Source organism: Pyrus communis, chromosome 17 (assembly GCF_963583255.1).
Source record: "Pyrus communis chromosome 17, drPyrComm1.1, whole genome shotgun sequence".
In the NCBI taxonomy this organism is placed as follows: Eukaryota; Viridiplantae; Streptophyta; class Magnoliopsida; order Rosales; family Rosaceae; genus Pyrus; species Pyrus communis.
In genome coordinates this window covers 14,342,228-14,413,828 of record NC_084819.1, presented here as the reverse complement: position 1 = coordinate 14,413,828, position 71,601 = coordinate 14,342,228, and the positions used below count along the sequence as shown (strand labels likewise).

At 35.9% G+C, this 71,601-nt stretch overlaps 4 protein-coding genes, 3 long non-coding RNA genes and 1 other non-coding gene across 13 annotated transcripts; 4 read left to right on the top strand and 4 right to left on the bottom strand.

The window, feature by feature from the left end:
• Positions 1–13,267: 13,267 nt before the first annotated feature.
• LOC137722712 (uncharacterized) lies at positions 13,268–16,115 on the top strand. Of its 2 annotated transcripts, none has more exons than XR_011066785.1 (4): positions 13,268–13,452; positions 13,850–13,939; positions 14,214–14,244; positions 15,763–16,115. It is a non-coding gene; the product is annotated as an uncharacterized lncRNA (long non-coding RNA). The 2 variants fall into 2 exon arrangements; XR_011066784.1 differs by lacking the exon at positions 15,763–16,115 and adding an exon at positions 15,089–15,116.
• Positions 16,116–17,089: 974 nt separating this feature from the next.
• LOC137722711 (uncharacterized) lies at positions 17,090–18,188 on the bottom strand. Its single transcript, XR_011066783.1, has 2 exons — positions 17,622–18,188; positions 17,090–17,410 (listed from the first exon to the last, which is right to left on the bottom strand). It is a non-coding gene; the product is annotated as an uncharacterized lncRNA (long non-coding RNA).
• A 461-nt stretch (positions 18,189–18,649) lies between these two features.
• On the bottom strand, positions 18,650–21,905 carry LOC137723046 (probable proteasome inhibitor). Its single transcript, XM_068462197.1, has 8 exons — positions 21,627–21,905; positions 21,356–21,527; positions 21,107–21,259; positions 20,804–20,896; positions 19,708–19,785; positions 19,567–19,595; positions 19,326–19,473; positions 18,650–19,016 (listed from the first exon to the last, which is right to left on the bottom strand). Exons 1-8 carry the CDS (start codon positions 21,799–21,801, stop codon positions 18,941–18,943), a joined length of 924 nt encoding a protein of 307 aa, XP_068318298.1. The 5' UTR covers positions 21,802–21,905; the 3' UTR covers positions 18,650–18,940.
• A 9,916-nt stretch (positions 21,906–31,821) lies between these two features.
• Positions 31,822–31,892, bottom strand: TRNAG-GCC (transfer RNA glycine (anticodon GCC)). The gene has a single exon. It is a non-coding gene; the product is annotated as a tRNA-Gly (tRNA).
• Positions 31,893–34,845: 2,953 nt separating this feature from the next.
• LOC137723140 (uncharacterized) lies at positions 34,846–39,592 on the top strand. 5 transcript variants are annotated; one of them, XR_011066856.1, is made up of 11 exons: positions 34,846–35,098; positions 35,212–35,306; positions 35,666–35,960; positions 36,133–36,196; positions 36,437–36,548; positions 36,639–36,732; positions 37,176–37,235; positions 37,925–37,974; positions 38,445–38,531; positions 38,928–39,067; positions 39,208–39,592. It is a non-coding gene; the product is annotated as an uncharacterized lncRNA (long non-coding RNA). The 5 variants fall into 5 exon arrangements; XR_011066858.1 differs by having other exon boundaries at positions 35,212–35,960; positions 36,644–36,732; XR_011066855.1 differs by having other exon boundaries at positions 35,212–35,960.
• A 320-nt stretch (positions 39,593–39,912) lies between these two features.
• On the top strand, positions 39,913–41,377 carry LOC137723740 (uncharacterized). Its single transcript, XM_068462931.1, has one exon. The coding sequence runs from the start codon at positions 40,366–40,368 to the stop codon at positions 40,936–40,938; it is 573 nt and encodes a 190-aa protein (XP_068319032.1). The 5' UTR covers positions 39,913–40,365; the 3' UTR covers positions 40,939–41,377.
• Positions 41,378–60,210: 18,833 nt separating this feature from the next.
• On the top strand, positions 60,211–64,682 carry LOC137723631 (protein NRT1/ PTR FAMILY 5.6-like). Its single transcript, XM_068462827.1, has 4 exons — positions 60,211–60,457; positions 62,425–62,642; positions 62,873–63,417; positions 63,637–64,682. Exons 1-4 carry the CDS (start codon positions 60,316–60,318, stop codon positions 64,499–64,501), a joined length of 1,770 nt encoding a protein of 589 aa, XP_068318928.1. The 5' UTR covers positions 60,211–60,315; the 3' UTR covers positions 64,502–64,682.
• A 2,049-nt stretch (positions 64,683–66,731) lies between these two features.
• Positions 66,732–68,490, bottom strand: LOC137722516 (aldehyde oxidase GLOX). The gene has a single exon (XM_068461531.1). The coding sequence runs from the start codon at positions 68,426–68,428 to the stop codon at positions 66,821–66,823; it is 1,608 nt and encodes a 535-aa protein (XP_068317632.1). The 5' UTR covers positions 68,429–68,490; the 3' UTR covers positions 66,732–66,820.
• Positions 68,491–71,601: the final 3,111 nt, after the last annotated feature.

The following is a 71,601-nucleotide window of genomic DNA, read 5'->3' as shown; positions in this document are numbered from 1 at the left end:
ATATGATGCAATTTGTTCTGTGATTGAGCATTTTAGAGATCTCGAAATTCTTGAGGTAAAAAGTTGTTGCTTCTCTCAAGGAATTCGAGCAAAGGCTTGATTTACATGATGAGTCCTCTACTGAGAGAGCATTTGCAACTATTGCAACTAAGAATTCCAAAAGTGGTGGATTCTCTGGGAATCAAAGATCTCAAGAGAATTGGAAGCAAAGGGGGAAAGGTTGGGATAACAAGCCTAACTTTGTTCATAGGCAGAATAACATTAAAAGAAATTGGGATCACATGCTAAATTATGCTTAGAGGCAGAATAACAGTCGAAGAAATTGGGATCATAGACCAAATTATGCTCAGAAGCAAAATAACACTCAGGGAGATTGCAAATGGTGTGACAGGTTCCACTATGGGTAAGTGTCGGTATGAAGGAAAACCAAAGTGTATAGGGTGTGGGAAACCAGGTCATGTTGTGAAGGATTGTAATGAGAACAAAGGAGTGTTGAAGGTCAATTATGCAAAGCAAATGGGAGAAGTCCCCAGTTTCTTGAAGAACAGGAAATGGTGCATGGATTGCCTCATTTGGAAATGTCCACAAATGTATGTGAGGGTCATATGATAGGAAAACAACACAGGGATTCATTTCCCTCTAAATCAACTTGGAGAGCCAAGGATCCACTAGAATTGATTCACACAGACATCTGTGGTCCAATGCAAGTTAAAACTCATTCTGGAAATAAGTATTTTTTGTTATTCATAGATGATTGCACCAGAATGACATGAATGTACTTTCTGCGATATAAGTCTGATGCATTGGTGTGTTTTAAGAAATTTAAGGCAATGACTGAATTGCAATGTGGATATAAGGTTAAATGTCTCAGAAGTGATAGAGGGGGAGAATTTCTCTCTGAAAAATTTGACAAGCGCTGCAGTGAGCTAGGAGTTCAAAGACAATTGACTATGGCCTACACTCCCCAACAAAATAGAGTGTCAAAGAGAAAGAATAGGACTGTGGTGGAAATGGCAAAGTCAATGTTACATGAAAAGAATCTTCCATATGTATTTTGGGCAGTCTGCAATTTATTTGCTTAATAGGTGTCCTACCAAAGCATTGAAGAAAACAACTCCATTTGAAGCTTACAATGGCAGAAAACCAGGGATAGCTCATTTGAAGGTCTTTGGTTCACTTTGCTATGTGCATCTCCTTTCAAATCTCAGACACAAGTTAGAAGAAAATAGTCATAAGTGCATTTTTGTAGGCTATGGTGTAAGTGAGAAAGGGTACAAATTGTATGATCCGATTTCAAGGAAGATCATTCTATTAAGAGATGTTACATTTGATAAGAAAGCTTCCTGGGATTAGAATTGCACTACCAACAATGAAGTGAGATTTCCAGTTGTTCCTGAGTATCAAAGTGCTGATAAGATTTGTGAAACTAGTGAAAGTTCTCATTCTGAGCAACGTGTTACTTCTTAAAGTGAAAGTGTAATTGACAGGTCTCAAGTATATGTCTCTACACCTAAAAAATGGAGAAGTGTAAGTGAAATCATGGCTCAGTGCTACATGTGTATTATTGAACCTAAAAGCTATGATGATGTAGCTAAGATGAATCATGGAGAAAGGCAATGGAAGCTGAGTTGGAAATGATAGAGAAGAATAATACATGGCAACTTGTTGAGAGACCATTTGATAAACTTATCATTGGTGTCAAGTGCGTTTATATGACCAAACTTAATCTATATGGTACTGTGCAGAAAAATAAAGCTAGATTGGTGGCTAAAAGCTATTCACAAAAGCCTGGAATTGACTACAATGAAACCTTTGCCTCAGTGGCAAGGTTAGATACCATTAGAACTTTGATTGCCCTTGCTGCACAGAAGAAATGGAACTTGAATCAACTGGATGTGAAGTCTGCATTTCTCAATGGAGTATTAAAGGAAGAAGTGTATGTTGAGCAACCACAAGGCTTTGTAAAGGAGAATGAAGAAACTAAGGTGTACAGATTGCACAAGGCACTGTATAGATTGAAACAGGCACCAAGGGCTTGGTATGATGAAATTGATGAAGGAAAAATTTTGTCCTAGCTAAGAACATGCATGAACATTTGAATACATAGGCATACTAATAACACTTTAAAGTAGGCATGCATTCAAAAACAATTCATAAAACCCATGACTTTCAAAGCCTAGTATATGGTGAACCATAAGACTCTTTAACAATATTAAAGAGAATAAGAATTTAGAGATTCTTTACCCTTGAAGCTCATCCTTGATTGCACAAGGGATTCACCCAAGTGGAGGGCCTTCAAGTCACCTCCTTGCTCCTTGGATCTTCCTTGTGTTTTCCTCCCTTTTAGTGCTCCTTTTTCTTCTTTGAGGATTTGAGGATTTGTTCTCCAAAACACCAAAAGTTTGGTGTCTCTAAGTCTCCACACCAAAGATGTTGTGTGAAGATGAAATGGATGACTTAGGGAAGAAAGATTGCTAGATGTTCTTCCCCTAAGGTGGCCGGCCTCTATGTAGAAAAATGAGAGAATAGGTTTCACCCAAATTCTATTAGAAAACCCCTAATGTGAAAACCAAGCTATAATGTTGATTTTACACTTCATTTCATGTGAGTGGCAAACTTGTAATTAATACAAGTTTGCTACCCCTCACCCTTATGGCCATATGTTGTTATTGGGCTTAATTGCCCATTTTGTTTTAGTTGTCATACAACTTAAACATAATGGGCCTTGTGGACCAAAACGTTTTTGTGCCCCGAAGCCCAAAACTAACTTAAACGCCCAATACGAACGTTTCGTATAATTAATTAACTATTTAATTAATCTTGACCATTCTTCAATTAAACCATTTAATTGCTTATCCATTTCATATAATTTCTTCACTTATATCCTTACTCGGTGTACGATCCATTAGGTTCCAATTAGCGAGGTAGTGGGCGACGTTACTCTTAACGATCGATTGTGAATTGAAACCACATTTCAATTCTCCCTTAAAATTAGTATTTGCTAATCTTTAGGGCTTCCACAAACCATGGGTGACGCCTAGCAGCATGTCATGGTTACCCAAGCTAAGTAGAAGTGGTTGGAGAACCTATCCAGTTACAACTACAATGCAATACGGTCCTTCTCTAATACAATACTCTTAATCACATTGTTTAAGTGATAGTTTGTTTCATGTCTAGTATCCAATGTGATATTTCTCTATATGATTCAATTGAATAAGATTTGGAACAACCTTCCTTAGTCATATTCATATGCTTTGGCCAAAGACTCTCGAATCATATCTTAGAGTATTCTCCTTCCACCATGGAAGGTTAGAGATCCCTTGTTGTGCATTCATATGCCTACATGACTAGATAGCTTGACCCCAACAATGCCGTGGACACTCCAATGGAATGCCGTTGACATAATCAAAGATCAAGGACCTAACCATTAGACATCAATGATGCCTCAGGTCAAAGGACTACTTTGCATATTGCAACTATTGAGTTCTCACATGACATGTATGTTCGAACTCTCGTTTGATCGTTGTTCAGTGTACTCGATTACTCTTTTGAGCACCTATGTGTTTGCCTTAGTGTCCAACACCAAATGACTTGAGACTAGTTCATACTCACGCTTGAGTCGACATAACACATACTAACCTTAGCGGATTGTCAATGCCCAATTGGCAATCCTATGGCTAGGAACGTTTTAGGAATGAACATAAGAGAAAGGTCTCGTTAATTTAACTAACTTAAATCACTTGTCTCTTAGATCAAATACATTCCTTGGATTCCCTTATTGCTTAAACACAAGATACTATAAATAGTGATTAACAATAAGCTTTTGCCCTCTATTAAACATATAAAAGTTTAACACAATAAGTATTCCAAAAAGCTATTACATCAAATGAGTGGCTTTGTGGGCATACTTCCAACAATCTCTCACTTGCACTCAAAGCCATCTTCCCATGTATCTAATACCCATCTTTTCCATATGACGGTCAAGTTGGATTTGAGACATTGGCTTCGTTAGTGGATCTGCTACGTTATCGGCTGAAGCAACTTTGAGGATGTTAACTTTCCCCTCGGCAGCATATCTTCTAATGATATTAAAGCGCCTATCAAAATGCTTGTTCTTTTGATGTGCCCTGGGTTCCTTGGCTTGAGCTATCGCCCCACTATTATCACAGTACAAAGTTACTGGTGATGTAATGGTTGGAACCACTCCAAGTTCATTGATGAACTTCTTCATCCAGAACGCTTCTTTGCCGGCTTCAGCTGCAGCGACATATTCAGCCTCTGTCGTGGAATCTGCAATTACACTTTGTTTCTTGCTTTTCCAGCTGACAGCCCCACCATTCAGAGTGAATACATATCCGGAGTTGGAACTTCTATCATCGACGTCAGATTGGAAATCTGCGTCTGTATAGCCTTCCACTCGCAACTCTGTCGCTCCTCCATAAACGAGGAACACGTCCTTAGTTCTTCTTAAGTACTTAAGGACCGTCTTGACAACTGCCCAGTGTTCTGATCCTGGGTTAGATTGATATCGACTAGTAATGCTCACAGCATATGCGATATCAGGCCTTGTGCATATCATGGCATACATAAGACTTCCTATGGCGGAAGCATAAGGAATCATATTCATATGCCGTATCTCTTCAGGAGTCTTAGGTCCCATGGACTTAGAAAGATGAATTCCATGTCCTACAGGAAGAATACCTTTCTTAGATTGCTCCATCTGGAACCTACTTAGCACCTTATCAATGTACATAGATTGGGATAATCCAATTAATTTTCTGGATCTATCACGATAGAGCTTTATCCCAAGTACATAAGATGCATCTCCTAAATCTTTCATGTGGAAGGTTTTGGACAACCACACTTTTACAGAAGAAAGTACTGCAGTGTCATTCCCGAATAGTAATATGTCGTCTACATATAACACTAGGAATACAACTGCTTGCCCAACGACTTTTTGATAAACACAATTGTCGTCTTCGTTTTGAGTAAAACCAAACGATTTGATTTCAGTATCAAAACGAATGTTCCAGCTCCTGGAGGCTTGCTTAAGTCCATAAATGGACCTTTGAAGCTTGCATACCTTAGTCTTTTCAGACTTGGACACGAAACCTTCGGGTTGAGCCATATAAAGCTCTTCCTCTAGGTAGCCGTTCAGAAAGGCTGTCTTCACATCCATTTGCCAGATTTCATAATCATGGTACGCAGCTATAGCAAGCAAAATCCGAATGGACTTAATCATGGCTACAGGAGAGAAAGTTTCTTCATAGTCAATCCCTTCTCGTTGCCTGTAACCTTTGGCTACTAGTCTAGCCTTATAAGTCTCCACGTTCCCATCAACGCCTATTTTCCTCTTGAAGATCCATTTGTTTCCAACAGGTACTATACCTTCTGGAGGGTCTACAAGAGTCCAGACTTGATTTTGATACATGGAATCCATCTCGGATTTCATGGCCTCTTGCCATCTCTTTGAGTCAATGTCGGACATTGCCTCAATGTAGTCTATAGGGTCTTCCTTTGTGTCATTGTCACCTAGAAGGTACAATTCCCCAAAGTCTTTGTCTAAGCCATACCTCCTAGGTGGCTTATTAACCCGTTCAGATCTACGTGGAGCTAGGGGTTCAGGAACAGGGTTGTCAACTTGTCGAGTGCTTGTTTGTGGTTCATCATTAATCTCATTAATTTCCTTCAATTCTATCTTGCTAGTTCCTTTAAGAACTAATTCATCCTCCATGAATATAGCAGTTCTGGCGACAAAGACTTTCTAGTCGTCAGGGTGATAGAATTCGTATCCATAGGTTTGTTTAGGATACCCCACAAAATAGCATTTAACGGATCTCGCTTCAAGCTTTCCAGCATCTTGTTTCTTAACGTATGCTGGACAACCCCAAATCTTAAGATGTTTAAGACTTGGCTTCTTTCCATACCATATCTCATATGGTGTTTGTGGAACAGATTTAGAAGGCACTGCATTCAGCAAATAAGCTGCTGTGTGTAGTGCATATCCCCAAAATGATATTGGTAGATCAGCGGAACTCATCATAGAACGAACCATGTTCATCAAGGTTCGGTTTCTCCTCTCAGAAACTCCGTTATGTTGAGGAGTTCCTGGTGGAGTCCACTGTGATACAATTCCACACTCTTTGAGATAATCTAGGAACTCATTACTCAGATATTCACCCCCTCGATCCGATCTTAGGGTCTTTATCTGTTTCCTAGTTTGCTTCTCAACTTCATTCTTGAATTCTTTGAACCTTTCAAAGGATTCTGACTTGTACTTCATAAGATACAAATAGCCAAACCGAGAGTGATCGTCGGTGAATGTGATATAGTAGGAGAAGTCTCCTCTCGACGTAGTAGACATAGGTCCACATACGTCAGTGTGGATTAACCCTAGAATTTCAGTGGCACGCTCTCCTTTCCCAGTGAATGGAGATTTGGTCATCTTCCCCAGTAGACAAGGTTCACAAGTTCCCATGAGGTCATTACCTAATGGGCCAAGATATCCATCTTTCGACATCTTGCGAATCTTATCCTGGTTTACATGTCCAAGTTTAAGATGCCAAAGTCTAACTTGGTTAACTTCTTCTCTAGCCCTTTTGGGTTTTGAGGTATTCCCGCTTTCAATACAGTGCATCCCACTATTCGTCTCTAGGTGAAAAAGTCCCTCTATCATATTACCATGAGAGATAATACGACCGTTCAAGTATAAAGTGCAACTCATTTTGTCAAACAATACTTAGTGCCCATCTCGTAAAAGCTTAGAGATAGAAATCAAATTCTTTATACATGAAGGAAAATATAAACAATTTTTAAGTTCCAGGACTTCCCCAGAGGGTAGGTTAAGCATATAGGTGCCTATTGCTTTTGCAGAGATTTTAGCGCCGTTCCCAACTCGCACAACCATCTCCCCATTGCGTAGTGTCTTGCTCCCTACTAGTCCCTGCATCGTATTACAGATATGTTGACTAGCGCCTGAATCAAATATCCAGGAATTGGAGCTCACTGTAAAAGCACTTTCTATGACCGAAATAGTCTCTTCAAAAGTTCGTGTCATAAGGCTCGCAATGCGCACCCTGTATTTCTTCTTCCAACGTTCATCCTTTCCACAATGAAAGCATGTTCCTTTGGATTTCTTTGCCTTCTTCTTATGTAACCTTTTCCTTGTTTTTGCATTCTCACTCCCACTGTCCTTTTTGAAACATTTTTCAAATTTACAGCACATGTCAATCATCTCGTTAAAAGTATGATCGAATCTATTCACTTTATAGTTTACAATAAACTTAGTGAAATCATCCGAGAGATATGCAAGGAAAAAGTCTTGGGCCATTTTGTCAAGTATAATGGTGGGTAGTATTTTAGGCATGTCGTTAACTACATAACATAACAGAAATCGTATTAGATTGTTGATTAACTACTTGATTGGGTCTTGAATCAAATAGTACCACCCACTATTTTTGGCAAATTCCATATCCCTCAATAGAATCCGAGAGTTATGTTGAACTCTTAGCGGGGTATGGGAGACTCACCATTACCAAGCCCACCTCAGAATTATATCATGTTGGTTAGCAAAAATAATGATGAGAGAATAACACTTTAGTCATTTACAACTCTTGTAATTACCCATCTAGTTTGGCCTCTAGAGAATGAATGCCTCAGAATTATATCATGTTGGCACCATTGCACTTAGTTAAGTTATTCCCACCATGCTTAGTTTATGTAGAGGTTCAAGCACAACCTCAGAATTATATCATGTTGGTCATACTCGTTGTCTACACTCACCTCATCATATGTTTATGGACTCCTCCTGGATGTAAGCCCATACTTTGTACTTCCCCATTATAGGGTGAAGCCGGTGCATGAGTCACAAACGATTGGAGCCCACCACGGTGGAAGGCCTACGAAGAAATGTTCAAAACATCTCTCGTTTATCAACTTAATATTCGTTTGTTGAGGGAGTAGTTTTGGGCTACATCAAAAACATTTTAATCATATTAAAAGAACATGGCCCTATCATAACTATTGGTCCAAGTTAATATGATTTAGTAGCATATAATACTCCCACTGTTTCGTTGAAACAAGCGAGACTATATGGAACTACTAACGAACGCATTGCATCCTCATATGGACTATATAGTCATATTAGGTTTTAGGATGATTATGAACCGTTTGATTTGATCCAACACGAGCCTTGTGTTGGACCTTGGGTTTAAGGTAGATAGTTGTTGATTTTAGTTACGCGTTTAATCCAATTAAACCGTTATTTCCTATTGGGCGTTGGACCCAACTATTCCAATTTGCATACATATAAACAAAGAGGAATACATGAAATAATAAGAAGGGCTTATGCCCTTTTACAAAACAAATAATGGGCTTATGCCCTTTACAACAACTTGAATTAATCAAATTACATTCAAATCTACATTACTTAAAACCCAATCATTCATAATGTAAATCGGCCAATCACATAGCTCAATTATCGAGGCCTTTGGTTCATAATCACCCTTTTCTTAATTAACTAAATTAACTAAGAAAGCAACTTTAAACAATTGGTTTTTGGATCCATAGAATTGATTTAAATGGAACTAAATATAATGAAAATCCAATTCTCATTAAAGAGACAAAACAATTTTTGTTCTCATTTTATTTGGGCCATTTTGCAAAAACACAAACTTTTGGGCCAAAATACAAATACACAAAAGTATCAAAACTTTATTTAATTGCACAAAAGCACCCCACTAGAGGGGTGGCCGGCCAAGGATAGTTGTTATAGAGATTTTTGATAAAAAGAATTTTGTAAGTGGATTTTGGTGGGTGAGATTAAAGATGGTGGGGATGGTTTGAAAAGAAAATATATCTTTGATATAATTAAAACCATTTAATCATTTCTTACCAACAATCATCATCCATCAACTAATATTCAAAAATATATCTTTGACATAATTAAAGCCATTTAATCATTTCTCACCAATAATCATCACCCATCAACTAATAATCAAAACTTTATGTAAAACATAAAACTTTTGAATCAAAACTTCAAAACTTTTTGTTCTTGATAAGAACTTCAAGAAATATGAAGAACATACATGAAAACTCATAATAGCTCCATGGATGTTTTCTTTCACCAAAAACTCAAATTTTCACAACTCAAAAGAGGGTTAATATCCTAGGGTACTTAGGGGTTCCAAAAAGCACTTTAAAACCATTTTAACAAGCCTAACATGAACCCAAAAAATCACCCTTTGGATTTGGCCGAAAATCCCAAAACACTTGGCACCAACTTTTAGTTCCATTATTCATGCTTTAATGAAATACATCTACAACATTTGAGATGCTAAATTTTCAAGTAAAATTTATATTCAAAGCAAGAACAAAGCTTGTAACATTTACAACACTTAAATCACAAAATATGAAAAATCACAAAACCCAAAAGGATCCACCATAAACTAGGCCTAGGCTCTTGATACCACTTGAAGGAAAAATTTTGTCCTAGCTAAGAACATGCATGAACATTTGAATACATAGGCATACTAATAACACTTTAAAGTAGGCATGCATTCAAAAACAATTCATAAAACCCATGACTTTCAAAGCCTAGTATATGGTGAACCATAAGACTCTTTAACAATATTAAAGAGAATAAGAATTTAGAGATTCTTTACCCTTGAAGCTCATCCTTGATTGCACAAGGGATTCACCCAAGTGGAGGGCCTTCAAGTCACCTCCTTGCTCCTTGGATCTTCCTTGTGTTTTCCTCCCTTTTAGTGCTCCTTTTTCTTCTTTGAGGATTTGAGGATTTGTTCTCCAAAACACCAAAAGTTTGGTGTCTCTAAGTCTCCACACCAAAGATGTTGTGTGAAGATGAAATGGATGACTTAGGGAAGAAAGATTGCTAGATGTTCTTCCCCTAAGGTGGCCGGCCTCTATGTAGAAAAATGAGAGAATAGGTTTCACCCAAATTCTATTAGAAAACCCCTAATGTGAAAACCAAGCTATAATGTTGATTTTACACTTCATTTCATGTGAGTGGCAAACTTGTAATTAATACAAGTTTGCTACCCCTCACCCTTATGGCCATATGTTGTTATTGGGCTTAATTGCCCATTTTGTTTTAGTTGTCATACAACTTAAACATAATGGGCCTTGTGGACCAAAACGTTTTTGTGCCCCGAAGCCCAAAACTAACTTAAACGCCCAATACGAACGTTTCGTATAATTAATTAACTATTTAATTAATCTTGACCATTCTTCAATTAAACCATTTAATTGCTTATCCATTTCATATAATTTCTTCACTTATATCCTTACTCGGTGTACGATCCATTAGGTTCCAATTAGCGAGGTAGTGGGCGACGTTACTCTTAACGATCGATTGTGAATTGAAACCACATTTCAATTCTCCCTTAAAATTAGTATTTGCTAATCTTTAGGGCTTCCACAAACCATGGGTGACGCCTAGCAGCATGTCATGGTTACCCAAGCTAAGTAGAAGTGGTTGGAGAACCTATCCAGTTACAACTACAATGCAATACGGTCCTTCTCTAATACAATACTCTTAATCACATTGTTTAAGTGATAGTTTGTTTCATGTCTAGTATCCAATGTGATATTTCTCTATATGATTCAATTGAATAAGATTTGGAACAACCTTCCTTAGTCATATTCATATGCTTTGGCCAAAGACTCTCGAATCATATCTTAGAGTATTCTCCTTCCACCATGGAAGGTTAGAGATCCCTTGTTGTGCATTCATATGCCTACATGACTAGATAGCTTGACCCCAACAATGCCGTGGACACTCCAATGGAATGCCGTTGACATAATCAAAGATCAAGGACCTAACCATTAGACATCAATGATGCCTCAGGTCAAAGGACTACTTTGCATATTGCAACTATTGAGTTCTCACATGACATGTATGTTCGAACTCTCGTTTGATCGTTGTTCAGTGTACTCGATTACTCTTTTGAGCACCTATGTGTTTGCCTTAGTGTCCAACACCAAATGACTTGAGACTAGTTCATACTCACGCTTGAGTCGACATAACACATACTAACCTTAGCGGATTGTCAATGCCCAATTGGCAATCCTATGGCTAGGAACGTTTTAGGAATGAACATAAGAGAAAGGTCTCGTTAATTTAACTAACTTAAATCACTTGTCTCTTAGATCAAATACATTCCTTGGATTCCCTTATTGCTTAAACACAAGATACTATAAATAGTGATTAACAATAAGCTTTTGCCCTCTATTAAACATATAAAAGTTTAACACAATAAGTATTCCAAAAAGCTATTACATCAAATGAGTGGCTTTGTGGGCATACTTCCAACAATTGATGCCTATTTCAACAGTGCTGGTTTCAAGAAGAGCTCAAGTGAAACAACTTTATATGTGAAAACAAGGGAGGATTCATGTATCATTATTGTATACACTGGTAGCAATCCACAAATGCTTGAAGAGTTTAGAGATGACATCATGAAGTACTATGAGATGATAGATTTGGGATTATTACACCTTTTGCTTGTAATGGGAGTATTACAAATTGAGAAGAGTATTTTCATACACCAAAAGAAGTATGCACAGAAGTTGATTGAGAAGTTGGGATTAAAAGACTGCAAAGTAGTAGCTACTCCACTGCAATGAATGAGAGATTGAGCAAGATTGATGGAAGTGAAGTTGCAAATGAAGAAGAACATAGGCAGATTGTGGGAAGCTTGCTCTATTTGATTGCAACTAGACCTAATGTGATGTTTGCAGCAAATCTATTGGCAAGGTTCATGCATAATCCTACTAAGAAACACATGAGGACAACAAAGAGGATGCTAAGATACATTCAGGGAACAATTGATTTTGGAATTGTTTCTGAAAAAAGGAAGACAACTACTCTAATTGGTTACTGTGATACTGACTAGGCAGGAAGTGAGGATGATATGAGGAGCACTTCAGGGTTTGCATTTACACTAGGATCCGGTGTATTCTCATGGGCATCGATCAAACAAAGCACAGTGGCATTGTCCACAGCCATAGCATAATATGTTAGTGCTGCAAAAGCTACTTCTCAAGCAAAATGGCTAAGGTTTGTACTTGAGGATTTTGGAGAAGAACAAGTGGAAGGAACTCAAATCATGTGTGACAACACATCAGCCATTGCTATGGCAAAGAACCATGTCCTTCATCAAAAGACAAGACAAATCAGCAAAAAAATTCATTTCATCCGAGAAGCAATTCAAGCTAAAGGGATTGAACTGGTGTACTACAAGACTAAAGGGCAAATTGCAAACATACTCACTAAAGCTTTGCCTAAAGATCGATTTGCATATCTGAGGGAGCTACTCAGAGTTAAATCAGCTAAAGGGTTAGAAGGGAGTGTTGGTATGTAACCCTTCAGCTGAAGGTTGGCGGCAAAGAATCAGCTTAAATGTTTTTGTTTCCAGTTTGAATCTGAGCTATTGGATCATAGTCCATATGGCAGCTCAATCTTGTATCTAACTTAAGTGATAGATTAAGACAAGTGGCATCATCTCATAGGGTGATAGTAATTAAGGGTTGAGATTGTATCTTGGTTTGCTGAGTGAAGGATCTCCCTTCTTTTCCATGTATAATGGTAACAAACACACACATGCTTGGTGTGTGAAAAAATCAAAAAATTAATTACATCATCTTCTCTCTGAAATTCTCTACATTCTCTACCATTTTCGAAAGTTGCAGAAAACCTCCATTGAAATATACAGAAAACACACACACACACTAATACTATCAAAGTAAGACCAATGGACAATATAGTAAATATTTATGTAACTATTGTGTACATGTACATTGAGTATTATATTTTATATGTAAATAAGATTATTTACTAAATCTTTTATATGTAAATAATATGGATACACATTAAGTATTATCTTTTATGTGCAAATAATACTACGTACAAGATTTTTGTACAACTTTCAATCCTGCAGCATCGCACGGGCTTCTCTTGCGAGTATATACTAGCTCAAACTTTCAAGTTAATTCCCTTTGAATCCTTGCAGATTCAGATCACTGTTCATTCTACAGTGTCATTTCGTTTTTACCCGTGTTTTGGTTCTTTTATTTCATTTCTGCCTGAAATTGAAGGAGGCTGAAAATTTGGGTTGTTCGAGAGAATTATTTCTACAGTTTGATTCTGTCACCTGGCGGCTTAGCGTAGTGACGCGTGTTGAGTGGGACGTGTGTCCCTTTACCTATCTCCTCTTTCTCTGCTTTTGCTTCGCTTTAGTTTTCTGTCTCAGCAAACTCGAATCATTGTTGTCTCCTTTTCCAGACTCCTCCATCCTTATTCCTCAACCCTTGGACAGCATCTCCTCCGCTCCATCTGCTAGCAATGTTTCTCTCTATCTTTTCTTTTTCAGTGGAGGTTTAGTTGAACGTGGGGAAATCAAGAGTTGCTGCCCACAGAAAAACTGATGTGAAGTGAGATTATGTTTTTTTTTTTTTTTTTTTTTTTTTTTTTTTTTTTTTTCCGTTTTGTTATGAATTTTCTTCACTTTTAGCGATTTGATCAGAGATCTCGATATGAACCGTCGATTTTGAATTTGTGTTTAATTTTCTGTAGACCTGTTGGTTGCATTTCCAAGAATAGGTTTCTGTATCTTTGAGAATCCGTTATTTATCATTTCTCCATCAATGATTTTGACAGCCTGGTTCATGAGTTTCTTTGTCTTGATTATACTTGTCATCAGTGTAGGTTAAAACAAATATAAAGTTGTACTCCGAACTTGACTTTTGAAAAATCACCACCAAGCTCTGTTTGATATTATGCACATATCTCATCTTTATTTGTGTGTCTGTTGGTTTCTGATTTTCATAGGTTAAAGAGTAAACGCAGAGATGCGAGCAAGGGGGTTGCGAAGGATCCGAACAAGCTTAGGAGCCCTGCAATTGCCCTATTCGTTATCATGTATGTTTCGTTTTTCCAATGATTTAATTTTTGTAATTTTATATTTATGAATTTTTCGTTCAGTTTTATCTAGGGAGGATGTTTTTGGCTAAAAAAATTTAAGATTTATATTCCACTTTGTTTCGATTTTTTGACCTCTTGGTGTTTCAAAGACACAAACCAACACACAACCCACATATTAATAACATTATCACTCCTACCTGTTAATGTTATTATTTTTTTCAATTATTCTATATAGATAAAATTTGAGGCCAAAGTTGTTTGCTTTTTTCAGTTTCTGCTGCTGCTCGGCTGCCTTCGACTATGTAATGAACTCTTCTTCTCCAAATATCTCTTCTTCTGATTGTATAATCTTCATGGTCTGTTTGGGCTGTTCAGTTTTCAATTGGATTCTCTCTGTTGGTTCTGTGTTTGAAGTTGGAAAAATATGTATGTTGCTTTTACAGTTTGATTAACAATTCTTAATTAGTATTGGCTAATCCTTTTACTAAGCATTCGTTTGTACTCACATTTCTAACGTTGGAGGTTTTTTCCAATTTAAGATGGAAATTGATGCTATGAAGAGTTTAAAATGTCAGGTCGAAACGTTGTCGTTCTGTATGCAACTGAGCTTCTTAATTTCTTAATTTCTGAACATTTGAGGTACTCCTCTTCTTAACAACCCGTTCTCTCCACTTCCTTATCATCTGTTTGGTCACCGAGAGAGTGGAGAATGATTTCCTGAGTTCTCTTGCGTTGATTATTTAAGACTGAAACTAATGATGATTTTGTTGAGAAATAAGCTTTTAAATGAAACTAAGCTGCACAAAGTCCAGGGTAAGTTGAGGGTTTTGAGAGAGTAGAAGTGGGATTATGAAGGGTTAGAGAGGAAAGTAAGGGTGGGATTAGATGAAGGGTTTGATGGAAGCTAACTCTTAAATATGATGCCGTTGAAAAACAAAGTCAAAGATAAGTTGAAGGGTTTGAGAAAAAAATAAAGGTGGGATTTATTGGAACTAAACCATTCACTAGAATGGATATATTCTTATGTGTATTTGGAATACAAAGTAGTATAATACGTGATATATGTGGTTTATACTTTCTATACTTTTTCTTATGTCTTTTTATGCCTTGGTCCATTTACCTTTTGAATTCAATCTGTTTTTTTAGAAACGTGGTTGCAAGAAAAAGTTGGAAATTTGGGTTACCACAATCACCCTCTAAACAGTAGAGGAGTCTGCATTTGACGTTATTTTCGACTAGGATGAGAAGATTGGAGTCCCGATAGCATTCATAATTAGAAATGAGCATCAGAGTGGGTTTTATTTGAGTTCATAACTTACCTTTATGTGCATTTTTGGTTTGGCGCTTATTTGAAATATTTTTCTAATTATGATAATTGTGCCTCATGTTTTGTTTAGGGTTTTGATATTCTAATTTCTTCTCGATAAGATATCGACTTTTGTATGAGATTGGTGTATGTGTTGGGAATTTCGGGTTTAGTCATTTTTTGTATACCATCACAAGATTTGTGCTTGCACTTGCTATTCTCTTTTGCTACGTTTGTATATATATGATACTGATGTGGTTATAAGAAATAAGAAATTGACTTCAAATGCCCAGTTCATTTGAGTCTTATCTTTTCCGTGTGAATATTAATAATCAGATCAAATTCTTTGAACTAAAAAAAAAACCCTGTGAATTATGTGAAGTGGAATGAAACCATAGGTTTTTGTAATACATTTGGAAATGAACATTATTATGCTTTTGTAATATGATGCTCTCTTAATTTTATTATGTAATTTGCTTCTGTAATACGATGATCTCTTAACTTGCTTTTGCAGATCTTCTTTGGTTCCTATGCTAGCACTGTGTGTCTCCATCTCCGAATAATTTAGTTGAAAATCATCAATACACATGGAAATTTGAAACGGTTTTGGTCTTTGGATGGGTTTAAAATGTTTGTTGGCGGTTGGTTGTATTGTTGTCAAATAGTTGTTGGATAGTTTGGAATGGAGACGTTGGTTATTTAGAGAAACTGAATCCACATGGAACTTTGAAAGAGTTTTGGTCTTTGGATTGGTTTAAACTACTTTCTTGACAATCAAGAGTACTGGAGGGAACTTTTGGTGTTCCATTGAACAATTTTTATCATATTTTATCAATGTAAATAACACAATATTTAACATTTTTTGCATGTAAATAGCCCGAAGTTTCATAATCTTTTGTATACAAGTATATAAGTACTGTTGTCGATCGAAAATCACAAAAACTACCTAAGTGGAGTGTGTTAAATCTAATATTTTATGTATAGAGATAGCCAAAACTTCTACTATTTTTATGTGGAGTCTCAATTAAATATAGCAATGAATTGTATTAATCTTCTATGACACAATCTTTTATATCTTTCAAATATAATATTTTTTACAATTTTTAATCCCGCAACAACGTGTGGGCAATAATTTCTAGCACAACTCTAAAGCATTTTCTTTTCTCATTCTTTCTTTTGGGTAGGTATGTTTATATCCAATTCATTACTCTCTTTTCTCCTAGTCCAAAAATCATATAACATAACCTATCTAAAATTTTCCCTCTCTCGTCCTTCTTCCTCTTTGGTAGGTACCTTATATAGTTTAGTAATGCAGTTTATTACTTTTTTTTCCTTCCCTAATAAAGGATCTAAACTGGAATAACAATCACGTCCTGAAGTACAGAACCTTTATTTGATTTTTACTTTTAAATTAAGAAATAAATAAAAATGGAGTACCTTAGGACCCAGCTCCATCTGAATCGGCGGCTATTTATAATATCATATTGCCTACTTTCGAAAGCTCTAAACGTGGAAAAGTTCTTTTCTGATGCGAGTGAAGAAATTTCAGCCACGTTTCTGATCTCAATTCCACCGGAAATCTCCCCACACCCACACCCACACTCTTTAGCAATGACAACCACTAGGATTGGTTCTCTAAGTAGATGCTAGCAGGTTTTTTATTTTTTGTTTTTGTTCAATGAGGGGAGAAATCCGACTCAGAGCATCAAGTGTAAGAGTAAATGTTGTTAACCACCTATGATACGTACAAGTTGCACGAACAAAACTAGTTGGCTTGTAACTTAATCGAGCCAATACATAAATTTTTATGAACCAGCATCAAATATCTTCTAGTTAGGCAATTATTAGTTCAGAATCATTAGTATTAGACAAGCAATCAAACAGTGAACTCATAGATCGCCCTTAGCTGTAAAATAACGATTTACATAACCCAGCTTAAAAGGGGAAAAATAACCCTCTAATTCCACTAGTATATTAATTTTACAAAGTATATAGAAGAAGAAGAGAAAGCCAAAGAAGAAAAAAAAAATTGTAGGGCTGTTAATGCTGTTTCCAAGGAAGACATGTCAGCTTACTGCAAGACCCAGTCCAGGTACTTGTGCATTCACCTCCATCACAACACTCGCAAACTATTCCAAGTGTACCAAAAACCTGCGCATATCCTGCAATTTATTCACACAAGACATATAACTAAGTCAATTCAATTATATCCAAATTCAAAAACTGTAATCTGTGATTCCCCCGGTAGCGATATTTCAAACCAAACTCTTCATGCATGACAATACGTGATTGGCTTAAAATACCGCAACAACGATGAGTTTCTCTCAGAGTTTGGGAATACATGTTAGACGTAACGTTGCTTGAAATTCTTACCTTGTTGTGGCAAGAGGGAGAGTGGTCTTCCTTCAGCAGCTGAAGATTTCCCAGACGCAAAAACAACCACCAGAAGCAACAAGAAGGGAAGAAGAGAATACTTTGGAAGGCTCATATCTGTGCTTTTTTCCCAGCAAGATCTGTGCTTTTTGCAGCTGCAGAAGGTCCAGGAATTAGTAATGGTAGTGGGTTCAGAAGTAGATATTTTAATTCCAACTAGAAAAAACATATATAAGGAACAAAGGTATAGAAACACATGAGATAACAATGAAGGGTTTATTATATTTGAAATGTCTCTGTCAATCTAGAAGGTAGGTGGTTTTTTGTGTTTAGTTCTCTTGATCTGGAGGACTAAAAAGAAAAGATGGGCTTCTAGAGAAAACGCAGGTAAATGTTTCACACGTTTCCCGGATTCTTACGTCTCTGCAGGTTTTGGAATTTTACATGGAATTGCATGGAAGCTTCCTTCTTCCTTCTCACTCCTAGTTTTTAAAGTGGCCGACTTTAATCATCAGAGAAACTCTCTTGTAATTAAAAAAAAAAATTACGTGTCAAAAAGTTTTTTAAATTGGTGGTATTCTTTTTAAATGTCAAACATCTATCGAACGAATAATACCACAAAGTTATGTATTTCTTTTTTCTTTATACAAACGATATTTCATAGTAATCTGAACTACAGAGAAGAATATCCGAACTAATCTCTGCATCACCTCTACAGCCTCGAAGAGACTTGCACTATTTTAAATGCTGCCATGATAACGTAATTTCGTGTAAAATCGCACTTGATCCAAGATGCCAAGCGACATCTAGAAGGGCCCGTAGATGAGGCCATCAACGTTTTTGGATTTTTGTGCTCCGATGATGGTTGTTGAGACAGGTGTGAAACCGGCCTTACATTTTCTCCAAAGGATGTACACTCGTTTTCAAGGAGCCCAAAACAGATTACATATGCAGCTTGTCAGCCTCCGCCTAAGAGGCGGATCATATGATAATTGTAGTCTATTTTTCTTAGGAACTAGAAGGAAGGGTGGTGACAAAAATGCAACACATCATACACGACATTGATATCGTTTGGAAAGGGCTTAAACCGCTTTCAGATAACCAAAAGTTCCTCACAAACGCAAAACCGAGGATAAGGAGTGGAAAATTTTAAATATACAGACAACATATATGATACTCCTATGAAAACCCTCTCGTTTACATTTACACAGCAACTTGCATGCCAAACAAGAAAGGAAGAAGAGAGATCCTCTGTCAGCTCCTATAAGTACTCGAGTTTCTTATTTGATGACAAACTACTTCTGGCTTGAACAGCATATCTAAATGAAATCTGAGCCGCTCCCGAAATGCTCCAGGTCTGGATGAGTGCCACCTCCCGGCGGCCTCCGTGGATTCCTGGAAGACATAGAAATCACACCATATTATACTCCAGTGAAGGTATTCTTGGAAACTTTGCATCTATCATTCATTATTTGTTCACTTCCCAAACGCCGTAAACAATCGTACATCCATTTGGAAAGTAAAAGTGAAAACACAGGTAACAATCTCAATTCACCATGACGGATAAGTAAGATCAAAGGCCTCGAGTGAAGAAAAAAAACAAAAAAAAGGCTTATTAAACTGACAAATAATGAAAGCTCTATCAGGTGGGAACCAGGGAAGAACCTAATTTCAATTTTAGTGAAACTTTGCTATTCCACTTACCTTGCAAATCGATTAGGCTCAAAACCTGGAACACCTGGGGGCCCGTAGGGATCAAAACGAGCACCTGGTGGAACACCTGCAGGTCTAGAGGGATCAAAACTAAACCCAGGGTCTCCAACGCCACCAAACCAACGAGGGTCATGGGCTCCTATTTTGACACAACAAATGAAATGTGAGTCCCAATAAAAAAAGTAACGTGATTATTATCAGCACAATAAGAGTAAATGAGTATTGTACAAACCGACAAGCATGCTTCCACTACCATCACCCCTGAAAGATTGGCATAAGAAACATGTTGTCAAAAGTCAAACAGTAAAACAGTAAAACCAGGTTTGAAACTGCAATGAAAACCCCAATATGATGTCTTGTTGAAATACAATACCTTGAAGGGTAGACTCCAGCACCAGGCCCAGGAAGAACATCACTACCACCATAAGGCATGACAGGAGGATATACAATTCTGCAAAGCAAGCCAGAAAACAGAGAGTAAACTGCATGTTTTGGAAACTTTCAAGGATACAAATGAAAATTTTAAGCATGACGCTGCTAACTCACTCCAATCACAACAAAAAAGACATTGCCATGACTGTCTACTTTCTTCCTAACAAAGTCAATGCAATTCCCAAACTCTCTTAACAACTAACTTCTAATTAATCTGAATGAAAAACTTCCGAAAAAATTAAAACATTTAGGGCCCTCTTACAAGGTAGAATCGGATGCCATTTTACTAATAATCTTTCAAGAAAGAAAGTTTTGATTTATTTATAATTTAAATCTATAAAATGATAATTTGAACCTCCTAGGCTCCTAGTTATTTCCTTACAAATTGATGGGGAGACTTAAGAAGTAAAAATAATCTTCCAAATTAGATAATGAAAAGAGTATATGATGCTATAAACAGGAAAGCATGATACATAACTAGTTTTAGACTCTTGAAAATCCTAAGCCAAGTCTCACATACAAATGCCTTACAATCTAAGCTACTACTCCCAAATCGACTTAGTTAAACATACTGAAATGAATCTAATAGATGGACCCTCTAAAATTGAAAATTGATAAGATGTCGGTCCCATGGCCAGTCCCAAATGGTAAAGGCAGTAACACTGCTCTACAAGGCGATGAATATGACACAACTCGTCAACAGACGAATTCCCAAGAGGGAGGACCATCAGCGTCAATGATTATCAATGTGACATTAACTTTTGAATGTATAGACATCAACTGTCTGCTCCATTTTGTTAGGGACTGAATCAATGTCCCCCTCTTAATACCACAGCAAACATATATTATAACAATCTAGGGCGGGTGTAACAGGCAGGTAGCAACCAAAAAAGGGAACGTAAGATTTATCAAAGAAACAGACTTTCTACAAAACCCAAAGCATAAGCTAGCAAAACTTAACAAACATATAGACTGCTTAGAATCACACGTACACAGACATAAAATACACATATGCAGAGAGAGCGGGAGAGAGATACCCTGAAGGATCAGTGTAAGGGGCTGAAGGTCTAGTGTGAAAGCCTGAAGGTCCAGAAACAGGCTCAGTTGTTGATCTCTCACTCTTTTCTGAGCTGCAGAGTTCCATAACAAAAAGAAAGTAGTCCGTAAAAAGAACATTCACTGATACTTAACCTAAATACCGATAAATTAGCATAACAATTAACGATGACTACTTTAGCAGAGTATTAATACACTTCTACATCAAATAATGCATGCAAAACTCAGATTAAAAACAAAAAAGTCAGCATAACCGAAGCGATTCCAAGACAAAACCCAGTTACCTTACAGGGTTACTTGAAGAACCGGATGTGGAAGATCCAGACCCATATAATTTTGACAGAACTTCAGTATCCAATTTCTTCACCAGATTCTCTAAATTCTTGAACTGTGTGGAGTAATTGCTGCCCCCATCCTCTCCAACATAATCACCAACACTGTAATTTGTTTCGTTAACCGCAGAAAACCCATTAACAAGCAAGAATAAAACTACCCAATTTGTAAAAGCCCAAAGAATCGCAGCAGAAGCTTACTCGATTTCGAGATGGACGGGCTGAGAGCTCCCATTAGCCAGTGCATCCACAAGCAATTTGCCGTTCATCGTAAGGCACTTAACCAGCACCTTCTTCGAGCCCTTTTCTGGGTTCATATAGACGAATGCGTACTCGCCGTCGAGCTCGTTCCACTGCTCCATGCCCACTTCATCTGCAACCCCAAATTAACAAAACCCACAAAAATTTTAGGAACACTATCAATTATTTCTAAGAAAATTTAAACATTTATCGAAATTAAACAAGTGGGTACCCATAGAAGATGAGGAGAGAACGGAATCGGAGAAGGCGGGGGGACCAGCGGCGGTGAGGACGTAGCCAGCGGCGAGGAAGGAGGCGTGAACGGCGAAAACGACCTTGTCGTCGTTGTTGCGGAAGTTCGGCCTCGCGGCTCTGATTACTGCCATCACCGACTTGTCGTTCGCCATGGCTGTGTGAATCAGTGCGATTGATCGGTGGGTTTTTCTCGTTGCTTTTTATTTTTGCTTGCGCGAAAGGAAATGCTTTGGGAAACTGGAAGGACGAAAGAGGGAAGAGACGAGTGTATTCGCGGTATACTGACTATAGATTTGGGCCCAATGGAGTCGGTAGCGGCCCAGTATATTTCGAACAGTCGGTTAAATGGGAAAACAGTAATTTTCATTCTTTTAGGAAAAAGACTTTAAAATTGGATAATTTCTTTATCTTGTGATAGAAATATGATATTTCAAATATGCACACGACATGCACAATAATCAGACAAAAATAAGATTTTTTATATACCTTAAAATGACCAAATTGTCTTCCCATATAAATAGGTTATCCAGAAATTTCAACTCTTATTTCTTATTTTGTAAAGAGAGAAATCTATGTCCCCCGATTCTAGTTCAAAGAACCCTAAGCCATCCATCTTCTTCATCCAAGAGTTCTTTCTAACCCATCCATCTTATTCATCCAAGCTCTCTCTCTCTTTCGCTCTCTTCTCTCTCTCTCTCTACGTTTCGAATTTCGAATATGCTCAAGAACTCTCTCTCTCTCTAACCCACTCATCTTCAATTTTTACCTTTTCAATCGTAGGTTTTGTGAATTGGGTTTGCTTAATTTTGCTTTTTGATTGATGGATTTATGGAGTTAAAGTGATTGGTTTGATGTTTCTTGGAGGAGACTCAAATCCTTCAATTTTTATTTTTTATGTTTTATCATTTCTCTGATTTATATGTGGGTTTTCATTTCTTCTGTCTCCTCCCTCCCTTTGCTCCCTCTTTCGTTGCAAGCACTAAAATAGGGTTTGGCTTTTGCTGCAATTAAATGAAAAAATGTATTAAAAGTTAGTTGCCTTTTGGAGAGGAGATAAATTTGAGGGAAAAGAGAGAAATCAGAGTGGAAAGAAGGAAGAGAGAAGGATATGGACGACATTGTTTCACGTACTCGTTCGCTCTCTTTGTATTAAGCTCGCTCATATACTGTATGTACACGACATGCACGAGACATACACATTTTATGCTCACAGATCTAGGCTCAACCCAAAAACCCATAACTCACAGCTCTCTCTTCGAAATCAGAAAAATGACCCCAAACTTTATATGAAGAATCGAAGCTTCATTAATTTGAATTTGGTATCAAATTTGATTGGTTCCAATATTTCAAGGATTTAAAAAAATTGCAGTTTGAATGGGCACGAAAGAACTCAACTTAATCAAGGAAATTGGTTTACGAACTCGTTCGCTTTTTTCATATTTCCAGAGCCTACCTCTGAATCAAAAGGAAAAAGTAGTAAACTACGTTAATGCGAAGAGTATCAAAGATGTAAATACGCACCATCTACACATAATACACTATATGCACATAATATGTACAGTACATACACATGATATGCACAAAACGATAGAAACTTTAACGGTGACAGCTTGAAAAGTCGTTACGTATATCAACCACTGCTTACCCGTGCACGTGGAAAACATGATACTCGTTGTCATTATTTCACGGACACATGTGACCCTTAACATCCTCTAAGTTTTTTCTTAATTTTGTTTTTCGCCGAAGCCAACTAGATTGTGGTCATACTCGCTAAATTCTGAGGTACAACATACGTGCATCATAATTAATAAACATTCCCGCTTCTCATATTAAGATGTATCCATGCACACCATATGTGCACCACATGCACATTACTAAAAAAATTTCACAAATTTCTGCAATTGAACACTTGAACCAGAAATTGTTCCATCCCAGTCTTATAGCACGTCAAAACTTGAAATTTATTCCACAACTCATATGCCTCAACATGAAACACAAACCTAATTTAACTTCTAAGTATTAAGGGTTATTATACTTCATGGTCTCTGAGATTTGCATGATCAATAGAAATGGTTCCTGAGATTGAAAATCAATAGAAATGGTCCATGAGATTGTCCACCATCCATGATTTTGGTCATTCCGTTAAAAACTCTTTGGGTAATTTTCAAAGCTTCATAACTCAATCGATTCTTAACCAAATTCAACCCATAATATATCAAAATGAAGATAAGAAAGTGTAGAACAAGATTATACCTATTTGGAAGCCCAATTATTACTGGAGATGGCTGGAAAGTAGCCTTAAAGGTGACTGGTCTGTGGGAAAACTGGAAAACTCGCCGGAAACTGGGTAAACTTTAAACGTTCATAACTTCTTCAATACTCAACGAAATCGAGTGATTCAAAAATGAAAATCATACTTCTCAATGTGACGAAGAAAATGATATCTTTCTTTACTGCTAACTCACCGTGATTTGGCCGAAAAACTGCTCGAAAGTGGTTAACTCGAAAATGGTTAGCCACTTTCGAGCCGTTGTCCGACCAAACCACGACAATTTAGCCTTCCAAAAAGGTACCATTCTCTTCGTCTCATCAAGAAGTATTATTTTTATTTTGAATCAATCGATTTGGTTGAGTATTGAAGAAGTTATGAACGTTTAAAGTTTACCCAGTTTCCGGCGAGTTTTCGAGTTTTCCCACGGACCAGTCACCTTTCAGGCTATTTTCCGGCCATCTCCGGCAACCATTGGACTTCCAAATAGGTATAATCTTATTCTACACTTTCCTATCTTCATTTTGATATATTATGGGTCGAATTTGGTTAAGAAACGATTGAGTTACAAAGCTTTGAAAATTGCTCAAAATCATTTTTAACGGAATCACCAAAATCATGGATGGTGGATAATCTCAAGGACCATTTCTATTGATTTTCAATCTCAGTGACATTTCTATTGATCATGCAAATCTCATAAACCATTTTATATAATAATCCAAGTATTAATTCATCTTACAAACAACCCATTTATTCCATAAATCGTTGATGAAGGAACTTGGAACTAAACACCCTACCTTACTATGCATGTCGAAGCCTCAGTCGCCGAAAAAAATGGAACTTTCAAGCCAAAATAGAAAATATGGTACAAACCCCAACTCACTATTCTCACCTCTCTCTCTCCCATCCCTTTGTTCGAAATCAGAGGTATGAGGTGATGAACCCAAAGCCCAGCTCACTCTTCTCACCTCTCTTTGAACTTCCATCGCTTCGAAAGCAGAGCTCAGATATTTGAGGAAGGGATAAAGCGCAGGGAGAGACGAGAGAGAGGAAAGGAGAGGGTAGAGAGAGAGAAATCAAAAAATGGGAGGAATAACTCATTTATATGTGGGTATTTTAGTTATTTTGGTTTTGTGCATTGTGTGATTGGCTTGTGCATGGCCGGTTTGTCCTATTTCTGTCACAAGATTAAGAAATTGTCATATTTTGGGGTATTTTCCTTCTTTTTAACTTCTTAGACGGTCATATTTAAATTTGGGAGTAGTTAGAATCTCCTACATTTTTTTCAACTTGTTTAGACTAAACATCTGCTCTTCATAAAATTTGATTAAGATGTTTTGATCAATTGCCAACTCAATAGTTAACTAGCAACTAATTTCCTACAATATAAGAATTTTAAATTTATGACTTTATTTGAAATATTAATTTAACTAATTCCTCATTACCACTTATGGTGCATTTGAAAATAAACATATCGATTTTTGGTACATTTAGATTTCTTAATGCACCAAAATCGAAGTGGAGCATAAATTCAAATGTATCCATATTATAAGTAATCAAACGTACCTCTAATAAAATTATAGAAAAAAGTGTAATCAAATTCTTATAAGGAACAGATGTTTAATCAATGAAATCGAATAACGAAGCGCCTATATCAAAACGTCCCTTAATCTTTACCATTGATTTTATTTGATTTATTTAATTTGATGGTTATAAATAAAGAGCGGCAAATGAGAAGCTAAAAAGGTGAATGTGGATTACTGGTGGCCTAATGTAATTATCATGGATAGCAATTCCCGCAGCTTATTGCAGCTTTGCATACCTAGTCTATATATGTGTCACATTTTGGTCATCGTGGAACACTCGAAAGCCCTGATGCTTATTTAAAAGTGTTGCGCAACGTCTCATCCGTTTTGGTATTTTGTCTGCTATTGTTTGTTGTTGGTTTGAGAAAGCACTAGATGTAATGAGCGACGTTGTTTTGCGGAAAACCTTTCACCGTTCCAACTCTTTGTCTCTTTATGGTTTTGAATTGAATCTGAGATTTTTACCTTAAACAAGACAAGAATGATCTCATAATTGACACACTGTTTAAGGGCGGTGCCACGCTATTGTACTTGACTCATGTCTCTGTTCGAATGTATGTCAGCTACGAGGTTAAATTTATATGTTTAAATAGCATTACTCTTGCCTAATTGATTTGAAATATCAAATGAATTCGTGATCAAATTATGTGGTCGTCCAATTTCTATCAACAATAGTTGAAATGTTCAAGGCCCCGACGTGGCTTCAATATCATATTTTACTTCGTATTAATTTCTTTACAGCCACATAACATCAAATTAACACACCCATTAACATACATACGACAAAACTACGGACTAGCAATTTGAGAACCAGTAATACTAGTCTCTGAAGCTTTATGTCTTGCAGTGGCTCTAATGTAACTGAAAACTGCCACCAAAAAGGTGGTGGCAAGTCCTCCGAGGATCAAACCGCCTCCGGCAACCGACTTATCCATCGAATGGTGGTGCTTTTTGAGGTGGATCTCTTGCTCTGGGATGCTCAGACTCTCTTCAGTCACCGGCGCTTCACTTGTAGAAGCTGCAGGTGCACTGCTCGGGCTTAAAGCTGGTGCGTCAGAAGACTTGGAATTGGCCTTACTAGGGTTGTGCATTCCCAGTTTCCTAATTACAGGTGGAGATGGACTTGGAGCTGGAGTGCTTGCGATTGAAGCTGAAGGAGACTGCCCTAGGGTTTGATGAGCATTTTCATCAGCCATGGTTACACTCACATAAGCAGCTGCTGAGATCAAGCAAAGGAGAAGCCATTGAGATTGAGCCATCTTTTTACGAAATGGAGTGTTTTTTTTTTTTTTTTTTTTCTCCTGAGAAAACTTAGGAAAATGGGTGTTGGATGTTTGGAGTGGATGAGGAGGATGAATAGATGGATTCTTATATATATATATATTATTGGTTTGCATGTGAGCAGAAGAGTGCATGCAGACCCTATAATTGTGTGGTTAATTGCCAATTAGATGGAAAGTTCGAATTGTCGGATTCTAGGAATAATCTATTCGTTCCTGTACTTTGAATTAATGGGGTTGTCTGTGAGGGGGGAAATGCAAGAAGATTACACATGTAATCATTAGAATATCAGAAATACAACTAATATTTGAATCAAGGGAACAAGATCAGTTACATGTTTATTTGTCAAGTTGTATATGCAAATAAACAGAAGAAAAATAAATTAAATGGAAAGCTCTGGTTCCCATAGATCTATAACTAAAGAATGGAAGATGGTCAGAAGTAGCTATATAAATATTGGTCGGTGTTTTTTCATATCGATCATATCAATATATTGCTTGGGATGGCAACAGCTCATATGGTGATCAGTGACCATGCCCTTAGCAATAGGTCTAGGTAGCAACTTACTAGATGACACCATTCTTTAATTTCTTCAATCACTACTATAAAAAAAATACTTTGCACGACGAAATAAGTTTGTTGTGCAAAGTACAATTTCCTCATGCAAAACCTTGTGCGACAAAATTTTGGTCGTGCATTGTTCGTCTCGCAAAGCTCGTGACGATAGGGTTTGTGCGACGAAAATTAATCTTCGTCGTGCAAAGCTACTTTGCGCGACAAATTAGTTTGTCACGCAAAGTATCTTTGTGCGACGAAGTAGTTTGTCGCGCAAAGTAGCTTTGCGCAACGAAATATTTTAAATTCTAAATTTTTGTTTTTAATTTTTTTTAATTATAATAAATTAATTTAATATTTTGCACGACAAAATATTTTGTCACGCAAGGTTTTTGACTTTTTGTTTTATTATTTCTCTTATATTAATTTAATTATATTAATTGTTTACGCAACGAAATATTTGGCAGTGCAAGATTTTTCGAATTTTTACTTTTTTAATTTAATTTAATTGTATCATTTTTTTTTAATACTTTAATTTAAATTGACATATTCAAAATAAAATTACATATGAAAAATAGTGATCAAATTATCCAATATTTATAATATATTCAAAACGTACACATAAATTAACAAAGTACAATAATAAAATCCTAATACAAGTCTATTTTTGTGGTAGTGGTGGGGGGATATGTTTCGATAGCGTCCTAATCCTCAACTTTAGCCAACAAAGTCTCGACAATTCCCTACAAAAAAGAAAGAAAAAAAAAATATATATATATATATGGGGTCAAATAACAAAAAGATAACAAAAAATTGGCATAATCTCCTCTAAAATTGGTATACCCCAAATCCGACCCCAAACTCCACTCCTCATCCTATACTTGACCGCAAACCCCGCACCAAACTCAAAACTAACTCTAAAAACACATATTAATGAAAAAAATTAAAATTTGGGGAGAATATACCTTTTGGCAAGATTGAGACTGAGTGAGAATGAGAGGGAGGAGTAAGTGTGAGAGAATTAGAGGAGATAGTGAGAGAGAGAGAGATGAGAGAGTGAGTGAGAGTGAGAGATAGTGAAGAGAGAAGAGAGATTAAGTGAGAGGAGTGAGTGTGAGAGAGAGGGTCGGATTTGGGGAGAGGGAAAAAGAGGGGAGAGGTAAGAGTAGAGAAAGACATTGAGAAAATTATGGAGGACTTATTTTGGTTTTAAAAACCATATCACTTTGCGCAACGAATAATACGAGTTTGTGCGACGAAATATTGGTTGTGCAAAGTCTTAAAAAAAATTCCCGCGTCCCATTTTTTTGCTCGCCCAAATTTTTAGAGTTTTGCACGACGAAGTATTGGTCACGCAAAGTTTTGAGCGACGAAAAATTAGTCGCGCAAATTGTTGTGCAACCACTAAAAAAATAAAATTTTAAATTCCCACGGCATTTTTGGTGCCCACCCAAATTTTTAGAGTTTTGCTCGACGAAGTGTTGGTCGTGCAAAGTTTTGCGCGACCACTTGAAAAAAATTTTAAAAAAATATTCCTGCGTCCCAGTTTTGATGGCCACCCAAATATTTAGAGTTTGGTTGCGCAAAGTCTTAAAAAAAAAAATTTTAATTCCCGCGTCCCATTTTTGGCTCCCGTCCAAATTAAAGGATTTTGCGCGACGAATTATTGGCTCGTCACGCAAAATTTATAAAAAATTTTTTTATAAATAATAAAAAATAAAATAATAAAATATACTGAAAATGTGACTTTAATCTCCTCAAATTCAATTTTTTTTTTACATAAAACCCACAATAATATATATTTCTAACAAAAACCCGATCCGTACTACAATAATAAATTTAAGGCTACATAATATATATATATATGTGACATCCCACATCACCCAGGGGAGTGATCCTTATATGTATATTCTCATCTCTACCTAGCACGAGGTCTTTTGGGAGCTCACTGGCTTCGGGTTTCGTAGGAACTCTGAAGTTAAGCGAGAAGGGGCTAGAGCAATCCCATGATGGGTGACCCACTGGGAAGTTGCTCGTGAGTTCCCAAAAACAAAACCGTGAGGGAATGGTAAGCCCAAAGCAGACAATATCGTGCTACCATGGTGGAGCGGGCCCGGGAAGTGATCCGTCCCGGGCCGAGATGTGACAATTTGGTATCAGAGCCTAACCCTGGTCATGGTGTGCCGACGAGGGCTACTTAATATATATATATATACACACACACACACACACCATTCAACAATCCAACTGACAAACTTGTTTGTATATACTTCGAAATCGTATACGTCAAAAATCGCAAAAAACAAATAGTCAAAGATCAAGTAATGAAACAAAACTTTTCGACGGTTATAAATGAAAATTCATGATTTAACAGTTATTTTCACTCCGACTTTGATGATTTTTTATAGCTACACTTCTTGATTCTATATGAATACAATTACTGAATTCGATCTTCAATTTAAAATATTTACACTAGTGGATACCACAAAATCTTATGTTATACTTGATGAAAATATAAATAAACTCTTTAAGTGTTAGTGAATCTATTGTTTTGATGGGATACGCACTCTACGAAACTCGTTTCAACAATCCAACCGTCAAACTTGTTTGTAAATACTTCGAGATTATATACGCCAAAAATCACAAAAAAAAAAAAAAAAAAAAAAAACATTCAGAAATCAAGTAATGGGACAAAACTTTTCAATGGTTATAAACAAAAAATCACGATTTAATGATTATTTTAACTCCAATTTTGATGATTTTTTACAACTACACTCGTTGACTGTATATGAATACAATGAACTAATTCGATCGTCAATTTAAAATATATTTTTCTAACAAAAATTCGATTTGAACTACAATAATATATTTTTCTAACAAAAACCCGATCCAAACTACAATAATAAATTTAAAGCTACTTAATAAATATATATATCGTTCAATTTCTTAAGTATTATGGGTACAAAATAAAAAACGAAAATAAATTAGTTTAGGTGATGAAATATTTGAATTACGTCGCGCAAAGATTTTAAAAAATAATTTTTTTATTTTAGTAAAGACTTTGAGTGACAAAGTTTAAATTGTCGTCGCACAAGGTCACTTTGCAAGACGAAATATTTTTCGTCGCACAAAATTTCGTCCCCCAAAGTCACATTGCACAACAATGTGTTTTTCATCTCACAAAGTTTTGTCGCACAAGACTTTGCATGATGAAGTTTAGAATTTCATCGCGCAAAGTCATTTTGCGCGACGATGTGTGCTTCGTCACGCAAGGGTTTTTTTTTACTATTGAATATATCTTATTTCATACACGTTGAATTGCATTGAGATTGTTTAATGACTCATTAGGATTGCACTATATCAAATAAGTTTGGACATGACCAATTTAGTAAATTTATAATAAATACTAAGATTGTGCATACTTATTAAATTAGACAACAGTTCAACATATTGTGTCTTACATATCGACAAATTGGAATTCAAATTTGATCTAGTCCCAGCCACCAAGCGTGGACAGATTGGTAAAATTACTTTTAAATAACAACCCCAAAATGGATTAAATAAGTAATTAATTTGTACATCAACACGGTGTCCAAGAAATTAGTACAAGGTTGCATCTTCTGTGAACATCTTAAGAACGTCGGAATTCTCACTAGACATTGGTGAGAGTTGTTGAATAGAACATGGTTACATGCTATTAACACTATGACTGCCATGTTCAAGCATTCATGCATTGAGTTTTGCTTTCTGGAATTATGAACATATAAAATAATTGTCGCTTCGAATGGTTCGATCAAACAGCCGGGGTTGCATTTTCATGATCTAGCTGGGAATATATGCATGTGTAGTAAATATGTACATCGATCGTATATACTCCTTCGATAGAGTTGGTGATAAATAATAGCAGCAGCATGGAATCTACAAACCTGGATTGTGGTAGTGTTTGGGAAATCAGAGACACAGCGCTAGGGTTTCATGATATTTTAAGCACCTACTCTCCGTTGCTGTGTAACTTCTCGTGCAGTATTTTAATTTATTTTTTATGAAATCAAGTACTTGTTTAGTGATAAAAAAAAACTTAGATTAGGAAGGTGTGTGCGATGCAGCAGGAAACAACTGTTTTGGACAACTTGAGACCGCAGCACGGTGTGTCTCATATGAATTACAATGTTTCTGTCAAATTGTAAGTCACTGTCTGTGCACGGAGGGTGTGTGATTGGATTAGGGTTGCTTGCCTTCATTTTTATAAGCCAGCTCATCGATCGACTGGTGAATGGTGATAGTCAAACCCTAGTAGGGAGTTTCACGTGCGCAGAGGCTCCTCACTATCAAGAACACACGTGCCTCCAGGCTTCAACTCTCGAGCCAGGCAGATTGAGTTGGTTGCTAAATCTGGATGCAACTTTGTTCGATCAGAAATCTTACTTGGAAAGTGCCAAAAAAAAAAAAAGATGGATCTAGAAAAAGGTTAAAAAGGGAAGTGCACCAGCCGGGAATCGAACCCGGGTCTGTACCGTGGCAGGGTACTATTCTACCACTAGACCACTGGTGCTGCGTGTTTTGAAGGTTAGAATTTGTCAGTATTAGCGATTAACTACTACGTAGTAATTCCATATATAACTACCTTCAGAATTATGGTGATACAAGTGTGGCTTCTATCCACAGTTGCAATTTTCTCAATTTAACGAAAGACCATACGATTAAATAGACAAAACATAACTTGATATGATTTCAAACCATCTTTGTGTATAATGTGAGAAAATTAAAACTTAGCGACTTATATAAGGAGAGTTTTAACGAAAAGCCTACGGTACTGTTCACCTTAACGAAAAACAACATTTTTACATTAAAAAGTCAATTCTAGTACTATTCACTTTACCCTTTATTTTGTCCTTATCATTAAAACTCAAAGTTTTCAAGCACTTTTCATTAATTTTCCTTATTTTAAATTCACTCTAAACTTGAAAAGTGTAAAATATTGTTAATCCAACTGCCAAATAATAGCTTCTTTTATTTTATTTTTATTTTTTTGTAAAAGATCCCTCTACGTATCTAACTCTCCCTTAAGTTTTTTCATAAACAAAAAAAAAACAAAAACACTATTTGGCTGCTACAAATTCAGCAGCAACTCCTATTTTAACTTAATCACATAAGGACATTATCCAAATGTTTATAATTTTAATTATTTGGATAAATGTCCGTATGTGATTGGATAGAAGCAGCCAAGTAGTGTTGATCCATACCGTCAAAATAAACGTTATTAGATAACTCATTATTAATTATCCTCTCGGAGTCATGAAAATTGAAATGACTCAAATGAGCATGGAAGTTTTCCTTCTTCATCTTCCATGATTACCAAATTACCAATCACAAAAAATTGATGACGAGAGTTTTCTTGTGGAACTATCAAATTCATGTTTAACTTTTTTGAAAGAACGATGGTTATTAATGATTGTTAGAAGTAGTCATTCAGTTTTAAACTGATCTAGTCTCCTTATGTAATTCTCTTTTTCTTTCTTATACACAGTATATTACTTTTGATAACTAATCCTGGTAGCATTTCCTCCACTCCACCTTCTTCTCATGTCTTGCTGAACCGAACTGCACATCATGAGATGGTGGATGATACCGAAATTGTTCAATTTGGCTTTACTTTAATTATCTCCTAGTTCCTTTGGCTACATTACCTCTTCTTTCTAAGCAATGGTAGTTAATCAAGGGGTGTTAGCTATAGTGTGTATGCATGACCATCTAGACCACCTTCAACTCGCAAAGGTAAATTTCCATATTTGTTTTTTAGCACTATTTCTTCTCCCAACATTTTTGCACCATGCTAGCACTTGGTCACCAACCACACGACAAGATCAATTTGAACAAATAGTTAATAGGAGTGAGCCATGATCTTTTAATTGTTGCAACATTCAATAGGAGTGAGCCATGATCTTTTAGTTGTTGCAATATTCTTTTCTTTTGTTGTAAAACAAGAGAATGACTCGAATTGATTCTATTAGACGAGTATTTCTTTTTAGGGTGTTAATTTGCAATTACACTAAAAATTGAGGATGCAAAATGTTATTTATTCTTTTTTTTATTTGACGTTTAATTGAAAAAAGAAATTCGATTCAGTTGGATTATCGTTGAAGATGATTGAGATTAATATATACAATATATATATATATATATATATATATATTTCCGATAAGAAAATTGAAAAAAATTGAGGCTAAAACAATTGTTCGACAATTGATATAGTTGAGATGCTAAATTTTAGTTGGGAAAAAAAATATGCTAAAATTTGATTTTGGAACTATAAATTTAGAGGTACTTGTCGATTTGCACTCCAAACTTGTATAGAGCTACCAATTTCAGTTCCATACAAGTTCGGAAGGCAAATTGATAAATATACCTAAATTTTAGGGTAAATTACATTTTACACCTCAGGTTTGGGTGCAATAACTTCATACAACATCTTTAAAAAATTTCAATATCATACATTAGTTATCATTTTATTTTAATTTCATACAACTGTTAAAAAAATCTATTAAGTTAACCGTTAAGTGATGACGTGGTAATAGTGAACTCTACAATTTTGGTTTTTGTTAGCATTTTATGGATTTCGAATCTTTGGGAGGAATTGGAAAAGAAAAGTAGATAGAAAAAAAAAAATCAAGGAGAGGAAAAACGGCGTGGGACTGGCGAATTGGAAAAGAAAACTGGTTGAAGAAACCAAAGGGACTGGGGAGGGTTTGGCTTCTTTTTTATTTTTTTTTAAAAAAAAAATTATATTATACAAAAATTTAACAAAAAAATGATATTTTATTAATTATATATATATATATATATTATTTTTGCCACGTGGCACAAGCTGTCAGCCACATCTATAAAATTGTAGAACCCATCACTACCACGTCATCACTTAATAACTAATTTAACAGATTTTTTTAACGGTTGTATAGTATTGAAATAAAATAATAAATAATGTATAAGATTGAAATGTTTTAAAGATATTGTATGAGATTGCAATTATACCTAAATATGAGGGATAAAATGTAATTTATCTTAAATTTTAATAGTTAACAATTTGGATTGGAGATGATCATATGGGATCAACCTTCGACACCTCTTGCACAAGAACAAACTCTTGATTTTTGGTTCAACATTCAAGTTCAAGATTTCTTGGTGTGAGCGTTATGATGCGATGCGTTACTACCAATTCACTAATGCAATATTTGTATCCAATTTTACATTTGTAACATTGAAGATTCTGAGTGCTGGACTTGGCCTATTTCTACGCCTCACCCAACCTCATCACTTCCAACGTATACGCCAGCAATATCTATATATACTAAAACCCAATCAGGGTGGTACTGTGGATGACCAGTGGGTGGACGATTTTACCCCTCGCTCTCCCGTTGTGTGGCTTGCTTCGTGCAGTGGAAAGACGGGTTGCCCATTCTTTCCACGCGTCCGTCATCGTTGCCCGGCTTGCCCACACGTCCATCATCACTGGACCTGCTTTCGGCTTCTTCAGTGCTTTTCGCCTTTCTCTCTCACCATTCTCAGTTTTTGCTATTATGAACCCTGGCTTTCTTTGTCTCGAAAACGGCGGTTTGTCTCGCTCATCAACCTTGCCGTCTCTCTCACAAATTATCAACAATGATGGTCTCTTGCCGGAAAAACCACTCTGCAGCTAGAACTTTTTTCGTTTTTTCATTCGAATCGATTCAATTTTTTACCCAAAAAAGTTAGCGTTTACTGGTGAGTTTTTCCGCCTTTCTCAACGTGGGTGTTTTATTTTTTATTTTTTTGGTAGTTTAGGATTTGCAGATGGGTTTTGTGTTTAAGTTTGCTTTTTGTGATTTTGTTTGTAGGCTCGGATCCTTCCTCTTCTTCTTCATCCAAACCAGTAGCCCCACCTTCGATTATTACTGTAACACTTATAAGAAAGAGCTCCAAACCTGCGAAGGTATTCCCTTTTTTTTTTTTTTTTCTTTGTTTTGGGCTTTGAGCTGTTTAGATGTTGAGAATAAGTTTTTAATTTTTTTTTTCATTACTTTGTTTATGGGTTCGCTCCAATTAAGACAATTAGGGAATGGGTTTAGTGTGAATTTAAATTATGGGATATCCCTTGAGGAAAATCTTAGAATTTTTTAATTTTTGTGAATATATTTGTATTGAATCACTGACCTCTTTTTTATTTAGTAGGGGAAAAGGGAATGATGCGATTGAATAAGGCAATATGGATGAATTTCTTTAGTTCTTGCCATGATAATCTATTATTTTACTCTTTCACTTTATTTTACAAATTCGTTCGAACACCTGCAGGAAGAAATAATAAGGCCGTTGAAGCGTAGAACGTAGGTTTACTTTGATGCCAAGGTTATGAAAAAAGAGTGGTTTGTACATTAGCTAAGTACATATAAGTATATATCTCTGTGCATGTGTTTGTATCATTTGTTTTCATTGCGATTCTTGGTTTTGAGATTAAGATTTTTGGAAGGAGGCTTCGATTCAATTATTGGAACAGATAATATTTATCGAAAAATTCAATGGGTCAGTGGAAGCTGGCTGCTTGCAAAGACAAGAACATCAGTATATATGCATTGGAATTTGTTGCGCTGTAAGTAGCTTTATAGGCATTGTATGCCATTGCCAATACATCAGCTTATATAGCAGCAAAATTGTTTTGTATTAACTACTTTTTTTGTCCTTTTTTTAGCTGAGGCTTTGTATCATGTGGACTTCAATTGGTGAGTATCACTTCGATGTTGATATAGTTTATTTTGTTGCAGAGGATATGAAGAAGTGGAAAGGTACCTAGTGGAATGTGAGCTTTGCTGCTTAAGACAAAGAATGGTAACTTAGTTATTTCATTTGCTTTTTGGCTATTTCATTTGCTCTGTACAATGCGTTTTAGTTTTGTTCAACTCATAGATAGTTTAACCCATGATATGTCTTCTCATCGTTCTTGGATATCATTAACTACTCCTTGCAAAAGGTGAAACTGAATATATACAAAATTTTATATTTGTGCATCAATAGATTACTATGACTAATTTAAAGAAATTGTTGCAATTTGGTATCAATTGTGTTCAGTTGTTTGGAAGCATAACTATGTCTGCAAGAGATTTACTGAGGATCCGGATTGCATCATGTTCTGAATGAGCTTGAAAGAGGAGTTGCTCTTCATCTGACAATTGCATCGCATGTGAGTAATGTCTTCTGTTTTCATGTCTAAATTATTGAGAATTAACTTATACAGATGGGGATTAAGTGATTTAAAGACATTGCACTTTAGAATAGGTTTTGTTAATCTACCCATGGTGGAACCCAGCTGTTGAGAGGCAACCATAAGATAGAATCCACCGGATAGGGCAGTACAAACCGATCAGGTACACATTTTTCTCCAGTTCTGCAAGGTGTTCCCAACAATTCAAACCAAAAAATCTATGTTAATATCTCTAATATTTTCTTCTCCATTGCAGAATTATGAGATTGTTTTGGAATTTGATTAGTTCAATTTGTTTTTCAATTTTTTATTAATGTTGGATTGTTGGCTTATAAATTTAGAGTGGGTTGCTTTAGATTTTACTTGGAGTAGCTTGCGAATTGATTGCTGGGTTTTAATTTAGAGCACTATCTAATCAAATGAAGGGCCAAGAGTTTCTATTTGAATGATGGTCCCAGGTCATTTCATTCGTTCCAGAAATGTTTCTGAATTTGAGGACTTAAAATCCAGACTAAAGAGTAGCATTATCTTGGATTGCCTATCTTAGCATGATGATTTTAAATTACAACTTTAAATTTTACATTTGGAGTGTATTTTCATGTACAGGACAAGGTGTGGATTAGATAGCAGGATCTGGTTGGAAGACAAGATTTTGTGAAAGAAAGGGTAAGAAAATGCTGATGAATTTTCGTTGTTGATCTGTGCATGTAAGAGCTCTTACTGACTGTTTTGTTTTCTTTTGGCCATGTAAAAGCTCTGTACATAGAGTTCACAATACATGCATAGTTTTTCATTGTTCTAAAAATTCTAAGTTCCTATAAATCTTTTCCTGCATTTATGAATTCTAAATAAATGCAAATCATAAAAATAATCATAGTGGATAAAATTATTGGCTTATGTGCACTAATGAAATATGGCAGCCTTTCAGCTCCCACCCAAGGTTTTTTTAAAGAATGATGTAATTAAAGCAATTACATGCTCTGTTATGTTTTATATATAGTTGTGGTAGTTGTAAGGGAATGAAATATTTATGCAGATAATTGGTAGTTTAAATATATAAAAATGGACAATAATTATAAATGGAACACCTAGGATATATAACATTGTTTTGTTTTGCATGTTTTCTCATGTTAGCACAGCTTTTGTTTATGCATTTTATTCAAGTGCTATTTTTTATTAGTGTTAATTTCGGGTTGTACATCTAAAAATTTAGTTTTTTTGTTGCCATTGTACATCTAACAATTAATTATTCGTTTGGAATTTGGTTGTTTGTTAATTTCATTACTACCTATTCTATCAACTTCATCTAAACTGTTTTGCATGCATAAAATTTGTGTTCGTGCAAGTGATTTCAGACAGATTTCAAGCTGGGGTGTAGAGTTTTGATTCAAATTGGTGGATTTGGGTAAGAAACTAAGAAACCATGATATTTTCTTTTGGTTGTAAGATTTGAAATGGACATGCATGTGCTTTTCTTTGTGAGATATAAGAAATTGAGAATTTTTTTTGTTTATTGTTCTGGGGTGGGAGGGGTATTGACAGATATAAGAGCATTAGTAATTTTAATCAATTTGATAAATTAAGAATAGCGAGTTAGCGATATACACAAAAAATTTGTTAATAAATTGGTTAATAGGTTTTTATTTCCATTTTATTATTAGCTCTAATGCTTTTGTTTGACTTATGTGTATGATACACTTGATATGTTCTGTGTATATGAGCTTGCTTGAAATATAGCTAGGAAACATCTTTCCTTTTTTTATTTGGGCAAACATTTATTTCCTACACTGTTAACTTTCTTTAATGCTTGCTCTAGATTTTACAGGTTCTTTTTAAAGTTTGGCACTAAATTGCTTTTCTTTTCTTGGGTGCAAGGAAAATGAAGGAAGAGAAAGAATTAAATTCTGGATTTATCAAACACTTTGTAGATGTTCCATGCATTTTTGCAGCTGGAATCTTTTGGTAAATACTTAACCTTTTAATCAAAGCCTATGTATGCCAATTGGTTTTGTAGTAGCATCAAATAATTAATTGCTTTTTTATTGGTAAGTGCCTAAATGTTTACACTTCAGTTTAACAGAAAATGAGAAATTGAGACAAAGTTGGAACCTAAATTACCTAATAAATCAATATTAGCAAACCCATGAACTTATTTCGTGATTATCACGATATTGTTTCAATATCCTACTTTTGCTTGCAATTCTGTTCTCCCCAGGACATTAAGGTGCATTTTTGGTTTTTAAGTTTCACCGCCAGATAACTGTTTGATTGTGATCTCTCTGTGAGATTGGATATATGATTTAAAATTTTTGTTAACAAATGTTAATTGTGATTCAATTGTTTTTTCAATCATGTAAGGAGATGCAGTCTAACCGACTGTAAAAGATGTCGACTATGTTGATCAAAAAATAGAAACTGCATGTCTGTATTATGAGAGGAAATGGAGAGCAATCTGTCTCAGATTTGGAATGTGCTAGAATCAAAGAAGCTAACTCAAGGTGTTAACTTTGAATTTCTCCGAAATATCCTTTTTTTATTAATTATTTAGACGTAGAAATTCTCTTTGTTATTTTTATTAATTATTTATTTGGGAGTTAAGTGAAAATCTGTAAATGCGGATTTGTGTTTGTTTGCCCAGCTGCTATTTCAAAGCTGGAGGAGGCATTGTTGATTAATCCTAGGAAATATGATGCTCTGTGGTGTAAGGAAATGCTTAAATTGTTTGCGCATTATGCACTCTGGACCAGAATGAAACAAAGGTTCCAAAAGGTGTTGTACTGCTTTCAGAAGGCTTTCAACGAGGTACTTCCACTTACAAATTTGTTATTCTTGGAATTTGTAATCCCGCAGCAACGCGCGGGCATTACTAGTTTGTATCTATTTATTAATTTCACCATTTCTTTCTCATATATCAATTTTGTTCATCTACTCATATTATAGCACATAGATCAGACTGATGAATAGTATTTGTGACAAGTACACCAATAAATTTTTGAAATGTACCAACAATTAATGTTAGAATATACAACAACAATTTTATAATCCCATGAGATTTCCGGGAAAAGTTCTTTTGCTTTACTGCTTAATCCTAATTATCGTACTTCAAGATTTAATTAATTACCGATTTGGTACTGAGATGATTTTATAAAAAGTGAATATAAAAAAAAGTTGAACTCAAAAAAGTGTTTGGTTAACACTGAAAAACAGCTTATTCTCATAGTTTTGGGTAAAAAAAAAACTGAAAACATGAAGTAACAAAAATGAGTTTATTCTCATAACATAATAGAAGCAGTTTTTTTTTTCAAAACACAACAGTATGAAAAAAAGTGAGCTAAATTTCAATATATTACCGGCCCACAGATTGTTAAGGGCCCGAAAGATAAGCCCAAGATTTATCGATGAGCCGGTCCGGGTCGGGTTGTTCCCTACTCCCTCGTCCAAAATGCTAAGAAAACCAACCGCCACAAATTTGGAAACTCCACACTCCACAGTGGAACACAGTGGCTCCGCTGCCCTCGCTTCCCGCCATCTTCTTCCTGCGTTCCAATCTCTGCAAACCCTAACTTCAATTCTCCAATTTCCCCCTATTTCTCCACTCAATCCCTAATTCGTTTCCCAAATGCAGCGCCTCTCGTTCTCCAATGCCTTAACGTCCCCAACGCCTCTCTTCCTCCACACGGAGCTCTCCCACCTCTCCCTCCAATCCCTAACTCTAACACCCAAACCCATGATAATCCGGATGGGCGGCGGGCCCAGAACCTTCCCCGGCGGCGTATCCAAGTGGCAGTAGAAGCGCATGCAGGCGAATAAAGCCAAGCAGCTCCTCAAGGCGCGCCTCTGCCGCGAGCGCCAAATCTACGAGATGCGAAAGAGGGCCGAGCTCAAAGCCGCCGTGTACGAGCTCGAGCGGCCGTGGGAGGTTGTTGAGAAAGCTCCGAACTTGTTCTCTGTCAGCGCCGACGAGCAAGTCACGGTCTTGGCGGATAGGTTTCAGAAGCCTGGTGGGTTCGATTTGTGGACGGAGAGGGACGGCCCGCAGCTGTTTCATACCATGGAGGACTTACCCTCCGCGAGGTTTTTCCCCAAAGGGGTTGTTCATAGTGTGAGGCCGTATAAAAGGATTTCTGGGCCGGAGGAATTGGAGAGTTTGGAGCTTGAAGATGAAGGATTTGGAGGAGTTGAGGAATTGGGAGATGGGTTTAAGGGTAAGGAGAAATTGGGAAGTGGGTCGTTCGATTTAGAGGAATCAGATGGGGAGGGTTTGAATCTGAAACATGCTCTGGAATCGTTGAGTGTGAATGGCCAAAGTAGGAAGAAGTACGATGGCAGAGTGGTGAAGAAGGGGAGGAATAGGAGAAATTCTAAGTAGTCCCACAATTCGCGGTGCAGAAGCTGGTTCTGATAGGAAACAGAGAGGACAGAGTCCAACAAGAAAGACTCGGAGTAGTAAGCGAAATGGTTCAGGATCTGAATTTTTTGATATGAGCTTGCAGCAAGATGGAAGCTATGAACTTAGAGAGCATAACGGCAAACCATGAATTTTATGCTCATAAGTTGGTCTGGCAAGAGCCATCTGCATAGAATTAATTGAGTGTCAACTGGATGATCCTAAGAACTTGTAAAATGACATAGAAGAATCAGTTTTGGTGATCATGTATATCTCTTGTTTGCGTTAGCGTTTGATGAAAGATCGTGATTCAGGAAAAGGGCATCAGTCTCCCAAACTGTATGTATATTAGTGTATATTTATGTTCTGCAGTTATCTTATGCTGAATTAGTTGAATAACAATCTAATTTTAGTCAAAGTATATAACAATACCTTATCTATAAATCGATTGTAATGTGCCTAAGCATTATATTGGTTTTTTTTCACATGATTTGGTTGATATTTTCGGTGGATGCTCTTATTGGTACAATACTTGAAACTTAAGCCAGAAGGAAACTTTAAACTTAACCATGCGTCACTCGGTCATATTAAATAAATTTCTCATATAGATGATGTTCGATGCTCACTTGATGAGTTGATGTGCGTATTTCATTTACATGCTCAGCAATTGTACCACCCGCACCCACACAATAACACCCACTAACATGCTAGAGATGTTTGTTTTTTTTTTTTTTTCTCTTTAGTCTACATGATGCTTGTTATACATGATTTCTCAATAAACCCAATGGCAGCTTATTTAGAACTGCAGTTCAATGTTAGATTTTAAGAAGATTGATGTGCTCTTTAGAAAAAGAAAGAATGTTATGACATGTTACGAGTGATGATTGATGAACCACACAGGTGGTAGATATTAACATTTCTCTTCCTTATTTTCGTGGAATCTGAAGCCTACAGATATCGTCACCACAGATTGACCACAGTTAAACCATTAAAATTGACAAATTGTCTATTGGTGGACATATTGCATAAAGAATATTGTTCAGTATGAAGATATGGTTATCCCAACCATATATTTGGCTCAAAGGATATCTCAGAGCACTGAAACCGTGATGATTTCATTGTAAAGTAGTTTTTATTTGAGGTTTATGTCCTCTTTTAATCATGGGAGAACATTTTTTGACATGGATATGAATAGGCTTCTCATGATTTTGGGTTTGACATGGATATGAATAGGCTTCTCATGATTTTGGGCCACACCAGTTCTTTTTGCCCATTGTTTTTCTCATGTCGAGTTCCCTTCTGGATAATTTAGTCAATGTTGATTTAATTGATTACTTTAGATGATAGAGCCACTTTGGAATCGATCATTTGCCTGCGGTTGTCTAGTGGACTAGGTGGGTGGTGCAAATAGGTATTCAATGAAGAGAGTACCTACAGAACTGTTGACACATTTGAAAGGATGATGCTGGTGCTGGAAATGATGATGCATTTGAAATGTTTATTTGTAGTTTATTTGAATATGTACCCCATTGCTTCCTGGTTTTCTCACATGATGCTAGTAAATCCATCTGGAAGTCACAATCAATGTTTTAAAAGGCTTGCTGCAGGGCACGCCTAGGCGCTCTGTGAGGCTGGGCTTGAGTGTTGCTGCCTCTGTTTTGAGGGAGTGGGCGGAAGGCATCACCAGAGCTGCCAGAAGGCGTGCCTTAGGGGATTTTTTTTTTTTTTTTTTTTTTTTTGACTCCCAAACCCATATTTTGGGTAGGGTTTTAACTATCTCATACCTCTTCCTTGCACTATCATCTCTCTGCATTTTTTTTTTCTAATTTTTATTTTTTTATATAATGGATGTGTGTGCTGTATGTGTTCATTGTTATATGTGTGCTCATTGTGCTTTTCATCCTCTATTATATATAAAATATAATATAATATATGTATATATATGTGTGTATATGTATTTATAATATATTTGTGTGCTAAGGGTGTTTTTAATGTAATATATGTGTACACTCAGTGTATATATTAAAAAATTTAGGTCTTGTGAGGCGCCTAGGCTGGGCTATCCCTCAGACGCCTCGCCCACGTCTCATGCTTTTAATACATTGGTCACAATTGTATTTTCTATTTCTTGGGTCAGAATTGCATTTGAGAAAGACGGTAGGCTTGAAAACTGAAAGAGAAATACAGATACTCCAGGGTTCTAAGATTTCTCGAAGCTTGATGAGTTTTTACGTCACATTTACCTTGTCACAGAGCTTGAAAGGTTTGTGCATATACTATGTTATCACCTATCGATGTTCTCTGTGGATTTACTTTCTGTCATACCTTACATTGTAGTTGATTAAATTCTGTGTCATATTATTCCCGTGGATGCGTGTATAGTTGAACTCTTACCAGGATGCATCAATTTTATCAGGAGCGTCGTCCTTATCCATCCTGATCTGTACGTTCAGTCACAATCCATACTTTCTGGGAATGTTAGATATAGCTTCACCCATAAGTTGATGCCTGAAATCTCCTCAAGCATTCAAAGTTTTCAATATAACAAAGGTCAGATTTAGCAATCATGTCTAGAAGCACCACTTGCCTAACGCGGTCAACCTCCACACATTATACCCTCGAATCCCTCTTTAGTGGATTCTATCTTATTAGTGAAATTCTGTAATCATTAATGTGAAGATCTGATTTGGATGATGGAATAATTGAGGATTAGTTTGCTGACTTTTGGTGTTTAGTTTGTAGTTTGCAGATAAGAAATCGACGTAACTGAGTCGTGATTGCGTCTGTTCTTTTACTTTGATGTTAACTTCATTTCTCCACGCCTGTTTTGGAAACGTTTGAGTTTGTTCAGATAAATTCAAATGAAAACCGAAATGAGAACACAAAACTAACAACGCTTAAAAGGAGGTCCACAGGGACACCCCAAGGGCCCATACAAAACTCTAAAACCAGGGAAGACAAAAAAGAAAGAACCCCGCCGCGGCGGTAGCCACAACGGAAACTGGCCAGCCACCGTCCAGGTCGCCACAATGAATCTCAATTGTTGAATTGGTTAAAATCATATAACGGCGACATATTAATCAAAGCATAATGCTTGGGAGACCAAATTTGCAAACCAAATTATGCGTCACCAATAGAGAATTAGCACGTTAATTAACACTTAAGTACTAATTCAATCATTAACATCCACATCATTTGGCTTATAAAATTCAGTTTAGAAATTTGGTCTTCCTACATTACCATTGATCAAATACTGACGACATTATCAATTAAATAGTTTATCAAGTATGTTTTAAGATTGTTGAACTGTTTATACAAATTTATATTGAATTCATTGAAATGAAATATATATCTAGTTTCGGTTCTGATTTGATAATTACATGCTTATTAGGACCAACATTAGAGAGACTAAATTTTGTAAACTAAATAATGTGATTGTTGGTGATTAAATTATTACTTAAGTGTTGACTACCGTATTTATTTTTTATTAATGACACATCATTTAATTTGTAAAATTAATTTAAAATTTTAGTCTACCTACCATTGAGGAAAGCTGCCAAAAAGAGCTTGGAGTAATGTTGGCGTATAGGTAATGTATGTTGGAACTTGGAAGCATTCAAAGAGACGATGACTCCTCAATCAAAACTTGACAACATGTTTAAAATATGCATACTATTTCTTAGCAATCAACTTTTATGAAGACACTGACAATACGTTTCAAATTAACCAAAAAAAAAAAAAAAAAAAAAAAAGCAAATTGTCTGAATAAATCCACCTTTAGTCACTCTCCTTTTAATTTTACTTTAATCACTGTCTAGTTGAATTTGATAAAGCTTCTACAAATTCATTGGTTTTTTTTCTTTTCTTATTATTTTTTTTAACAAATAATATTATCTAGATTAATGGAGGATGGGTTGGGTTTAGCCTCACAATTGACTAATAATAATGTAGTTTAAATTCGCATTTGGCGAGAATCGAACCTAAAACCTCTCACTTACAAGTGAACAGGAATACCACTAAACCTCAGTTAAATAAGGTCAATTCACACGAGGTGGATTGTCCTAGTGGTTAAGTCTTTTTTTTTTTTTTTTGACTTATTGCGTCCTCAGTTCAAACTTTCTCCATTCTCTTGATGTAAAATATATATTGTAATCAACAAATTAGGTCAACTTAGACTTTATCGTTTATAAATTGTCAAAAATAACATTATAATTAAAATTTTGCACCATTGGCCTCCCCATCAGTCTACCTTTTAATATTGATTGGGGAGGTAATTTTCACACTTTTATTTATTTTTTATCATCAAATTAAATAAATCAAACAAAATCAAACAGACATGTTTAATTAAGGATGTGTAAGAGCATAAAAAAGTGTTAGTTTATCCTTTCTTTAATTGCTGAAGTGTACTAACAGAGGTCATATATTTCAAACTATACTTCCTGCTAAAATATTTGAATTGTGATAAATTTAAAAATAAATTAGGTTTCCATCCCTCATTTCTTTCTCATTAAGTGAAACTTTATTTCTTTTTCATTTTCTGATCAAATTCTCTTGACTTTTCTTCATGTTATTATTTGAATATTAAATTATTTACAAGTCATCATGTGTTAATATTAAAAATAAAAAACTTATTAATTATTTCCAAATTCAATTTTTAGTATTTTTTTCATATATTTCTGTTTATAATTTGTAACTTTTTTTTTAATTTCTACCAATATTCTTTTTAGTTTTTTATTTTGTCGAATATTCTTTTTAGTTTTTTTTTTTACTCATAATTCTGAATTTTAATATATACTCATATTTGTTATTTAATTTGTACACTTTTTTTTTTTGTGAATGTACCCATGCTGATTATATTTATTTTTTTATGTTTTAAATATATCAATAGTTATTTTTAAAAATATATTAAAAATTATGTGGGTATATTATTTTTTTGGTAAAACTATGTGAAAAATAATATTACTCTTAATGGAGGTCCATAGGGATGAGAAAAACTTGTATGGGGCTTGGCTTGCCACTAGACTTCGCTGAATGGCACTACAATCCACTTAAAACTTGTCATGTGGCAAGTCTTAAATATATTCTTTTATCATTCTTTTATATTTAAAATTTTTATAATTATTTTTTTAACTAATTAATATATTATATATATTAATGTTATGTTTCCTTTTTTATTTCTTTCCCCCTATTTTTTTTCTTCCCAAATCCCCCCCCCCTTCCCACACTTTTGTTTTGCCGTAGGTCATAGGACTCCCTCCCCTTTCTTTCTTTCCCATTTTCATTTCTTTCTTTCTTTAAATAAAATAAAAAAAAGTTATGCACCCACTCCAAGTTTATCATGGAAAGCAACCAAGTATCTGTAAGCTTCAGCGTCTGAATGCACCACCATTACGATACCCTAATTCATATTATAAATATAAAAAATCCAAAAAACCTCACCCGAACCCAAAAACCCCCAATTAAAAGAAAAGAAAATAACCCTACTACATCTATATATGTGGATTATTCATGTCACATGATCAAAGCAACTATTGTATAAAGAAAGGAAAAAAAACTTGCAGATTCTTAGTTGCTTTCCATGATAAAATTGGAGTAGGTGTAGAACTTTTTTTTTTTTTTTAAAAAAAAAAAAGAAAGAAAGAAGGAAACCAAACTGGGAAAGAAAGAAAGGGGAGAGAGTACTGAAACCTAAGATCTACGACAAAATCGGAATGGTGGTGCATTCAGACGCTGAAGCTTACAGATACTTGGTTACTTTCCATGATAAACTTGGAGTGGGTGCATAACTTTTTTTTATTTTATTTAAAGAAAGAAAGAAATGAAACTGGGAAAGAAAGAAAGGGGAGGGAGTCCTATGACCTACGGCAAAACAAAAGTGTGGGAAGGGGGGGATTTGGGAAGAAAAAAAATAGGGGGAAAGAAATAAAAAAGGAAACATAACATTAATATATATATAATATATTAATTAGTTAAAAAAATTATAAAAATTATAAATATAAAAGAATGATAAAAAAATATATTTAAGACTTGCCACGTGGTAAGTTTTAAGTGGATTGTAGTGCCATTCAGCGAAATCTAATTAGGGGTGGGCACGGTGCGGTTCGGTGCGGTTCCACCCCTAAATTGGAACCGGAACCGAAATATATTAACGGTTCGATTCGGTGCGGTTCCACTTAAATTTATGACTAGAACATTACGGTTCGGTCTACACCGGTTCCGATTCGGTTCTTGCCGGTTTACGGTTCCTAATAATAAATTATTTGAACACCAAATCATTATGCATTCAAATACATCTTCTAAAACGGATTACATAAAGTTGCATACAACACATCTTTTTTAATGCAAATGTCTTTGGTAGTGGCACCAAGTCAACAAAAAGAGACAACTAAAATACATATGCACTGGTCAATCAGTCAACAAACAAAAAAATGATGAAACAAATTGCAAGTTTTCAGACTTCAGAGAGCAAGCAAGAAGCAGCAGCTCCTGTACACAATTTTTTCAACCTATTTTTCAACCTATTATACCATGACATGTGTGTGTATATATAATTTATTTATTTATTATTAATAAAACGGTTCGGTTCGGTTCGGCCGGTTCTTGGTCATTCGAAACCGGAACCGGAACCAGTTTGAACGGTTCGGTTCGGTTTTTCACTCAAAGTTGACTTTTCCGGTCAACAAGGTTTTTTTCGATTTTTTTTGTTACGGTTCGATGCGGTTTTGCGGTTTGGCGGTTTTTATGCCCACCCCTAAATCTAATGGCAAACCAAATCCGATACAAGCTTTTCTCCACAGGGACACCTCAAGGGCCCACACAAAACTCTAAAACCAGAGAACACAAAAACGAAAGAACCCCTGCTGATGGACGAGTAGTGCTGCCGCCGCTGTAGCCACAAACTGGCCAGCCACTGTCCAAGTCGCCACAATGTATTATTTATTTTGTAAATTTAATTTAAATTTTTTATCTACGTGAGAAGTTGCCAAAAAGATCTTGGAGTAATGTTGCCATATTGCTAATGTATGTTGGAACTTGGAAGCATTCAAAGGGACAATGACTCCTCAGCCAATTGCTTTAAAACATGTTTAAATTATGCATACTATTTTTTAGCAATTAACTTTTATCAAGGGACTGACAATATTTCAAATAAAAAAAAATATCTGAATAAATCAACCTTTTGTCACTCTCCTTTTAATTTTAGCTAATCACTGACTGGTTGAATTTGATAAAGCTTGAACTTAATGGTCTACAAAATTCATAAGATCAATTCACAAGTGGCGGATCGTCCTAGTGAAAATGCCTTATATTTTAACTCATTGTGTACTGAGTTTAAATTCTCTTCATTCCTTTTAGTTTAGAATATCTATTGTGATCAATAAATTAGATCAATTACACTTTATCGTTTATAAATTGACAAAAATAAGATTATAATTGAAATTTTTGCACCATTGGCCTCTCCGTCAGTCCAACCTTTTAATAATGATAGGAGATGTGATTTTCACATTCTTTTTAGCTTCTTACACGCTTCTATTTATTTTTTGGGAGTTTTTTGATATGGATCCAAAGTAACTAAAAACCTAATACGTAATTGAATACGGTTGTGGGTCTGCTTTTTCCGTACTTCGTGTTTCTTGTTTAAAAAATAGATGCAAGATACATTGAGTGTTATATAAAACAACACTCCCTTATAATCTTCGATAACACCTTTATGAATACGCCCCAGGCCCATCCATGGCCACCTACCAGATGATAAATCTTTGCATGGTGATCATTAAATTTAAAAAAAACTAATGAAAAAGATTTGAAAACTTTGAGTTTTAACGATAAAGATAAAATAAAGAATAACATGAATAGTACTATGATTGACTTTTTAGTGTAAAAATATGATTTTTCATTAAAATGAACAGTACCATAAATATTTCGTTAAAGTTCTTTTAGATTTATCACCATCAAAATATATGACAACTGTTAGTACACTTCAGTCATTAAAAATGATAAATGGCACTTTTTAAGGCTCTTACACACCCTTAATTAATCATGTATGTTTATTTTTGTTTAATTGATTTAATTTGATAACAAAAAAAAAATAGGGAAAATTTGAAATAGGTCCAATTTTATAGACTACCTTTTGAAAAATGTCCAATTTTTAGTGACTTTTGACTTTTGAAATAGGTCCAATTTTTAGTTACTTTGGACCCATATCAAAAAACCCCTAATAAAAACACCCATAAAATATACAAAACCATTGATTGGCACAAAAAGACATCCACTTTGGCTCAATACAACAAACTTATTTATTTTTGTTGAAAATATAAATAAGAAATAGGTGAGATGATCTATGTTGCAATACAAAGCGGGGAAGCCTCCGCCCATCGAGGGACCAATCACAGAAATTAGATACCAAGAAAGAAACATGTCAAACACGTTTTACACTAACCCAAAATTTGGTTTAGTGCCGATTCTGTACAAATTCTGCAGTTCGTATAGTCAAACTATACAAGAATCGTAGTTGAACTGAAACACTCTGATAAATGCAAAGCTCACGTCTTTACACTGTTGTCTCTTTCATGAAGCCAAAATTCATCCCACTAGCAACGTGAACGTGTTAATTTCAAGAAAAAGGGGGTATATATATTACACATGCATATTGTTCATGTGCTGAGCTGTGATTTTCCAAGGACCATCGAATATATTCACAGAAGTCGAATGTTGTACCACTAGTAGCTCAAGTTCCTTTTTGAAAAGAACATGCAGAAACATGCAAAACAATAATATGATATCAACTCTTTATTAAACTAGTTAGTTTCAGAAGGACTATGATGGAGAATAATGGACAAATACAAAAATTAGAAGGTAGGTAAAAAAACTAGTTGTTTTTCGTTGGAAAATAGAATTCCACGTCTGGTATATAACAAAATAATGTATAATTAATACATGAGAGTTTCTTCAACTAATATCACTAAGGCATTTTATGTTAAAATTTAACACTTAGCAATATGTGGTTAAACTGAGACAATATACATGATGTTGGTGGTGGACCATGTTGGGCTATAAAGTTTATCATGATATTAGAACATATTATTATTTTGAATGTGATTCTTTCGAACGTGATGGGCCGATTTACTCAGTTCAAATTTGCGTTTTTAAGTTGAATTTTCGAAAAATTACGCTAACTCTAATTTAAGTATAATGAATGGCTGAGCATTTGAAACATTGTGTGGGTTCTAGTAAATGAATGTTGACCGCACCCTTGAAAAGTTACATTAGTACCAGCCAGTATAATAACCTGACTAGTTCGCAATATGAGAATTGTTTTCCCGTGTGACATTGGACGTTTGATGTTAGTGGTGGACTACGATATGACCATAAAGTTTATGGAGGCAGATTGTCTACCTCTTGTGTGGATGCTTTTTCCATCTTCTTTTATTTGTGCGATCACAGTTAAGTCACGTCAATATTTTATATTCCTATTGTTTTTTATCTTATTATATCTATTAAAAAATTAATATAAAATGTTAAAATGGCGTAACCATGATCACACAAAATAGAAAAGAATGAAAATGACATCCAGAAGGACAGACAATCTGTCTCCGAAGTTTATCGCTTACCAATTAAAGTATGATTTGATCATTGGTCAGCTGCAAAAAGGGTAGAAAGAAATTAAAGAACAGAAAATGACAACAAAACAAACAAAAACACATGGTGCATTGAACCAGGCTGGTTTAATTTCCATCATATCTTTAACCAAAAAAAAAACAATTTCCATCGTATCTTATCTCGCACGATCCTCTAATCTGAGCACACATACAAACAGAAGAAGGAAGATTACTGTGCTAATTGGGGCAAGCACTGGTTTGTCCCCAAAATGTTTTAAAATTGCCATTCATTTTATTGTTTCTGGGGTGCGAATTATGATGATATGGACGTGCTATGACCACCAATTTGAATCCAATGAGCTGCAGTTGACTTGAACCATACACTAATTAATTAAGTTTGATTTGTGGTTAAGTTTGTTTACAGACTTAATCATTGTCGGCAAACTTTCTCCTTTGCATTTAGTGATTCAAAACGGGTATGGAGAGAAGACTAGTTGTGGCCTTGTAGACCACAAAATCTCGGTGGTGTTACTTTCTGTTCTTTTAACTTTTTGGTGGGAGGAAATACTTTTTCCATTACCAGTGATTCTTCTACACTAATCTCTACTGAGATCAATTCTAATGGTAGCCGTTAAAATCATTTTAGCCTAAAAAATTTAGATTTTAACTTAAAAATAGATTTTCTCTTTCAATGATTTTAGCTTAAGATTTTAGTCTGAGACTATTAAATACTCAATTTAAGCTAATTTCTTTTCGGTAACCTTTTAAAAAAAATTTTATGTAAATTATATTAATTTATTATTATTAACATTATAACCTAAAAATATTTACATTTTGGTAAACAATGAAAATTCACTAAACCTACCTCAAAAACAGTTTTTAATTGTTTAAGCCTTTGAATTTAATTTTGGGCCATTGGATTTTTTTCTACCGCTATATTTAATAATATTCGATCTCAACCGTTGAATTCAATGAACTTATAAATTAAAATTAACAAAAATAAGTTTGAATCTGGACAATCGGATCAACCAACGGCCCATTATTTTCAGTCATTCAATCACAAAAAAAGTCATTGGGCTTATGCAAGTGACCAATAAGTGTCAGTCCGCTGGGTCCCAACGCTAACTGGCCTGTCGCACGGGTCGTGTGCAAGGGTGTTGGTGTGTTAGTGCGTTGAGAGTGAGTTTGAGTCTGGCGCATCCACACGCAATGGTGGGCCTAAATTTTAGGTTTTAACCCAACCATTGGAGTTGGGCTAAGGGGAGGGAGGACTGTGACAGCCCGTTCCGGATTTTCGAACTGTAGGGGTGAAATGACGTTTTTGCCCCTAGTGTGGTTATTTCGTTGTGTGGTTGTTTTTGGATTTTGTTGGCAGGTTTTGGACCACACACACACTCTCCCACACCCTCTCACCCTTTCCCCTGTCCTGCATCCCTGTCCCGAGCCCTTTCTCTCTCCCATTTCTATCCTTCTTGTACGGACACACCCAAAAACCATCCAAACCTTCACAGATCGAGGAAAAAAAATTACATATTCGTGCTCGTGAGGTCCTTGGGAGTTCAACCATACCCATTTCAGGTAAGGATACCTTCATTTTCACATCGAACTGGGGATACCCCGATTTGGTCACTGTTCATGCACACGTTAATTCTTGTGTTTTTGGGAATTTTAAGCTTGTAGGAAGCTTGGTGAGGTCCTTAGGAGTCTTGGGGTGGTTCGTTTACTGGTTTTGGGCATCGGGATCGTGAGTTACAAGGTTGGCTGGAGTTGGTGGTGTTTTCCCGGCGAGATTCCGTGTGTTTTAGTACTTGAAAGTGGTATGGATTTGTTCCTCTTGTTGTAAGCTTCATTTTGGTACCAATTTTGTGAAATTTGGTTGAAAAACGAGTGAGATACAAGGTTTTGAAGTTTTCCCGGTTTTCTGACGCCGGAGCTTCGTCGGAGAAGATGACAGAATATTCTGTCAGTTTGGACGGAATATTCCTAACGGCGTTAACGGAATCCGTTAAAGTTAACGGAATATTCCTGACGCCGTCAGTGTGCCAGGCACGTGCCTGCGCGTGGCCGGCTCGTGGGGGCGCATGCGGCGATGGAAAATTTTTCTAAAAATATGGGGATGTTCCTGAGGTTGAGTAGATCACGTTGGTGTATTCATACACCCCATTTGAGCATTGTATGAGAAGTTAGTTCGTGATGTTGGTTATGTGCTTTAAAATTAACGTTTTTATAGTTGTTTTGCATATAGGTGAGACCTATCCCGAGGACGAGCGCGGTCACTCGAGGCAAGGGGATTATGACCCTTCTACATACCAGTGAGTGGGCTTTTGTTTTTCGTATATACCTATATACTTGCGTTTTTCCCAGAAGTGATTGGAAACGTTTTTACGTTTATATGCCATGTTTATTGTTTGCCATTTATTTACACATTATTAGTTGCATATGTATATATATGTTTGGTGCTGCGGACGCACATGTAAGTGCCATATGAGTTATGATTTATGTTTATGTTCAGTAGTGATTTGAGATGCATAGAGAGCTCATAACCTGCACCCCTGGTGTTAGTGCTCCCACCCAGAGTTGGGCACAGTCCTTCACGTGATGTTCACCTCCCGCACCACACGCTCATCTTGGATCCAAGTTAGGTGCACTGTCCTGTCGTACAGACCACTTTAGGTGGTTCCGACTCGTAGGTGACCCGCGATTATTCGCCCAGCCTTCACGTGATCGTAGCACTTGAGCGTACTTATATTACACCCAGTCCTGTCGTACATACCACTTTAGGTGGTTCCGACTCGTGTGCAGGTATAATTAGTGAGATGGAGATTTGAGCTCTAGATTTAGCCGTACAGGTCACGTTAGGTGACTCCGGCTGACAGATTACATGACATTGATTTGACATTACCTGAGCACTTGCATTTTACTTCGAGGCTTTTGGCATGGCATATTTCTGAGCATGACTTTTATAGATATATGTATACTCTATTTTCTGGGAGGTATACAGGTTTTACGGCGAGGGGTTAGAACTTTGTTCATGAAATGGTTTTCAAAAAGCTTTGTTTTTGCCCACTCACACTTTTTGTTTTACGCCCCTCCAGGTTCTAGTTGGCTAGCACTTTTGGTGGCTTCCCAAAGGATTTCCCCGGCATATCTGACAGATTATTACCAGTGTAGGACCACCTTTGGGTGTGTTTTTGTAGCGTTATTTCTCCCGGACTACATTAGGTCTTCGAGTTCTGAACTTTGTTTTTCACACTTACGCTTGCACATGTATGTTCTTACGTTGTGTAAAGCTGGTTTTTATTTATTCGTACTTTTATTATTATTTTTTAGCTTCCGCACTATGCACATGGTTACGTCACTTCCATGTGACGGCCAGCATGCCCTGATTTCGGTCGGGGTGTGTCAAGGACGATCTCAAATATAGTGGGTTGAAGATGAATGCCCTAACCACCGGAGCAATTCACTACTTAGTGATGGAAGAAAAAGTATAGAGAAAAAAGGAAATACAATATTTAGTGAATGACTATATATTTTGTATCTTGCAAGACATTTTGCTACGACAACTACATTACGATATATTTATTACTCTTGCAAGACTGATATGTTTTTTTTTGGGGTCGAAAAAATAAATAGTGCTGCAAGAGTAATAAATATAAATACAAGGAAAAATACAACTATCCAAATAGAGTAAATTAACTAGACTAAGGAGTTATCACTAATTTAATTTGGTTTGAGTACTCCTCATGACATTATTCAGAAGGTCCTCATTGTGATGTATTTGAGTTTGTTTAAATGGAATTACTCTCTAGTTCTTCATAAAAATAAAAATAAAAAGTAAAATGTCATCAACATCTCATGTGTTTTTATTCCAGATTTAACAAAACAGCTTCACTAAAATAATAGCTGATTTAGAAAATTTTAAAGTATAAAAGTTCACATTTCATATTTTTATTTTGAGTAATATTAGGAAGACTAAATTTGCAAACTAAATTTTAGAAACTAAAAGACATAAAAGTTGATGATTGGTTTATTACTTAAGCGTTGATAAGCGTGCTCATTTTTATTATTAACACATCATTTAGTTTATAAATTTAGTCTCTCTAATTAGCATTTTATAATATGGGATTGTGATGTTTCCAACAACTCCAACTGATGTCATTCGTGGTTTCTTTTCCGGATATACAAAAGGTTTAGTTCAACCCATCAAAGGGATGAAAATTTAGAGCACTAATTAATAAGATTCTTATACGATTTGGATAGGAAAGAAAGTCGAATATTTCTGCAACTGCATTAGTAGTCCAATCATTCATTAAAAAGTTGGATATATACTAGTCTATTTCTCTAATAAGATGAGCTAAGCTAAACACAGTCGTGTTAAACACACGTATACAACTGTTGCTAGCAAAATATTTCACTAGATTCACTATTGTTGTATACAACTGTTGCTAGCAAAATATTCTCAGTAGAGTCACTGCACTGTTGTGAGTGGGTTGGTTCGATTCTTTGCATCATGGGGCAAAAGTTGGCAGCTTTATTGACATTTCTAAGGTTGCCAAGGAAGCTGGATTTTTTTTTTCTGAAAGATAGAAATTTATTAGATTTTAAGTTAAATTTTTACATATTCTGCTAAAATATTGAAAATAAAATTTAGACTGATTTTTATTTTCAATATTTTAACGGAACGTTTGCTTTTTGAAAGGTTAAGCCTGATTTTAAATCGAAAGCATGTAGCCATATGTACTTTCACATGCTCTGACCACTTGTTTGTTGGTATTGCATGCCACTATAGTTCTGAAGTGCCGAATCTTTATATATTCCCGTCGGCCATGTTTGATATGGAGGAGACTGGACTAGCTAAACATGTATAAGAGCATTCTTAATGGGGGCTTTATCCTTCATGAGGTTTCCATATTTCCAGCCTTAGCGAGTCCCCAATGAGCCGGAAAATAGGGCTAGATACATCACTGGGGCTAACAACTTTCTTTATTAGGTAACATGAAATCGGGCTACATCTAGCCCTAAAAAATAGTGAGTCCCACCAAAAAAGTAGCAACCCATGTAAGCAAAGTTCTCTCTCATCTCCCACTTGCGAATACACTTATACTCTCATTTTATTATTATTTTTAATTCTTTTTTCTTACTTATTTTTCTTGCAATTTTGGCTAATTAATTATTGTTTTAAATTCCATAAGAATTAAAATTTCAAATTGATTTAACGTTCATGGGCATTGATGGATGAAATTTTCAAATACTTTTTTTTCAAAATTGTACGATACTAATTTACCAATTGGTGCTAGGTAAATTGTTGTGTTATATGTGAAAATCAAATTATTTCAGAGGGTGAAGTGGGAGTTTGTTTCTTTCAACGGATGAGATTGAGATAAAGGAATCTAATCCAACAAACAATTCATAAGTGATGAAATCTAATTTTGTCACAATTTGAACCTTTTAGGTTGAAGGGTTCATAAAATATTTAAGATAACACGTCCAAAAATCAACTTAAGAAAAACTAACACAAAAAATAAAAATAAATCATCGCTTAATCAACTTACTACATAAATAAATATATATAGCCTCATATAAAGCCCAAAAAATATAGTCCATTATTGAGAGATATTCTTTTATAAAGCCCCAAAGATTTATCGGAGCTCTAAAATGGGCTATATTCACCACTTTTCCAACCCCATATAGAGCCCCTCACTGGAAATGCTTTAACTTGATTTGATGTGCAATTTGTTAGAATATGATTGTGATAATTTGTTATTATTTATAATTTAATATTGTTTTGATGATGAGATGCATGATATGATGAGAGATGATGTTACACATCCATGATATATAGCAAGTAAGGCAAACAACGCCTCTAACATATCAACGGCTTGGATATGAATTACACGCATGACAACAGACAAGTAGCCATTTGATACATGTAAGAACAAAGCAACTTCAACTTTCTTGATGAGTGGAGTTTGATCCGGTGAAACTCACATCGTGAATCGGCAAGGCCAATTTAAGAACGTCAGAATTTTAGCAACTCATCTAATTGTCTAAAATATCAGTTAATAAAGTCACGTGGATAAATGGATCCATTAGCGGTGGAGTGGGGATTAGTAAATAGATTAAAGTGGTCCATTAAGCTATTATCTATTATGATTTGAGCTAATTCGTCAAGATTAAACAAAGACAGAAATATTTCTCCTACGCACAGTCGAGCCATAGCTCATACGCCATAGAATGTACTGACCTCATGATTACCACGTTATAAATATATCGGAAAAATTCTTCTAAAAAACCCCAAAACTCGCTCTGGTTTTTCCGCCGCCCTACGGGGCGGCACCTCTTATTTCTTCTTTCCTCCATCATTTTTATGGCTCTTCCATCCTTAGTAGTGATGGATTTTCCACCCTATGTGGTGGTTCTCTTCTTTCTTTATCCATGTGTAAAATCTATCCTCTCACTTCAGTCACCTCCTCCTCTCATCTTTAGTTAGTTGCTGCTTGGGCTTTGTAAGACAAAAAAACATAAAAATAAAAATAAATAAATAAAAAGATAAAAGGGAAAAGTCTAGTGAGGGACCGATAACAAAAGTAAAATGTGACTTGAGTTGATAAACTTTGTTGAAGATTCGCAAGTAAAGGAACTTGAGTGATGAAAAGCAGCTTAATTCGAGCTTTACATTGTGTTTGATTGAGGAAATTTAAAATTATTAAGGAATTCTAAATTGATAAAATATAAATGACAAGGTAACCTAAAGAATAATGGAATATAATTAAATACAGAATTTGTTGTTGTATTGAGTCATTAATATATAAATGAGAGAAAATAGATAGAAAATGTGCTAGTGGTGGTGGAGACAATGGCGAGAGCCACAATGGTATCTGGCGGCAGCGGCTGCCATGATGGTGGGTTTGGGGAGGGGGGGTGACATGTGATGGTGGTGGCCTCATGATTGAGGTTTTTGTATTTTTTTATTTTTCAACTATCACTCGTAAAAATTTGAAAATAACACATATTTACATAAAATTTAAACTTGGAAATTAGAAGTCCTAAATTTTAAGGTTTTTTTTTTTTTTTTTTTTTTTTTGTTGTTTTCACGAGAAAATTCTAAGTTTCTAGGCTTATGAATTCAAACAAGAGAATTAGTGCATATCAATTTATAAATTTTGTATCTTGTCTAAATTTCAAATTTATTATCCTCATCCAAACATAGTGTTAAGGAATTTTGTGCAACTATTCCAATAATTTCTTCATATACTTTTGTTTTTCTTCTATTTATTGTTATAATTATTATTTTTTCATCTGACTATAAAGGCAATGTTTCGGTAAAGAATTTTCAAGTCTTACGGAATTGAGATCAAATTATTAAAATATGGGGGCTCAATTCCACCATAGCACGATATTGTCCTCTTTGGGCCCCAACCACGCTCTCACGGTTTTGTTTCTGGGAACTCACGCGAGTGAGAACTTTTCAATGGGTCACCCATCCTGGGAATGCTATGACCCCTTTCTCGCTTAACTTCAGAGTTCCTACGGAACCCAACATCAGTGAGCTCCCAAAAGGCCTCGTGCTAGGTAGAGATGAGAATATACATATAAGGTTTACATGATCCACTCTCTTAGACGATGTGGGATCTTACAATTAATTATAGTAGATGTTTTAAAACAATAAATAAAATGCATTTAATTATGAATTAAAAATTATTTGAAGCTGATGTTATTTAATGCTTCAAATAATTTTTAATTTATTACTAAATGCATTTTATTAATTTTTGTATTGTTTTAAAATATTTACTATAATTAATTGTTAATTGATGTGACCATTGCAATCCTTACAAAATCTTCAAACTAACAAACACGTCTTATCTATTACTCTACACCGCAGCAAGTGTACACCAGAACGGTGGCTAACGCTTGCCACCACGATCGCCATGCTCTGGTCCCTTGGGTGCACCTCCCTTGGGAATGTTGCCCTTGCCTTGAGTCTTCTGAGATTTCAGTACTTCTGCCTTCTCGGCATTCTTTTCATCCTTGGTCTTCTTGATTCTTATCTTGATTTGACGAAGGGCAGCTTCACGTGCAGCACCATGAACTTCTGGCTTCTCCGTTATTCTGCTATGGATAACCTTCAGGGTAGCACCGATAATAGACCTTGCGTCAGGCTTATTGGTGGCATGTATCGTCTTCTTTACAGCCTCTGGTATTCCATTATTAATTAATATGAATTTTATTATGAAGTGTGTGTGTGTATAAATATATAATTTAAAATATAAAACAAAGATTATGTAATAAAATAATAGTTTAAAAGATGTAATCACTTAGTATAACGATCTAGTAATATTCCTCATCACTTGTAAGTGAGAGATTTTAGATTCGATTCTCTCCAAACATGAGTTTGAACCACATTGTTGCTAGCACATTGTGAGACTAAGTTCACTCCCTCCCTTTTAGTGTAGATAATATCGTTTATTCAAAAAAAAAAATATATCAAAGTGGCACATAGGTTGTCAAACTTAAATTTATTATTTTAACACAAATATCTCACCATTTATATAATAGCACCTGTTGTTCCAAACACTTAATTGAAAGGACATTTCCTCTTTCATAGCTATTGCCAAAAATGTATAAAAAAATCTTGCCAAAACAAGATGAAAATAAATTTCATAATTGAGAGAGATTCCCATTGATCCAAAAAATAATAATAAAAAAAAAAAATTGAGAGAGATTCCCAAGTTAACTAAAGATGTAATGGAAAAAGTGGGAGAATAATTGGTACTATTATTTACGTTTTACTCTATACTTATATTATAGATCTTGCACCAAGTTTTACGTGTAGATCAACTCGCTTAATTCTTTATTATTCTTTTATTGTTAAAATTAAAAACATAATAAATCTTGAGTCTATATTTTGACTTCATTAGCAAAGTAGGCTCGAAGCAACTTAAGTATAACATTAGGTCGATAGAGAAAAAAAAATGAATAAAAAAGGGCTAATAAGCTTGCTAAGTGTTTTATGCAATCAAATTCTCGTAACAACTAAGAGCATCATCAAGGGAGATATCAAATTTCAAACATTAAGATATACTTAATGACTTATGGCAATTTGATATTTTGCACAACTTTTTGCTCCACCTAATAGGGTAAATAATAATGTCATTTTATAATTTTTTTCATCTCTTTGTGGGGTCAATTACTGAGATAACCAATCAAATATTTAGAATTTTTCATCTTTTTATCGGATCAATTATTGAGACAATTAATCAAATATTTGAAACACACAATAATATTTATTATATATTGCATCACATCTATTAAATAAATTTGACTACTGCTGCCAAATTTGACAACAAAAGGCTTTGTCTTCAATTGACTTAGCGCCACGTAAGAAACTGCAAACTTGGTTGGATGGAGCTTGCTGCCATTTTTCACTATTATGTGTTTACGTGGCAATTTTGATATCTCATTTGACGATACTCTAAAATTTAACAAAATCTGAATAAATTAATGCACTAAATATATGGTCTCGATACTGACACGTATCGGTCATACGGTAACTTGAAGAATTTCAAAAAGAGAAACATGTGAAAAGTGAGTGTCCTCCCTCCCCTATATAAAGAGAACCAAAGTCAATGTTCCTTGCACCAACGCACATATAAATGTATACCAGATTTCCATCTTGTTAGGAATCACACAGCCTTGACCTAAATACTTTTGCTTCCTTCTTTGGAAGTGATATTAGTACAAGAAGTTCAATTTCTTAGTGAAGATGGAAGAAAGAAGGGGAGCAAAGTCGAGCAAAGTTATTGAAGATGAGGAGAAATGGGTTTATGATTCTTCCCTGGATCATAAAGGAAACATTCCTATCCGAGCTTCAACTGGTGTTTGGAAAGCCTCTCTCTTTATTGTTGGTAAGAAATAATATTTATGCCAAACTACTAAATATAGCCGTAATACGTAAGTTTCTCTTGATTGCCAAAAATAAAGTCTATAATTTCATGCTACTTTGCTTGAGCAATTATATTTTGGGGTGTGATATCCACACACCCCATGTTACTTCTCACACAGTCTTCTAATTTTCGGCTGTTAGATCGAATGAATTGAAGAAGATCAACAGACAGAAATGAACAAGAGGTGTGTGAGAAGTAATTTGGGGTGTATGGATAGCACACCCCTATATTTTATGCTGCTTCTGTCATATGCTCTGCAAGATTTTTCTTTTTTTGGCTTAATTATTTTTGTCAAGTTTTAGCCGTGAAAGATCATGATAAACAGTTCATGTACAATGGAAATTGAAATACATATATTTTCATCGTAGGAATATATAACTTGTTGACGAAAATATCGTCCACAAAACGAATATTGTATTCTTTTATGTTGCTTTGCTGTCTTGTATTGTATTATCACTTTCTTCGGGCAGAACCACGGAAGGTGGATATATATATATATATATATGTAGGCCGTGAATATATATGTCATATGAGCTAAGAGTGCCTGTGATGAGGGACCGGAGCCTCAGCACACTTACTCTGTGTGTGTGTAAATAGCGTTTAGGGTTAGTGGCCATCCTACCCGATTAACACAAGTAATCAACAAAGTGCTGAAAAAGGTCACCAAGCTACGAATTAGTGCTTTTGTGCTCGCAAATATTTTGGAAAATTCAGTTAATTAGAGCCACAAATACTTCTAAGTTCACTCATATATAATGAGTAGTGCTATCTACACATCCATTTTTATTTCTTACACACCTTTTTCTATTTTCTGACAACAGATCGAATGAATTAAAGAAGATGAATAACCAAAAATTAACAAGGGTGTATGAAAAATAAGAATAGGTATATAAATAGCACTATCCTACGTAATTAGTGGCTCATATTTAATTCATAATTTAATGACCTAACATATCAAATTAGAACAAACTTTATATATATGCGGGTCTATTTTATGCTCAAGATCATGTGGTATATCTTAATAATTCTAAAATTATATACTGGCTCCCTAGCTAAATCCTAAACCCCGATAAATAAGGCCTACCAGCCATTTCAGGTTAACAGGAGGAAACAATATATTAGATGGCATGAGTCATAGTTACTTTGTAATAATGCAATGATATATATGTTAAGAAAATCTTATGCATAACATTTTATTATTGGTACGAGATATTATGTAGCGGAAAAATCTTTCCCCTCAATAAGACATATATATGTAAAGAAACACAAGAACTTAAGCATGTATAGAAATAGCTTTTGCTATTATGTTTTTTTTATGCATGATAGCCTTGGTATAGCTTTGATTTAATGAAATTTAGAGAGGGAAGTAAACCAGATAAGGTTTTCGAAGGGCCATACCTGTAGTGGTACGAGACTCCAAAGCTACATAATCTATCTTTTTCTTACCTTTTGAATGGCCATTTTATCCATATTTTCCATGGACAATGATTGTCTACCCTTCCACTTCCGGTGCCCTCTTGTGCTCTCCTGTTTTGTGTGGTTACGGTTAAGCCACATCAGTTTTTTTATAGAGATAATAAGATAAAAATAAATAATAATATAAAATGTTTACGTGGCTAATAAATAATAATATAAAATGCTGACGTGGCTTAACCATGACCACACAAACAGGAGGGCACGAGAAGTGGAAGAGCAGACAATCCTTGTCCATTTTCCATACTTGTAGCTTTATTATATACAACTTTAATCATCACAGTCCAATATGATCAGGATAATACTGTGCTACTATCACAGATGAAAAGGCACAAAATTATATGAACCAGTTTTCTTTCTTTGGTTCAAATTCTTCAGCTGAATTTTATCTGATAATTAACAATTAGTTGACTTCTCCAATTTTAACTGTATGTGATCATCCTCTGTGTGTGTAGCAATCGAGTTCAGTGAGAGGTTGAGCTACTTTGGAATAGCAACTAGCTTAATTCTTTACCTCACCAGAGTACTGCATGACGACCTCAAGACCGCAGCAAAAAGTGTCAATTACTGGTCTGGTGTCACCACACTGATTCCGCTATTTGGAGGCTTCATAGCTGATGCTTACTTGGGGCGCTTCAAAACAGTTCTTTTTTCATCCATCATTTACCTCATGGTAGTTAATTTCGTTTACTGTTTGAACAATTAAACTATTTGAACACACAAAATTAAAACACTTACTGACATATTCGATCTCTAATATATGTAATCCCGACTGGCATGTGCGCCTCACTTGTATTAGAGAGTGTCTCCGTTTTGTGTGCCAAATAGCATCGCCCAGTTGAAACAAATTAATTTGTTATAAACTATTAATTTACTAAGAATATGACTGTTCTGTTGTTTTAGGGTTTGATTCTTCTGTGCATGTCCTGGTTCTTACCCAGCTTGAGGCCTTGTGATACAAAAACATGTCATGAACCCAGAAAAATACATGAAGTTGTGTTCTTCCTTGCAATCTACTTAGTTTCTATAGGGACTGGGGGTCATAAGCCTGCCCTGGAAAGCTTCGGAGCTGACCAATTCGATGACGATCACCGTGAAGAAAGGAAGCAAAAGATGTCCTTTTTCAATTGGTGGAATTTTGGGCTTTGTTGTGGGCTTTTACTTGGGGTAACTGTGGTTGTGTATGTGCAAGACCATGTGAGTTGGGGTGTTGGTGATATTGTTCTGACTGCAGTCATGGCTGTATCACTTGCTATCTTCATAATTGGAAGGCGGAATTACCGTTATCGGAAACCAACCGGAAGCCCCTTGACACCAATGTTGCAGGTTCTTGTAGCTGCCATTGCTAAGAGAAGTCTGCCTCACCCTTCTGACCCTGCTCAATTGTATGAAATCTCCAAATCGGAAAAGGTCAATGTGAGGCTTCTGTGCCACACCGAGAAGCTCAAGTAAGCGAAGTGATGATATCCTTTCTTTACATAACACAATATGTTCCTTGTTTATATATGATAAGGGTAACGTTCACATGTGACATATCTAATATGTTAATATGACATGTTATGTTGTCAAATTTGACATGTTATATTATCAAACTATTATTTTTGTACAATATAATCACTGCAAAAAATATTATATGAACAAGATTTTCTTGGCATCACGTGTTTCAGATTTCTTGACAAGGCGGCAATCATAAGTGCGCAAAACTTGACCGAGAAACCAAGTCCTTGGAGACTAGTAACTGTGACCAAGGTGGAGGAGATGAAACTTGTTCTAAACTTGATCCCCATTTGGCTAGCAACTCTTCCATTTGGACTTTGTGTAGCACAAACCTCTACATTCTTCATCAAACAAGGTGCCACCATGAACAGAGAGTTTGCAAATGGTTTTGAGGTCCCCCCTGCCTCAATCTATGCAATCGCTGCCATTGGAATGATCGTCTCTGTCACATTATACGAAAAACTCCTCGTCCCGATTCTAAGAAGGACAACCGGAAACGAAAGAGGAATCAACATCCTCCAAAGGATTGGAATCGGAATGATTTTCTCCGTCGCTACGATGATAGCAGCTGCATTGGCGGAGAAGAAACGACTAGGGCTTGTCAAAATTGACCCAATAAAAGGTTCGCATTCCATGAGCGTATTGTGGTTGGCACCACAATTTTTGATCATTGGGTTTGGAGATGGGTTTACTCTTGTGGGGTTGCAGGAGTATTTTTACGACCAAGTTCCGGACTCCATGAGAAGCTTAGGCATTGCTTTATACCTCAGTGTGATCGGAGCTGGGAACTTCCTTAGCAGCCTTTTGATCACGGCCGTTGATCACATCACGGACAATGTCGGGAAGAGTTGGTTCGGGAAGGATTTGAACAGCAGTCGATTAGACAGGTTTTATTGGCTCCTGGCTTGCGTGGCTGCTGCAAATCTGTGTGTTTATGTTTTCGTGGCTCAGCGTTATTCTTACAAGAGTGTGCAGAAGGTGGCTGTGGCTGATAGCTATGAAGATGAACCGGAACATGGAGGCCCGATCCCATGAAATTATATATACACATATATTGTAGTTTAATATCAGCAATATTGACTGAACCATCGTTTAGTAAGTCCAAAAATAATCTACTTTCTAAGTTTGAAGTACTACCGGTTGTGAAATCGTGCTTGAAATTAATTTGTAAAGGTTTGAATTTCAGTATTTAAAGAAATATCAAGGCATACAAAATGGTGCCATCCAATTCCAATTTAAACTCACCTGGAATCGGTGTATATTATCAATCTCTCTATATTTTCGCATAGCGTAATGAGTTGCTTGATAATTAAGAGAGAGAAAGAGAGAACAATGACATAGGCATTTCGCTCGCATTATGTAACCATCTCATATAATAGTTGATCAAAACAAATACAACTTTTTTTTCTCAAGATACGTTTAAATTTGTAATTATAATTAAGTATCAAACACAATGTAAATACGTATTATAATTGTATTCATGTGGATCTCTGAGACTTCCTCTGATCGAAGTGGAAATAACAACTACTAAAACAAAGATTGGTAGGTGAATGAGATAAGAGAGTTGGGTTCTAAAATATTTGCCTTACATTGCACAATGAAAGTGTGCACAGTAGCATTCTTAGGACTTATCTTTGTCTTATTAATATTAATAATTATTAATAAAAGCGTCCTGCCAAAGATGATTATAATGTGTCACCAGAAAGACACATAAAATGGTGTCCCAACTATTCTATACCACTAGAGTGACAAAATTTAATGCTCTTTTTTGGGTCTTTTTCAATGGTTACAAGCACAACTAAGAATTGAAGTCTCTCGAGCCAAAAAGGGTTGGTTGAGTTGATAAGAATCGTTCTCTTTTTTAAACTAAGGCCTAGGTTAAGGCCTAGGTTCGAATCTCCTTGTCGGCGATCTCTTTTAGTGGGCAATCTGTAAAAACAAAAAGGGAAATTTTATTTGAACCCATATGACTTATTTCTACACCCAACTTACTCTTTACACTCATATAAATTTTAATTAAACAATCAATATCTCTCTAAACCCAAATTTATTGCTTAAACTACCCTCACAAACCCAATTTAATAGGTAAGTTTATCTTTACACCCATTAATAAATAAAAACGCAAAGTCAGTTTTCTACAACTCATTCAAACATAAAGAGAACAATAGATATTACATATTTGTCTCGTGTTTAATCCTTCTTTTGTTGTATATTTCGCATTGCTCGTTTTCTTCACCTAACCAACCCAAGCGTTGATGTATTCAAAATATTTTTTAGTTTGCAGAAATTTACCATTTTCCAATCGTATAGAGTGCAGTGATTTAGAGGTTGAATTAGTGGAGAATTGTGAGAAAATTGGATTGGGTTATCGTGTGGGTTTCTTTTGCATCTGATGCTCTGAGCAAATTATTGTTTCAATGAGATTTTACCAAGTATAATTACCCAGTTCAATTATTTGATTTCAATAATCCTTGATTTCAATTTTCTCTTCAAGTGATGGCTATTCCCTCTTAACAAGAAAGATTCAGTTCTGACATATATTTATCGGGGCACTACCACTAAAACTTGTCTCCAACGTTATCCTTGGTGATTGTAAGGGTGTTATTATTGAATGTGTGTTTATTGGTAAATTTTGATTTTTGTGTTTATTTCATCTTGTACTTGATGGTAATTACACTATAGGGTTAAGAAGACAATTCACAATTAAGATTTAAGTTAAGTGTAAAGTGAAGTTGTATAAATTCAAATAAAATTTTTCAAAAAAAAAAAAAAAAAAAGTTAAGACCCTTTTTGTAAATCCTCGAAGAGACTTATAGTATATTATAACCCTATGATTGGGTAGTCTCCCCGCCACCTAAACTTTTGATTACCTAAAAAAGAAAAAGAACTGCAGTCTCATTTTCATATCCGCCACAAGTGGACTCACAGCCACTATGGGAATAAGAAATATCGTTTTCCATTGATTTATTCCTTTGCTGATGAATGGATTAGACACCACCAGTCTTCCCTGTTTCACTTTGGAATCTAATCGCTTACGTTGTTATATTAAAGGGGTTCAAATTTTTTTCTCAATGCCGACCTTGATCATGTGCAAGTGATGCCACCGTGCAAAACTCCTAATTTAAGAGGCTCTCAATTTATAATTTTATTTTACCTGTATATAGTGTTCTCCCGCTTCTTATCTCTATAGGTCCAACTAGTCTATTTCCATTTATCTTCTTACCAGTAACTCTGAAATCCAAGCAAATTACCAACAACCAGCCCAAAGGAAGCAAAATATCAATTAATGCTTTACGGTTCTTATCCACATTTAATTCATTAACGAACTTTTTAACCAAAAATTAAAATCATACATCAAGACACCAGATGTATCCAGCGCGCAACACTTGGCACGCCCTGATTGACCGCAAATGCCATGTAATAACCTGGCGGAGCAACCATCCCATTCGGCGGCGCCACACAGCTAATCCTGTAACGCCCCTCACCGTCCGGCACCGACGGCGTAACGGCCAGTTTGACCAGCCGCTGACCCTGCGAAAACGAATGCGTGGCAAAAGGCGCGTTCCCCAAATTAACCTCCACAACCCCCACCACGGACAGCGGAACCGACACCGAAACGTCAAAACTCTCGCCGTAGCGCACCGTTTCGGGTATCCCCTCGATAATGGGTCGGAGATTCGCCCGGTCCGGACTCAAATACTCGGGCGAAAACGCTTCGATTCGTAACTCCGTGGGAAACTCGGTGTCGAATCTGTAGAAATAATGCGGGTTGCTTCCGGCGATTAATAGCCGCCCGTCGGGTAAGAGATTCGCAGTGGAGTGGTACAATCGGGGCACGGTTCCCGGGTTCAAAGTCATGAACCGCAAGCCGACCGGCTGGTCGGATCGGTAAAGAAGCGGGTACAAGCACGGGTTAGATGCCGCCTCGAAGCCCTGGGTCCCAGCTTGCGCTCCGTTGATGACCAAAACGTCGCCGCTTGGGAGCATGACCATGTCCCCCATAATCCTCCCGAACGGCATGTCCTCCATTTCCCAAACCGGGTCGGGAGACGTCGCTACGATGCGCCCGCAGCTGCCGTGCGCCGGGGTGTCGGTCATCCTCGCGATGAAAGCGCCGTACTGGGCCCCGCCGCAAACCAAAATCACAGCCGTTGAGTAGTCGCCTTCTAACGCCAGCATTGCGGATGATCCGGCGGACGGGTAATTACGTGGGCCGCCATCCAACGGTGGATATTCCCTCACGATTTTATCCACGTTGTGATCGTACGACACCGCTTTGTTGTTAGCAAAGATGAAGAGGTGGCCGTTGGGGAGGAGATGCACGTACGGGTATAAATTGTCCATTTGGTTGTCCTCCACGTCAGCAAGGAAATTGAGCGCAACGGCGCCTTTTCTCGGCGGGTAATACTCCACCGTGTTGGCCGCTCTCCCGCCGACTATAGCCACCGACCCGTCCGGCAGAATCTGATTCGTGGCGTACCACCTCCCGTTGGCCAATTCCACGTCAGCAAGCTCCACCCAGTCGCACGACCCGGTTGCCTCGCACGGGACGAATTTTCGGATCTTTTTCACCCCGTCCAGGTCACCACCCGTTTGTAATAACGTGCCGTCCGGGAGGAACTGCCCGGATGAGCACCACGTGTCGGTCTGGATCATGAGCGGGCGGATTTGCTTTGTCTGGAGGTCGAAGAGCACGGAGTGGGCGTAGCAGTCGCGCTTCAGAACCGCGTCGTAGGGGTCGTTGCGGCAGTGGCCCCTGCGGAGCATTTTGCGGGAAGGGCCGATGCTGGTGCGGTCGAGGAGCACCACGGTATTGAAGCGTGTGACGGCGGTGTGCATGGAGGCTACGCCGGCGTTCTCCACGAGGAGCTCCCACGTGCCTGGTAAGTCGGCACGTGCGAAGACTGTTAGTACTGTGGTTATTAGAAGCAGTAGCAGCCATTGCTGAGAAACAGAAGGCATGGTGAAAGACAGTGGATGATAAAAAGTAGTGAGAGCGTGTACCGTGTATAGTGATGTGAAGCTAGTACTTAAAGCAATGAAGGAAGTGCTTTGCTACAGCAAGGTGCAGAACAAACAAAGAATGCACTGAATATGGTCCCCTCGATCATAGATTTCACGTAATCTGTCCGACCGCCTAATGTTGTTACATTATCAACCGTTGATGTGTTGCTTATAATGTTGATAATTTGATATTAAAATATACTCTCTTTTTTTTATATTGTATTGATATTACTATCACTAAAAATAAAGGAAAATTAATGAAAATGATTAGAAAATTTTAAATTTTAACGATGAGAATAAAATAAAAGATAAAGTGATTACTATCATGATTGACTTTTTAATGTAAAATATGGTTTTTCATTAAAGTGAACCATACAAAGAACTTTTCATTAAACTTCCCTTGTAAAGCTTGCGAGGTTTAAGTAGTAGATGACAATCCTATTAATGAAATAACGGAGAAGAACTTCCATGAAATTATATCGGAAGGCAGATTGTCTGTCCTCCTGTTTGGATGCCCTTTCCATCTCTTCTTATTTATACAGTCACAGTCACAGTTAAGTCACGTCAACATTTTATATTCCTATTACTTTTTATCTTATTACCTTTATAAAAAAAATTATTATAAAATATTTACGTGGTTTACCAATAATCGCATAAAATAGAAAGACATAAAAAAAAACATCTAAATAAAAGAGCAGACAATCAACCTTCATTATATCGTGACAAAGACTCTCTCAGACAAATAATTTTCTCAGATTTGGCGTTTGGGACTTGTAACTGCCAGATACTCTGACTTAAAAGGTAACCGTAAGAAGTATGGTTCCCTTACGATGACACGTTGGCATTGGCATGCTTGGATTTCTTACCTGTCGAAAGATGATGACCCGATGACGTATGTTTCACCAGAAGAGAGAATGGCAAGGATACGAGTGGGGTCCAAAGTGGGACCACCACGAGCTGGGTGTGTCTCCTTGCGGACCCTTGCCTCCTTCCATCTCTTGTTTTCACACCAGTCTGCAACACTGTACTTTCACTTCCATGCTTCTTCCCTTGTCGTATCCGATGTCGAATGTCGGTTGCTAATTTTAATTAATTAGCAAATATAATGAATTAAGCAGTAAAATATCTAGTAATGATACGATTAGTTGTAGTGCTAATTCGGTAACCGACTCAAAATGTTTTATCATGTTAATTATTGACGGTATTATGAACCCTAAACCCTAGTATTGCCATAAGATTTTATCAATTACAATGAATAACTGAGGTCATTTAATTTTTAGCTAGAAATCAAATACATGAACAGCGAACACGTTGCAATAGAATAAATTAATACAATAAATCCAAGTATATCACCTCAGTGGACCAACGTCTGATTTATTTATTTATTTTTGATATTTAGTTAAAATTGTTCCGAAATTAATATAACTCTTCACTTTAACTCTTATGATTTGAAATTGATAAAAGTGATATTTGAGTTTGTCCATCATCAATCATTTTGGTCATTGTGTGAAAAATCTCTATTAAATAATGACTAAAATGACAAAAATATTATCAATTTAATAAACAATGAGCCAAATTATTTGACAAAAATTGAGGATATTTTTCTTATTTTATCTTTGTTTAAGGGAGATTTTTCACGGAAAAACCAAAATGATTAATGTTGAACAAACTCAGGGAGTTCTATTGATTTTAAATCTCATGGACCCAAATGATGAGTTATGCTAATTTCATGAATCGTTTTGGTTAAAAGGCTAGGCATGGGGTCTAAATAATCCAACTCTATATATGTCGAAATGATTTACATGTGTTTTAGTAGGAATGAGACTAGAAAGATGGAGAATTAAACTCAAGACATCAGACATAGAATGGATGCTTTAACTAGCTGAGCTACAAGCTCTTAATTCTCCTAATCTGGCTAAATCTTCAATAGTCACTGGAAATAACTTATAGAATTGGTACACTGTGATTATTGACTAGAACATATTACGTTATCCATCCTCCAATGAGAGGATGGCACTTACTTGGGGCCTTTCTAGTGATAAGATCCTTAGCAGCCACGAATACCATAGTGCATATAAATCCAACAAAAACTGTCTTAATAAGTGACAAATTATTGTCCTGCTAGAACATGTTATTCGAAATGACATGCTGCCCAAGCCAAAGATCCAATTATTCAAGTTGATGATGGCATTTGCCTGCCCTTATCTTGACAAAAAGAAAAAATAAATATTTCTTCTAATAAGTACATTAGGAGGAGATTGACTAAGTCAATTTTAATCAAGTATTAGTAGAAATGAAGATATTAATGCTCATATGTATGGGTTTTATTTGTGTCTTTCTTTCATTTCTTTCTTCTTTTTTTTTTTTTTAAAAGGGAAGAATTGGTGGCAAATCACTGTTATCCACCTCTTTCGGAGACTAGAAAAACTCATAGAGGTATTTCAGTCTCCCCCTGGCCACAAATTTAACTTCCACACCAGCACTGGGTTTGTGTCTTTCTTTGTTTTTTTTTTTTTTTTTTTTTCAAATGGAGAAAGATAAGGTGAGATTTGCTATTCACCAATAATCACGGACGAGACACCTATCCTCTCCCAAAAGGATGAGGACCATGTCTTTCTTTGATTTACATAACGAGTGATTGAACTTTTAACTTATTATAATTCTAACTCATTTCTATATTCTTTCTAACCACTTGAATTAACAGCTTATATACGTTTCTAAAATTACGTTTACCAAACACGTATATAATAAGAACGTACCTTATTATATAGAGAAAAAAAAATTATAATTAACTATAGAGATGATTGATAAATAAATAAATAAAGGCTATAAATATGTGATGATTGCTAGGAAAGAAGCTTTATGAGTGGCTATGATCCTTTTGACACCGACATAGGCTGAATCATATATTTCATCATCCTCCAATTGAATTAGATTAAGAACATAGCAGAATGATCTTGGACCTAAAAAAAAGCTTAATGATCATTAGAGGAACAGAATTATATATACATATGTGTGTGTGTGTCTATATTTAAGTATATATTTGAAACTTTGAGTGGCGATTGTTGGAATCGTGGAATCAACGAAAAAATAAGTGAAAAAAAAAGATGCTTTATGATCGCTTTGACAGC

Coding starts and splice junctions, on each gene's coding strand:
- LOC137723046 (XM_068462197.1), bottom strand. CDS start 21,801: ATGGCGAACGACAAGTCGGTGATGGCAGTAATCAGAGCCGCGAGGCCG. Junction 21,260..21,355: donor CCCGTCCATCTCGAAATCGA/GTAAGCTTCTGC, acceptor AACAAATTACAG/TGTTGGTGATTATGTTGGAG. Junction 19,474..19,566: donor TAGTGGAAGCATGCTTGTCG/GTTTGTACAATA, acceptor GTGTCAAAATAG/GAGCCCATGACCCTCGTTGG.
- LOC137723740 (XM_068462931.1), top strand. CDS start 40,366: ATGCAGGCGAATAAAGCCAAGCAGCTCCTCAAGGCGCGCCTCTGCCGC.
- LOC137723631 (XM_068462827.1), top strand. CDS start 60,316: ATGGAAGAAAGAAGGGGAGCAAAGTCGAGCAAAGTTATTGAAGATGAG. Junction 62,643..62,872: donor CATCCATCATTTACCTCATG/GTAGTTAATTTC, acceptor CTGTTGTTTTAG/GGTTTGATTCTTCTGTGCAT. Junction 63,418..63,636: donor TGCCACACCGAGAAGCTCAA/GTAAGCGAAGTG, acceptor CACGTGTTTCAG/ATTTCTTGACAAGGCGGCAA.
- LOC137722516 (XM_068461531.1), bottom strand. CDS start 68,428: ATGCCTTCTGTTTCTCAGCAATGGCTGCTACTGCTTCTAATAACCACA.